General features: G+C 37.6%; 3 protein-coding genes and 1 pseudogene across 3 annotated transcripts in view; all 4 read left to right on the top strand.

The window, feature by feature from the left end:
- Positions 1 to 28,101: 28,101 nt before the first annotated feature.
- Positions 28,102 to 30,755, top strand: LOC121763513 (WEB family protein At2g38370-like). Its single transcript, XM_042159542.1, has 2 exons — positions 28,102 to 28,361; positions 29,113 to 30,755. Exons 1-2 carry the CDS (start codon positions 28,230 to 28,232, stop codon positions 30,580 to 30,582), a joined length of 1,602 nt encoding a protein of 533 aa, XP_042015476.1. The 5' UTR covers positions 28,102 to 28,229; the 3' UTR covers positions 30,583 to 30,755.
- A 4,840-nt stretch (positions 30,756 to 35,595) lies between these two features.
- LOC121792080 (prosaposin-like) lies at positions 35,596 to 39,022 on the top strand. The gene is made up of 6 exons (XM_042189877.1): positions 35,596 to 35,733; positions 36,513 to 36,586; positions 37,177 to 37,364; positions 37,742 to 37,939; positions 38,422 to 38,481; positions 38,655 to 39,022. Exons 2-6 carry the CDS (start codon positions 36,514 to 36,516, stop codon positions 38,817 to 38,819), a joined length of 684 nt encoding a protein of 227 aa, XP_042045811.1. The 5' UTR covers positions 35,596 to 35,733; position 36,513; the 3' UTR covers positions 38,820 to 39,022.
- Positions 39,023 to 39,295: 273 nt separating this feature from the next.
- On the top strand, positions 39,296 to 42,095 carry LOC121792079 (annotated as a pseudogene).
- A 29,864-nt stretch (positions 42,096 to 71,959) lies between these two features.
- LOC121769331 (transcription repressor OFP1-like) overlaps positions 71,960 to 72,089 on the top strand; it is a 938-nt gene continuing 808 nt past the window's right edge. Inside the window, exon 1 of the mRNA XM_042166109.1 lies at positions 71,960 to 72,089. This exon is cut by the window's right edge and continues 808 nt beyond it. Within this exon, the coding sequence (XP_042022043.1) occupies positions 72,002 to 72,089 (88 nt within the window). The 5' untranslated portion in view covers positions 71,960 to 72,001.

Raw genomic sequence — 72,089 nt, 5'->3', positions numbered from 1 at the left:
AGATCCCTCCTTCAGCATTATCCTTCGTAATTCTCGTTCCTCGCCACAGCCATGGTCACTTGAAGATCATCAGTTCACCGGAGTTCCATTCTCTCGTTCCAGTCAGCGTGTCTCGCAGTGTCAACAGTTTCATCACCCGGAGTGGCAAACAATCTTTATTTGCTTTCTTAGTTAATCGCATTCTGTTTTCTTAGGATTGGATTTGTTGCACTTTAAATATTTGCTTACTTTGAAGTCTTAGTTGTGATCCAAACGTTTTATTGAATATGAAGTTGTTTTCCAGCATCGGTTCATGTTTGCTTTCGCTTCTTTCTGCCTAGATAGCTTAGATCTAGCTGTTACGGTAATTTCCAGTGTGGATTCGCATGTTTTAACTTCTGTAGTTAATATCTCTGAGTTTGCAAGTCTAGATAGCTGTTAGATTTTAGATCTGAATTAGTTAAGTGTGAAAACCCAGTTTACGTGATTTCTGCCACCCTACATGTTGACCAGTAAGCTTAGTTGCAGTTTCAGTGTTCGATCTTTTGATTTGAAGTTTTAATCGTAGATCTGTGTTCTTGAAGTTGTTAATCTGTGTTTTTATGGTGATGAATATGGTTTTGCCGATCTGATTTGAGTTATGTTGAAAAAGACAACATCTCTATCCAAGTTTGGGACCACTTTTGCTTTTTTAACAACTTTTTACTTTTGTCCTTTACTTTTCCTTACTTTTCAGCTGTTACTTTTCAGACCTGTAGGCCTAGTCACCTAACTACCTCTGTTCCTCTGATATTCTGTTTAACCTTTTATAGTAAACTAGTACTTTCCATATACTTCCTGAAAACCATGTTCCCCACTTTCCACGTACACAGCCGCCTGTCCAACACCTTTCCCACCTCCTAGTCAGTAGAGTACCACCTTAAATTCTAGCCTAGATAAGTCTCAACCCAAAGCGTGGTAGCTAACCAAACCTTTCCAGAATATCACCATAATTCCCAAAACGCATTCATCTCTGTGGGATTCGACCCTTACGTCCACTATACTAGCCAGTAGAAGTGGGTTGAGGATTATTGATACCAGGTTCAGGATTAGCAGGGACTTCCATACTGATCAGTAGTATACACCCTTTGCTTGAAACGACACCTGCACAAACCTGCTCTTTCAAATGGCGTCGTTGCCGGGGATAAATGGCGTTATTTATTGTTATTGTTTGTGATACTTTGGCGTATATATTGTGGATAATTTTTCTCTTTCTTTTTATTTCAGTTTATGAGAAGCAGTTCGGCTCCTGACCAGTGGAGACCGAAGATCCTTCAGCGAGGATCTATACTCGTAACCACTCGATCCGGCCTGTCGACGCATTTGTCTGACTTAGGTTCGAGTAGTGACGAGGAGCAATACACCATAGAAGGGTCAATACCAGAAGAGATACCACTGTTGGAAGGAAACCCAAGGGAGATGGCTGCCAACGTAGATGATGATTCAGAGATCGGAACGCTGAACGCTCATTACCGAGGGAGAACCACCACAAGCTATAGTAGTCACCCCGGGGCAGACTGCCTGTGATGTGAAGCCTCATGTGATCGCAATTCTGCCTACATACTGCGGGAAGAGTTACGAATGGCCGTATGAGTTCCTTCATGAGTTTTGTAAAATTTGTAGGGCGCAGAGAAGGCCAGCAGGAGCGACTGAGGATGATTATAGACTGAAGGCCTTGTCGTTCGTACTGAAAAGGGAGGCTAACACCTAGTTCATGCGCCTACCCCCCGACTCCATTGAGAGTTGGGCTGATTTCAAGTCAGTATTCCTAGGCGAGTTTTTCCCATCATCCAAGACAAGCGCGCTGAAAAGGGAAATAACTAGTGTGAAGCAAGGGTACAATGAACCTTTGAGCGATTATTGGGCGAGGTATATGAGCCTTTTAGATGCATGTCCCAATCATCGCATGGCGGACATTGAGATACATCATACCTTCTATGAGGGGATGAACATAACAACCAAGGACCTGGCGAATTCGTCGTCGGGAGGAAGCTTCACGCAGCTACGAGTCAGCGAAGCGAAGAGGGTCCTAAGGAAACTACTGAGTGCGAAGAAGGAGTATGACCATTCAAGGGATGGATACAACTGAGAAAGGGTTGCAAGTGCCTCGTCTACTGACCAGGAGTAGAAGCTTGAACAGAAGATGGATTTGAAGATGGATGAGCTGAAGAAGTCACTCCTGAGCGCAATCGAGAAGAATACACCGCTGACTTCCCCAGTTGGGAACTACAAGGGTGCAGAACAGGGAAACCAAGAACCGAGCTATGATCAGCCAAACGACTCGGTCAGTATGGAGCAGGCTAATGCTGCCGGGTATTTTAACTCAAATGGGAATTGGATCCAGGGGAGACAACGGGACGCACCATGGAGGGATCACCCAAATTTTCGATGGGGAGATGGGAACCAAAATCAAAACCAAGGTCAAGGTCAGAACCAATATAACCCCCACTCGAACCAAAACCCCAACCGTGGGCCAGCAAACCTGGACCACCAGTTCAACTGGTCAGGAAGGAACCAACAATCCCAAAACCAAAACTCACAACACCAAAACCCAAACCCTGTCTACATACCACCCCACCAGAGAAACTTCCAAAATTACCAAAATCAGCCGAATCAAGCATCCCAATACCATCAGAACCAAAATCATTTCCAAAACCAGAACCAGAACCAATATCACCATGACCAGTACAACCCTCCTGGCCAGTATAACCAATACCCACCTAACCAGAAGCAACAAAACTTCCAAAATTTCCAGCCCAACCAAAGTTCCCAGTATAACCAGCACCAAGGCCCAAATCAGTCACAATATTCCAACAGGACCAGACGATCCATGGAGGACATGATGGGAGAATTGCTCGCGTCGCAGCAAGGTATCAAGGGCGAGTTGCAATCCCACAACGAAGTAGTGCAGGGGATGCAAAATGCCCAGAAGGAACATAAAGCGAACATGGATATGATGAATAGGCAGTTGGCCTAGCTGGCCAGTTCGGTGGGTGATTTGAAAGGAAATGCAGGGAAACTCCTGTCTACAGTCCAAATACCCGAAAAGGCAAATGTGAGTAAGGTTACATTGAGGTCAGGAACTACTTATGATGGACCTCGACCGAAACAACCAAGTGGAGAGCCGAGTGGAACGAAGATAGGGGGCGACACCATCTCAGTGGAAGAGCTTAATAGATCCATACCTCGGATGCAGGACCCATTTTTCTTGGGGAAGACGCCATGTGGAGGAGGTGAACCCCAGAACGTACTGGTCAGGAAGGAACCCCATCAAGAGGTAGAATCTAGAACGGAGGCTCAGTTCCAGAATTTGCCCAAGGAAGATTCCAAGGAGGTTGCTGAGGGACCGGTAGAGGAGAGAAAGGGGGAGAAACCATTCCCTTTCCGCTTTGTTACAAAAAGAAAGAAGGAGAACCCGGTGGATTACTTGTCGATTTTTGGGAAATTGGATGTCACCATACCATTCCTCCAAGCCGTGAAGCTACTTCCTCTTGGGAAATTCATTAAGAAGTTCATAGCCGGGAAGCCTAGGAGGATGGAAAGATCATGGTGGAAGGGATAGCGTCGGTGATTGTGCAGGAAAAGCTACCACCCAAGAGAGCCGACACAGGTATGTTCACTCTACCCATAACTGTAGGAGATGTAAAAGTCGAGCATGCAATGTGTGACCTGGGGGCATCTATAAATGTTTTGCCATTGTCAATCTATAACCGATTGAAGGGAGTTAGATTGTCGAGTACAATGGTGTTGATCCAACTGGCTGATAGGTCATGCATAAGTCCTGAGGGTGTTTTAGAGAATGTGTTGGTTAGAGTGCATGATTTTACCTACCCTGCTGACTTTTATGTGATTAAAATGAGTGAGTCCGAGGCTAGGGAATCTAGTGGCATATTGTTAGGGAAACCATTTTTTAGAACGGCCAAGACAATAGTAGACATGGCTGAGGGGACAATTTGCATTGATTTCCATGGGGAGAAATTTACTTTTGATATCAATGAGGCCATGAAGAAGCCTATTGATTCTGAAAACTTATGCTATGTTGATGTGATTGACCCCTTAGTCCAAGATTTTCTTGAGACCGAACTATTGCAGGAGAAACTTCAAGCTTTAGATGTGTATGAGCAGGCTGACGTAGAAGCTGCTGCATGGTGCGATCTGATCAGTAGCCAAGGGTTAACTGATGAAGAAATAGAAGGAGCGATCAAGGAATTTTGCCAGAAATCAGAGTTCATTGGAGCCGCAGGGGCTCAGCTACCAGCTAGTATAGAGGAACCCCCAGGGGGAGAATTATAAAAAGAAGGAGAAGCTGAAAGAAACCCTCTACCCGAAGACACACTTGCACCCCAAGTCGAGCTGAAGAAACTGCCATCGAATCTGAAGTATACCTTCCTCGGAGAGGAGAACTCATATCCAGTGATCATCAGCAACAGCCTTGCAAAGGAACAAGAGGCGAGGCTACTGACTGTGTTGAGCAAGAACAAGAAAACGATTGGATGGAGTCTTACAGATTTGGTGGGGATAAGCCCCCGACGTCTACATGCACCATATTAGGCTGGAGGAAGGAGCAAAAGCGCATTGAGATGCTCAAAGGAAGGTCAACCCTAACATGCGAGAAAAATATTGAAGGAAATTTTGAAATTGTTGTCGCTAAGGATTATCTATTCAGTGCCGGACAGTGAGTGGGTCAGCCCGATCCACATGGTTCCAAAGAAGTCGGGAATCCAAGTCGTTCAAAATGAGAGGAATGAGCTTATCCCAACGAGGCTAGTCACGGGTTGGCGAATGTGCATCGATTACCAAAAGCTGAATAATGCAACGAGGAAGGACCATTTCCCTTTGCCTTTCATCGACCAAATGTTGGAGAGACTAGCTGGTAAGAAGTACTTTTGCTTTTTGGATGGATACAACGGATATTTCCAAGTTTACGTGGATCCTGAGGACCAGGATAAGACTACATTCACTTGCCCATTCGGAACCTATGCATACAGGCGCATGCCTTTCGGCCTATGCAACGCTCCAGGTACGTTGCAAAGATGTATGAGGAGCATATTCTCCGATCTAATTGAGGACTGTATAGAGATATTTATGGATGACTTTACGGTCTACGCAGATTCTTTCGACTCATGCCTTCATCACTTAGACATAGTTCTCGAAAGGTGTCAAGCAAAGAGTTTGGTTTTGAACTTTGAGAAGTATCATTTTATGGTCACCGAGGGGATTGTTCTAGGACACGTGGTCTCAGAGAGAGGAATCCAGGTGGATCGAGCCAAGGTGGAAGTTATATCCAAATTGCCATTTCCTACTGATCAGAAGGGGATAAGAGGCTTTCTGGGGCACGCCGGATTTTATCGAAGATTTATCAAGGATTTCTCCAAGATCGCCCAACCCCTTACCCGACTTCTTCAGAATGAAGTGGAGTTCGTTTTTGATAAGCAATGCAAGGCTGCTTTCAACCTTCTCAAGGAAAAGCTGATATCCGCACCTATCATACGGGCTCCTGACTGGGACTATCCTTTCGAAGTAATATGTGACGCCAGCGACTATGCAGTGGGAGCCATACTGGGTCAGAAGATCGATGGGAAGAGGTACGTAATTTTTTATGCATCTAAGACTCTGAATCAACCCAGTGGAATTATGATACCACTGAAAATGAGATGCTGGCAGTGGTGTATTCTTTCGAGAAGTTCCGGCCTTACTTGTTGGGATCCAAGGTCATCGTATATACTGACCATGCAGCGATTAAGTATCTGATTGCCAAGAAATAATCCAAACCCCGTTTGATCCGATGGGTACTCTTGTTACAAGAATTTGATTGGGAGGTGGAAGATAAAAAAGGAGTCAAGAACAAGGTGGCGGACCATTTGAGTAGAATAGTGCAAGATGGAAACAACGAAGAGGTGCACGACAAGTTTCCAAGGGAGCATTTATGTGAGGTGATTTTTGAGGTCAGGAAAATTGACTGGAAAGAAGTGATGAAGCTTACTGGCCAGTATGATACAGCAAGAGGGAAAGAAAATGTAGGGCAAGAACCATGGAATGCAGACCTAGCCAACTACCTAGTGACTTGAGAGCTTCCAGAAGTGCCGAGTATTACCAAGGCCCAAAGAATGAAGATTAAGAGTGAAGCAAAATACCATTTTTGGGACGACCCCTATCTGTGGAGAGTGGGATCCGATCAAGTGATAAGGAGGTGCATTCCTGACTGGGAGCAACGGGATGTCTTGATCCATTGCCACTCCTTGGCATGTGGAGGACACTTCGGTCCTAAGAAGACGGCAAGGAAGATTCTGGATAGCAGTTTTTATTGGCCAACGCTCAACAAGGATGTATACGAATTCTGCAGAAGCTGTGAACGTTGCCAACTGACCGGAGGAATATCTGCCCGGGATGAAATGCCGCAGGTACCCATCATCGTTTGTGAGCTGTTCGACATATGGGGAATGGACTTCATGGGTCATTTTCCTTCATCCTATGGCAATTTGTATATCCTAGTTGCAGTGGATTACGTCTCCAAGTGGGTAGAAGCCAAGGCCACAAGCTCGTGTGAAGCAAGGGAGGTGGCCAAGTTCCTCAAAAGTAACATTTTCAGTCGATTCGGAGTACCAAGGGCCATAATATCCGATCAAGGCACCCACTTCTGTAACCGCACCATCGAAGCCTTGATGAAGAAGTACGGTGTGCATCACAGACTATCAAGCCCCTACCACCCGCAAGCGAACGGGCAGGCAGAGATCTCTAACCGAGAGATAAAGAAGATTCTGGAGAAGACCGTAAATCCTTCCAGGAAGGACTGGAGTATGAGGTTAGAGGATGCTCTATGGGCATATCGTACAGCCTACAAAACCCCCATAGGAATGTCCCCATACCGGATCATTTTTGGGAAGATGTGCCATTTACCGGTTGGAATTGAACACCGAGCATACTGGGCAGTACAACAAGTGAATATGGATGCTACAGCCTGTGAAGAGGAAAGGAAGCTGCAGCTGCAAGAGTTAGAGGAACTTAGATTAAAATCGTTCGACTCAGCCATGTGGTACAAGGAGCGAACCAAATTGTGGCACGACAGGAATCTGAGGACCAAGGATCTCCATGTTGGGCAGAAAGTGCTACTTTTCCAGTCGAGGTTGAAGCTCATGCCTGGAAAACTCAAGTCGAAATGGACAGGGCCTTATGTCATCACCGCACTCCGTTCTAATGGAGCAGTGGAGATTTCAGGGAGTCTTCCCAACTCTGAACCCTTTATTGTGAATGGGCATAGGCTGAAGGTATTCAGGGCCAATAGTGATGTGGCTGTAGTGGATGAAATCCCACTGCAACCACATACTCAGGTTTCATACTGACCAGCAGGATGGGGATTGGAATTCCACTGGGCTAGCTCCTTTTAGCGTAATGTGCATATGCTGGCAAAGTAGAATTCCAATTTTCCTAAGGAAGATGTAAATATGGTACATATGTGGTAGTTAATTAATTTGAACCTTTGCATGCTAGTAAGTTTCAAGAAAAACCAAATATTAATTGGGAGTACGTACTGACCATCAGAATACCATTTTGGTGAACTCCTATTTTATTTAAGTGTTCTTTTTACTTTATTTCTAATCTAGGAAAATATAGGGGAAAATCATTAAGGAACGAATTTGAATTTGTGGACTTTCTGCAGCTTTTGCAGGGTGGCAGCGGCTGGAAGGGGCGCGTGAGTAGAGAGAGTAGGCACGCCAACCAATCGGGAGCCAGTATTCTCAACCGCCTCTCCCTCGAAACGACGCGATTTGGGACCGCCTATAACCGGTTGCAAACCCACAACTGCCCTATTCCAACCCATAACCAGCCGTCTCCCCAATTTTTCACTTCACAATTTCACTCTGCAAATTTTTCTCTCTGCAAAATTTCCACCGTCACTCCACAAACACCAACCCCCACTTTATACCCAGAATTTCACAGATCTAAGCCATGGGAAGGAAGGCATTCGCAACAAAAATCAAACCCACTTCAACCCGCAGGGAAGAAAAACCAGAATCACCACCACCGCGGGAAGAACGGCCACCGAGCCCACAACCGCAACCGCAACCACAACCATCGGAGCCGGCTCCTCAAGAGCCAACAATGGTCTCCTTGGAAGCAATGGCGGCGTTTCTTCGACAGCAGGACCCCAATAGGGATTGGTCGGCGGCTCTGGTCGGTTTGGGTCAAACCGGGGGACAAGAGAGAGTAATCGGAGAAAATCCTTCGGAACCGATTGTGCCATCTACAGCAACACTCCCCACTCCCATTGCGACTTCCTCCGGAATTCCACCAGAAAGAGAAGCTCCATCGACTACCCCACCACCTAAGTCTCAGAACCCTCAGAAACTCCACAACACAGTGATTCAATGGAGATTGACCCCATTTTAGCTCATTACGATTCCGACTCGAAAGAACGTGAAGCGAGGAAAGGTCAGGAACAGGGGAGCCTACAGGGAGCAGTTGAGTCAGAGAAAATGCTGATGGCGGGAGTCGTTTCCCGAAAAGTGGCGAGGGAGGAGATAGATCTAAACGAATCAGCCAAGAAGCAGGCCTAATGACCGATGAGGAATTTCAGGCTATTTTAGATGATGTCAATCGAATGGAAGATGACACTGCCGTGGTGGCTGAGGGGTTAGACCTCGCATCACGGGCAGTAGGAGAGAATGAAGAAACCGAAGAAAGAAACCGCTCGGAGGGCCAAGCCGAACAGCCAGTAGACGAGGTGGTGAAAAGCCAAGCTAGGGAAGGAGAGAAAGAGCCAGAGTCAGTGAACCCCCAGACAGAGGCGGGGAAGAGTGATGTGCATGTGGAAGCAGAGGTACCAAAACCAGTAGCACCTCCGGTGACTAAACCGAAGGCAGTCAAGAGGAAGTTGGTGTTGTAGAGCGACCCTAGGGCAGAACAGCCGAAGCCGAAAAGGGTGTCGCAAAGATGCTTAGGGAAGTGGGCAGCTAGTAAGGCGAAGCCGAACACGGAGGCAGATCCCGTGGAGATCTTGAGTGAAGAGGAGAGGACCACTCCCACAAAACCTGGGGAGGAGTTTTTGCCTACTACTGACTTAGAGGGTACTGCAAGGGAAAACGAAGCGGTCTCTCCAACACTGAGTGGCCAAGGTGAAGAGGCTGACGGGATGGCTGAGGGTCTGGACCTCGCATCCAGGTCAGTAGGCCACAAGGAGACCAGTCCTACTGCCCAGGACAAATTTTCAACATAAGCTGAGAATGAACCCGAAGAAGAGAAAGAAGAGGATGATGGAGAAGGAGCTAGATACCGTGAAGAGAGAAAACGGAAGGGGAAGGCCCCTATGAAGAAGAAGCCCAGCAACAAGAAGCCACGTACAGTGAACACTGGCATAGTCATTACTGAGTCAGTTCAGCGAGCCCAAGAATACCGGAGGGAACAGAGTGATAGCGAATACGATGTCAGTGAAGAGTCAGAATCGGACAGCGATATTTCCCTAGAGAAAGAGGAGTACAGTGAGCAACAGCTTCCGCACGATCATCGGGAGCTAGTACATCCCCCGGTAGAGAGACTGAGGTACCGGCGCTGGACAGTGGACCTTACTGATGATCTGGTGGAGGAGATGAAGCTTTTCGACTCGAAGGAGCTACAGAAAGTTTTCGATAGCAAGGATGAAGGGAGTAAGCAAGTGAAGAGCGGAAATGTACTTCATATTCCTTCTTTAGATGAGTTGGGTGCTCGTGAGCAGTTTCTCTCTTATTTGCATGCGTTAGGATTCGAATGGTTGTTGGAGAATGGAGATCCGAGTGTCCCGGTTAGATTAGCGAAGGAGTTTTTCACAACCTTTAGGTTTAAGGTCACCACTGATCTAGATGAGGAATGTATCAGTTTTAGGCTGTTTGGCGGAGAGATACGGATGAATCTGATTGAGTGGACCGTTCGTCTGGGAATGTGCAGTTTGGAGGAGGCCATAGGGCCTGAGTGGAGAAGTAGGGAGCGGGGAATTCCCCACAGACAGGTGGATTTTGAGCCCCAGGAGGCACGGGAGGAGTTAACTCAACCAGCCTCTGGAGAATTTGCATTTACTCTCTCTCGCTCAATCCATTTCAATAACCCAATCCTACGCCTAGTCCAGCTTCACTTGGACTTCAATTTGTTGGGGCAGTCGAACTCCGCGGTAAGAACATCAATGACAGAGTTATACCTTCTGTGGTGCGCGAAGCGCGGGAGGAAATTACATCTAGGATTCTGGACAGCGTACCAATGCCATCTAATTGCCACCCACCCAGCGAGAAACCTCACTCTCTGCCATATCTTGGGAGTGTTCGTCAGAAACAACATCATCATCACGGAGGCCGAAGACTTATCCGACCAGATCATGGTGGATCCTCCTGGTCACTTTGATACACCTTTGTTCGTCCGAACGAACATCGTTTACATGAGGCAGGGCGTACCACGTTTCTACACAATGGGAGAAGAAGCTATACCGACTGGAAGATCTGCAGCACATCCGGGAACACAAGATCAGGAGCAGAGACAGGAAAGGCTAGAGAAGGCAGTGGAAGAGTTGGCGGAAGAGAATCGAAAAGCAAGAGCGGAGTTAAGCCGTTTGGCAACTGTGATGGAAGGAATCTTGAACGAGTTGGGAACCGGGAAGTTGGTCCGTGAATCTGGACCGAGTGGCCACGGAGGCCGAACTAATAAACCACGAGTATCAGAGGAAGTAATACCCGAGACGAAAAAAGCACAACAGAAAGAAGAAGCGGAACAAGAGGAAGGAGATGCCGAAGAGTCGGCAGAATCTGGGAACAAGCAGTCCGAGAATGAGGAGGAACAACCGGAAGAACCACACTGCACCACAACCTGCCCCGCGAAGGAGCAGGAGGAACAAGTGACCACCACCCTACTTGACCAGTTAGTTTTCTTTTTATTTTCAGTTTTTCGTATTTTAATTGTGTTTTGCTGTTTTTTTTAGGTAGTATAATCTGTGTAGTACGTGAGCAAACCCCTTTCATAACACTTAGCCTACGCAATAGTCTAAGTGTGAGAAGTAAATGGTTTGCTATTTTTGGCGCATGTGTTTGTGTTTTCTGTTTTCTTTTTCGTATGCATGTCAACTCACACTTAGCCTATTATATAGTCTAAGTGTGAGAAGTTTGTTGTATATACATGTTTCGTTTTGTTGGTTTCTGTTTAGTTTTTTTAAACTCTCCCACTTAGCCTATTATATAGTCTAAGTGTGAGAAGTTTTTAGTATAAGTATGTTTTGTTGTGTTTTGGTATTTTTTTGCGTCAACCATACTGGCCATTACCTTTTTCCACTTCACAGCCCCATCTGAGTACACACATTGTGAAGTGGGAGGGGGGGAATGCACTGGCCAGTATGACATGTGTACATATGTGTTATCTATGTTTAAGTGTTTGCGTAGTGTCTAGGTCTAGTTTTTATTTGATTGGGCTTAAAACTCAACTGTCCTGAGCTGACGGTGAGGGGAATTGAGGGAGATACGACATGCTGGAAAACAGAAACCACCCCCCTTAGTACCTCCTAGCCAGGATAGATGATGCGAGTATGAAAGAAAAGCCCATCCTCAGAGCCAAACACGAAAGCCCTCTTAAAATGTGAGTTATAAGCTTAAAGTGGAACCACTTTCCACAATATCCAGAAAAGAAAAGAGTGGCTGCCACAAGGTGCCTAGGGTGAAGTGAGCGCGTGTAGCGACACTGAATACAGTAGGAAACCCCCCCCCCTTTTAAAAAAAACTACCAGTAGAACCCCTTTTCCTAACCATATATACCCAGATATACACCCCTAGCCACTGGGACTGTGTGCGTGCAAGGCATAAGACGAGTAAAGCTCACTGGCCAGAAAGATGTACAAGAAAGCAGAATCCAACTGGGCAAGAGTGATTGAAGGCTCAAGGAAGAAAATCGACCAGGGAGTCATCCCAGGTCCAAAAAAAAAGAAGGAATAAGAGTGGCAAAGCCACAAGGGAAAAAGAAAAAGAAGAATAAGAACAAAAATGGTCAGAAAAACTTGACCACAAAAAAAAAAGAAAGAGAAGGAATAAGGGTGGCGATGCCACAAGAAGCTACTGACTAGTTGGAGATCAAAGCCAGAAGCGCCAGCCAAGAGAAGCAACAACCAAGAGCCCAAATGCACACAGCTCCCCCACATCAAATAAAGTAGAAATTTTTGAACCTTAGAGCCTTAGGAACATCCACCCCAAACACTACAACCAATAGCCCCGTTACAAACCTTAAAGCCCTTCAGTAGCTGCACGTGAGATCTAAGTCCGAAGCATCTGTGGTCTAGCATTTAGAGAGAACAGTCCTAACATTCCCGAAGAGGTATGAGTGACTGAGTGAACCTAGTGTTTGGCCGAAAGTTTGGGCGATCTTGACGAGCGGATATACTGACTGGGAGAGAAAAGGGGGGCGGCGGAAGTTCAAGGCTATCTAAGGCCGGATTGCACCTGATCCCGAGGGGAGGGATGGTTGAAAATATAGCCCAATTTCTGTGTTAATGTGTCTAAGTGTTTTAGTTTTCTTTTATGTGTTTGTCTTTTTTATGTGTTTTCTTTTTGTTTGTTCTTCACGCTTGAGGACAAGCATGTGGTAAGTGTGAGCAGTTTGATAAGTCGTATTCTAGGCCTTGGTTACTGGTCAGTATGATGTGCATAATTGGATTATATCTGCAAAAAAAACAGTTGCTTAAGTGTGCAGGTTGAGTGTTCTAGCCAGTAGGCAAAGCTTCGGATACTTCAGGTGAAAAGGGCGTCAGAACGATTACATACTGACCAGGATGCATGCCAAAAAAGGCTCGAGATAGAGAAGAAGGATAGCTGGGAAGATCAGCCGCAAGCAAGGGGGCAAAAGAGTCATTTCATGTTTGAAGTCTACCCTAAAAATCAAGGGAGGCCTCCCTATAAAAGGAAGCCACTTGGAGAGAGAATCAGAATCAATTAGTTAGTTAACTCCTACGCTTAGTTAGCAATCTCTCTTCGGTAGATCCCTCCTTCAGCATTATCCTTCGTAATTCTCGTTCCTCGCCACAGCCATGGTCACTTGAAGATCATCAGTTCGCCGGAGTTCCATTCTCTCGTTCCAGTCAGCGTGTCTCGCAGTGTCAACAGTTTCATCGCCCGGAGTGGCAAACAATCTTTATTTGCTTTCTTAGTTAATCGCATTCTGTTTTCTTAGGATTGGATTTGTTGCACTTTAAATATTTGCTTACTTTGAAGTCTTAGTTGTGATCCAAACGTTTTATTGAATATGAAGTTGTTTTCCAGCATCGGTTCATGTTTGCTTTCGCTTCTTTCTGCCTAGATAGCTTAGATCTAGCTGTTACGGTAATTTCCAGTGTGGATTCGCATGTTTTAACTTCTGTAGTTAATATCTCTGAGTTTGCAAGTCTAGATAGCTGTTAGATTTTAGATCTGAATTAGTTAAGTGTGAAAACCCAGTTTACGTGATTTCTGCCACCCTACATGTTGACCAGTAAGCTTAGTTGCAGTTTCAGTGTTTGATCTTTTGATTTGAAGTTTTAATCGTAGATCTGTGTTCTTGAAGTTATAATCTGTGTTTTTTTGGTGATTAATCTGGTTTTGCCGATCTGATTTGAGTTATGTTGAAGAAGACAACATCTCCATCCAAGTTTGGGACCACTTTTGCTTTTTTAACAACTTTTTACTTTTGTCCTTTACTTTTCCTTACTTTTCAGCTATTACTTTTCAGACCTGTAGGCCTAGTCACCTAACTACCTCTGTTCCTCTGATATTCTGTTTAACCTTTTATAGTAAACTAGTACTTTCCATATACTTCCTGAAAACCATGTTCCCCACTTTCCACGTACACAGCCGCCTGTCCAACACCTTTCCACCTCCTAGTCAGTAGAGTACCACCTTAAATTCCAGCCTAGATAAGTCTCAACCCAAAGCATGGTAGCTAACCAAACCTTTCCAGAATATCACCACAATTCCCAAAACGTATTCATCTCTGTGGGATTCGACCCTTACGTCCACTATACTAGCCAGTAGAAGTGGGTTGAGGATTATTGATACCAGGTTTAGGATTAGCAGGGACTTCCATACTGATCAATAGGATACACCATTTGCTTGAAACGACACCTGCACAAACCTGCTCTTTCAGTATGACTATGTGAGACATGAGCAAGATTGGTCTGATGACTTAAGTATGTGCTATGTGTGTGAAAGTGTTATGACGTAAGCATGTGATTATGGGAAGATGGCGTGTTTTACATGAAAGATGGAAATTAATGAGTTGTTTTGAGAATGTTGAAATTTTTTGAGAAAAGATGAGTAATCTAAAAATGTTGTTTCAAACATATATGTGAAGTGCATGAGTGTTTTGTTTGGAATGCAAATGTGTTATGAGTTTTGCAATATTAATGACTAGTTGTTCTAGTGGGAAAAATATTTATGTTGTGGAAAGTTGTTGGAACTTTTTGAAAAAAAAATATCTTTGAACTTTAAATGAAAATATGTTAGTTCTTTCTTTTGAGAAAATTAATTGATCAATGGAAAATGATGTGTTTATGAATTGTTCAAAAAAAAAAATGAGTTTCGACAAAAAAAAATTTACTTCGTTTGGAAAATTGAGATGTGGAAGTGTGAGGTTATGTATGTTATGAGGTGCGAGGTATGATGTGTTATTCTATGGAATGTTTTATACGAATGATGAAAGTTGATGCGAAATTACGATTTAGTTTGAGTCAAAACTTTTACCTTAAAAGTGAGATGTGGAAAATTTTTAGGAAAGTGTGAAAGTGTAAAGAAATTTTGTTTCAAAAGTTTTGAATGAAGTTCGAAAGTGTTTTGCTATGGGATGTGAAAATGTGGTGTGTTTATCTTGAGGTATGAATGACGTAAATTGAAGTAGATGATGATCTATGAGATGATGAATTGTGTTGTGAACTTAGAGTACCTAAAATATAAGCCTAGTTGACCGCGCGAATCGTAGTTCTAAGTTGAAAACTTAACAATTGCTTTTCCGAGCAATGAAACGTATGAGAATATGAGAGTTTAGGCAAACGGTTAAGTCAAGGTGTGAGACAAGAAGAACCGATACTAAGAGATATTTTCATGCAACGACGAGCGATCATACTCGTGATTTAAATTAGTATAGTGTAATCTTGCATAAGTGGCAACATGATGGAGATGATCTTCATACCCTGCTAAGGAGCACGAGGATGATAACAATGTCCTACGAGGATAGTTATTATGACATGCAAAGGATTTTTTTGAAGATATGGATTCCGATTATCATTATTAGCGGCAATGACATGAAGAATCTCAGCGTGGAATCCACAGTTCTTAGAGCGACGTTACCAGTCTCGGCTTGCGAAAGATGAACGAGGGAGTGTGACTCTAATAGCTAGAACAAACTATTCTAATCAACAGTTCTTACTTGGATTCTAAGAAGTTATCTCTCAGGACCTTTCAAATAGCCGTGAGCCACTGTCTATTTAACAATTGTTTCATTCATCCCTTGCAAGTGAGGCATATTATTTCTTTTCCACCATTGAGTCACAACTCACTTTCAGTTCTTGGAAAGTGGTGTTGCCTTCATAACTTCGGACACCTGGATTGATTGTAGTCTTCTTTGATCTATTATTTATACAACAATATTTTGACTTTGTGAGCCTTTGCTATTGAACTTCATTCCTAAGACTGCTTGCAGTTATGTCCTTCAATACGATCACGTTTCGCAGACATGTTTTCTGTGGGATATTTCTCTTGGAACTTTTGTTCAACTTTTCATTTGGTCATCATGTCTGTGTCAAGTTCTTTCTTACAGAGTGAAATTCTTTTGGTTCAGTTCCACTATATGTATCATTTCCATAATAGGACCTTTCTTTCTACAAAACGAAGTTAAGGCCTACATTTTGTACCTTGCCTTAACAAACTTAATACACTTGATTTTTTTTCAAAAGCCCCTTTGACTTTGGTTGTCTTTCACAAACTTATAAACCCGTGAATCTATCATTCCATATTAAGATTTTCGTTGAATCATGATCTGTACTGCTTTGTGACAACTGCCTACATTTCTCAATCCTTACGGAACTAATCATTTTTATCCTCAACTCTTTAAGTAATTATCCATTGATGTGTGGACCTTCCAAATTTGGTCGAGCAACTGAATTATCTTTTGGTAGCCTACTATGAGAATTGACATTTATTTGATTTCATCCCATATTCATGACTATCGTATGTTCTTTCAAGCTCTGTGGGGATGATCATAACCAATCGTTATATCGGTTCATATCCAAGTTAAGACTGTTTGACTAAAGTTTGTGTTAGGAGAGTTAAAAGTAGTATCTCGACTTTTACACATCATGCCTTGGAGAGCGTTGACATAATTTTGGGAACGGGTTGGCTTGCTGAGAACCACGCGACGATTCACTGTAAAGGGAGGCAGATTTCTTTTCAAGCCACGGGCAAAGAGCCGACCATCTTATATGGGATCTCCATGAACTGACGAACCTCCATAATCTCCGCATTGCAAGCAACCACGGTTATAAGAAAAGGGCGTCTGGCGTATCTTGTGTACTTGAACGGGGAGGAAAAGAAGGATTTGAAGGAGAAAGACGTGGCAGTAGTAAGTGACTTTACCGACGTGTTCCCTGAAACTATGCCTGGACCACCGCCTAACAGGCAAGTGGAGTTTACCATCGACTTAGAACTTGGATCTGCGCCAGTATCGAAAGCACCATACCGAATGGCCCCTAAAGAGTTGGCTAAATTGAAGATTCAGTTGCAAGAATTGCTCTATTTGGGATTTATTCGACCTAGTGTATCACCGTGGGGGTGCATGTATTGTTCGTTAAGAAAAAGGATAGAACGATGAGAATGTGCATCGACTATCGTGAGCTCAACAAGATGACCTTGAAGAATAAGTAGCCACTGCCGAGAATTAATGATTTGTTTGACCAACTTCGAGGAGCGGGCGTATTTTCGAAAATGGACTTGAGGTCGGGATATCATCAACTAAAGGTCCGACGAGAGGATGTGCCTAAGACTGCTTTTCGCACTTGTTATGGCCATTATGAATTTGTCGTGATGCCATTTGGGCTGACCAACGCCCCGGCCGTCTTCATGGACTTGATGAACCGAGTCTTCCACGAGTATCTCTACAAGTTCTTGTTAGTCTTCATCGACGATGTTTTAGTATACTCGAAGAACGAGGATGAACATGCATGGCATCTACAAACAGTGTTGGAAACGTTGCGAAAGGAGAAGCTTTATGCCAAGTTTAGTAAGTGTGAGTTTTGGTTGACTCGAGTGAACTTTCTTGGTCATATTGTGACGGCAAATGGAATTCAAGTAGACCCAGCAAAGGTGGAGGTCGTGTAGAATTGGAAATCGCCGAAAACGCCGAGTGAAATCTGCAGTTTCTTGGGATTGGCGGGATACTATCAATAATTCATTGAAGGATTCTCTAAGATTGCGAGACCGATGACGCAACTGTTAAAGAAAGGAATCAAGGTGGTTTGAACGCCAGAGTGCGAGGCGAGTTTCCAACTATTGAAAGAGAAATTGACTACAGCACCAGTCCTAGCGGTACCAGAACCCGACAAGGACTTCGCCGTCTATACTGACGCTTCGAAAGTAGGACTAGGATGCGTGTTGATGCAGGATGGGAAGGTGATAGCATATGAATTTTCCGACTCATGATTTGGAGTTAGCAGCCGTAGTGCATGCGCTAAAAATTTGGAGATACCATATCTATGGAGTGAGATGTGAGATTTATACGGATCATAAGAGTCTCAAGTACTTCTTTGAGCAGAAGGAGCTAAACATGAGACAACGACGTTGGTTAGAGATTGTGAAAGATTATGACTGTGGTATTCACTATCACCCGGGCAAGGCGAACGTAGTAGCCGATGCTTTGAGTAGGAAGAACCAATCTCAACTGGCTTATTTCCTAACGCAAGAGGAAGCGTTGATTCACGAATTCGACAAATGAGATTGGAAATAGTGAAAGTGCCCAAGACAGTAGAAGCGAGATTGGCGACGCTAGTGATTGAGCTAGATTTGAGAACCAAGCTCATAGAAGCCCAGCGACGTGATTGAGCTAGATTTGAGAACCAAGCTCGTAGTAGCCGATGCTTTGAGTAGGAAGAACCAATCTCAACTGGCTTATTTCCTAACGCAAGAGGAAGCGTTGATTCACGAATTCGACAAATGAGATTGGAAATAGTGAAAGTGCCCAAGACAGTAGAAGCGAGATTGGCGACGCTAGTGATTGAGCTAGATTTGAGAACCAAGCTCATAGAAGCCCAGCGACGTGATGAGAAGTTGGAATAATTACGTGCGAAGGTGAGAGCCGAGAAGCTTGATCATTACCGTGAGGAGGCGGATAATTCCTTGACGTACGATGGACGATTGTGTGTGCCGAGCGATGAGGCGCTAAAAGATGAGATTTTGAGTGAAGCACACGACACGCCATACGCTGCTCACCCCGGAAGAACGAAGATGTATCGAGTTTTGAAGCAACGTTTTTTTTGTGGAGTGGAATGAAAGGAGACGTGCGTCATATGTTGAACGATGTCTAGCATGCCAACAAGTGAAGGCCTTACACCAACGGCCATATGAGAAGTTGCAACCACTCGAAATTCCCGAATGGAAATGGGAGCATGTAGCTATGGATTTGGTGACGGGTTTGCCAAAGTCACAGAAGGGCAACACTGCGATTTGGGTGATCATCGATATGGCTCCGTATGAAGCCTTGTATGGCAGGAAGTGTCAATCCCCACTGTATTGGGATGAAGTTGGCTAGAGGAAGATGTTAGGACCTGACGCTATAAAGTAAATGACCGAAATTGTGCATCAAATCCGCGCAAGGATCAAGGAAGCTCAAGATAGGCAGAAGTCGTATGCTGACGTCCGTCGAACAGAAATCAAATTCGACGTTGGTGACAAAGTGTTCTTGAAAGTATCCCCGACGAAAGGAGTTGTGAGGTTTGGAGTGAAAGACAAGCTGAAACCGCGTTTTATAGGACCGTACGAGATTATCGATGAAGTAGGTCCTGTGGCTTACCGCTTGGCGTTACCTCCCAGTTTTGGGAATGTGCACAACGTGTTCCATGTGTCACAGTTACGCAAGTACGTGTTCGACCCCAAGCATGTGATTCATCAAGAGGAAGTGATCCTAACCCCCGACATGAGCTACGAGGAAAGGCCCGAGGCAATCCTAGATCGGAAGGTACAAGAGTTGCGAAACAAGTCAATAGCGTCCGTGAAGGTGTTGTGGAAACACCATGGTCCCGAGGAAGCCACGTGGGATTTAGAAGATAAATTGAAAGAAAAGTTCCCCGAGTTGTTTATGTGAGACGATCAAATTTCGGGACGAATATTCTGTTAAGAGGGGAAGGATGTAACATCCCAAAAATTTGTGATGTTTATTTAATAAATTGATTTGAAATTTCAATTATGAAACTTTTGTTTCTATGCGATTAAGTGAATTATGTGAAAGAATTATCGTGGGTGATGTGGAATGAAGTGGTTGATATTTTTATATTTTCCAATGTGGGGAAATAATTTAATAGGATCATGCATATATTTTTCCGAGCCAATTCATTGGAATTTTCGGCCCTTCCTAATTTTTGGAAATAGTATTACATTTCTTGGATTTAATTAATTGTTTTGGGATATTTATCCAAATTAAATCCAAACCAAATTATCCCTAATTTGTACAACACGGAATCCGAACTCTAACCTATTCTTTTGGAGTTTTCGAAAAATCCCCTATTTAATAGGAGGATGAATTATATTTCCTTGATTTAATTGGTGTCTTATTGATTCCCTTCTTTTTAATTAAATCCAATTAAATCATGTCACATTTTATTTCTTCACCCAAATTAAATTAAGAGTTGAATTATTCCTTGTGGCTAATTAAGTCAATTTCCCCCCCCCCCCCCCCCCCTCTATTTTGTAGAGGAGATTATAATTGTTACCTAATTTATGGGAGTCTTTTTCTATAAAGAAACTACCAAATTTAAATCATATTCTATTTAATTGAGGATTTAATAATTTTCTTGTGCACACTCCTTGAATTTTCGGCCCCCTCATTATTTTTCCTACTTGGAGATTTAATTTATTTTGTTCCCTTGTTTATTGAATATTCATTGTTTTATTTCTTAAATTGTGGATCTATTTCTCTCCAAGTAAATACCAAATAATTCCTTGTTAATTCCCAGCCATAAATTTCAAAAGTTATGCCTTCTTTCTAATTGTGGGATTTTAATTATTGGCCTCTATTTTATTCCTCCACAATTAATTAATTTTGTGGGATTAAACCTAGGACTATATAATCACCTAAACTAAACCCTAGCCCCCATTCCCTCAAAATTTTTGCCACTCTCCCTCTCTCTCTCACACGCCTCTCCTCTCCCACACACATTCTCTCCAAAAATCATCCATTCAATCCTTGTTCTTGCATCCGTTGAAGTTAATTTTCAAGAGTCTCCGACGAATCGCATCAATTCTTGTTTCTACCGATTCGTTTTCATCAAGAAAGGTATATTTGATTCACTTTCCCTCAATCTTTTCATATAATCCTTTTTCTTGAACCCTACATGCATATAGTGAGTGTAGGAATGATAGATCGCAAAATTAATCGGTGGGAAAATGTGTTTGCATGAGAACTTTGATAATTATACGATTTTGATTGAGTTTATGTGAAGTTTGATTTGAATCTTCGGTGAATGATGTGAGTTTATGTGCAAACATGATTATGATAACCTTTTTTAGCATGATTTTGTGTTATAAGCATGAAAATTTGTATTTGGATGATTGAGGAAGAAACCCTAATTTCGAATTTGTGAGCCTGAAATCTGTGACGTTCGAATAGCAGTTTCTGATGTGTAATTTACCTATCCAACGATCGAATTTTGATGTGAAAATTTTACTGAGTATATTTCAAGGTGTTTTCTGTGTCTCCTGTGAATTTCAGCTCTTTTTGTCGAAAAATGGATTTTTAATAAATGTTTGAAGTTGACTGCGCAATTCTCCCAGAAACTTGTGTTCTCGCCCAGAAAGTTTCGTATTCTATTTGACCAATCAAATGACCTTCGTTTGATGTGATTCTTGAACTAAATGAACATTTCAAGTGTCTTCTGAGTCGTGTAAAAAGTTCAGCCTCATTGGACATCGGATAAATTTATGGTGAATTTTTCAAATGAACTGCGCAATGCTGCCAGAATTTTTATGTTCCGACCAGAGAATTGTATAAATGTTTTGACTGACCAAATGCCATTATTTGAGTATGAAACTTTAACTGGGTGAACTTGAATGTGTCTAATATATTGTGACCAAAATTTAGCTTCATATGAGGTCGGATGAATATTTTGTGATTTTTACAAACCAACCGCGCAGCTCTGCCAGTTTTGTTGTTATGTGAAAATATCACTTGTTGCTAAGTTTGATGAACTACTATATGATGCATGTCTGATTTGGGAAAGTATACTATGACGTGATTATGTGTGACACGTTGAGAAATATTATGGCATGTTTTTCCTTATGTCGATGAATGATGGGATGGGTAATTTAAGGGAAACGATAAAAATGAACAATAGGACATGCATGATAACATAAGTTTATGGAAAGCTGATTGTGTTGTCGTTGGCAAGGGTGATTGAGTATACGTGAGCTCGAGGAACGAGAGTTGCATAAGTTGAAATTGTGTTGTTAAGCAATCGAGGTGGGCTTTCTTTTCAAACCTTTTTATTTTCCGGAAATACGGTGTGGTGTTATAAGGGTGGTTTAACTTGTTATGTCATGCCATGTTATTTTATTTGTGAGATTGTTGCCTGATGCCTAGTTCGTCTGAGCTTGCTCCGTTAGGCTATATGGTTGTGTTGTGAAACGAATTCGGGTCTGAGTAGGGCCGTAAACCCTATCAGGCTGTGTACACTGGTGGGATCGTGAGCCGTCCTTGCTAGTCGGCCGGTCTCCTGGGCGAATAGTGTGGCCACACTTTCGTCGCACTGTGATATGATGATTGTGATTGATGGAATGATGTGAAAAGTGGGGAGATAAATTGTCTGGCCTGACTTGAAATGTTTTTGTGTTCTCGTGATATTTCTTACTACATATAAAACTCAAGATCACTGGTATGGATGACATAACTAATATAAAATGTTTTCGGCATGAGCCCATTGAGTACAACAAGTACTCAGCCCTGCATATTATTTTTCTTATGTGCAGGTTGAGCGGGATGTTGCGGAGGATGTTGAGTTGGCCTTAGGATGCGTTGTGTCTTCATACATAGGCGTTATCCTTGACTCTCTTTAAACCTTATTTCCGCTGCTATGTTTTTTTTTAACTATGTTTCACTGCTTTAATCTTTTCCGTACTATGTTTGAGTATGGTTTGGTTGTGTCAGGCTTGAAACGAGTATTTACAATGTTACTTGAAAATGATGTCTCCCGCTCTTTAAACTAAATGTTTTCTTAGGAGTTGATTTAGTTTTAATATTTATTGTTTCTCCGCTGCTTCTTTTAAAAGTGTTTATCATAAGTCGTTTTATTTAATAGTAAAATTATAACTTTAAGCTTCTTTAAAACAAAAAAAAAGTTTTTCATCCTTTAAGTTAATTAAGTTTTCATAAAAGGCTATCCTTGCATGTTGTATCACGATCGCCGCGTTTGTAGTACCCCTAGTATGGGCGGTCGTGACATATAGTAACCATCTACTTTCCACATGTCCCTGAAACACCTTGTCCCCCACTCTCACGTACACAGCCACATGTCAATCACTTTCATACCACCCAGTCAGTAGAGTACTGCCTTTAATTCCTGTCTAGGTAGAATCTCAACCCAAACGTGGTAGCTAACCAAACCCTCCAGATTATCACCACAATTACCAAAGCGTATCCATCTCTATGGGATTCGACCCTTACCTCCACTATACTAGCCAGTAGAAGTGGGTTGATGAATTTCTTTGACGCCAGGTTCAGGTTGGCTGGGACTTCTATCCTGATCAATAGGATACATCCTTGCTTAACACGACACCTGCAAGCCTGCGAAGCTTCATCAATGTGTGTATCTCAAGTTTGGCTATCTCATACCAAACAGTGTGTTTACAAACGTGGGATATGTGTCTGTACAAACAGACATATGGATGTGATTACTAACTCCAACCTTAAACATGATATTGGAGGTTACAATATTGTAACCTATGTTAGGCCATCATGGAAAACAAACGAACCCTTAGTGGCTAAATTCTCGAGCACAAGGGAAGTGCACAACAAATTGGCGAAAGATAGTTAATGTGCTACATTATTACTTGGACATTTTTGGGATATCAAGAATAAGGTTGTTTTCCAATGCCTCAATCTGGAATAGGAGTTTGAAAAAAAATGTTGTATTGGCACCTCAGCATGTGGACTCGGGGTTGGTGCTGCGATTTTCCTTCTAATCTGGACAAATTCTTGATAATTTGGAGGAAGCCAGAAAGTGGGAAGGTTCATGAAAACCTGAGGCTAGGTAGTAAGCTTTTCGTGGCCTTCTTGACAGTGGTTTTATGGCTCCTTTCATTTGCGTGGTTTTCTCATTCAAGTTAGTAAGCTCATTCTCGTTCTCATTCAAGTTATCATTGTTCTCTTTCATGTTCAAGTTACCTTTGTTCTCGTTCACGTTCACGTTATGTTGTTATCATTTCTTCCTATTCCCTCATTTGTCGGTTCTAGATCTACTACTATTACTATGTCACTTTCTATACAAGTGTCACGATCTGTCTCTTGACGTCTGAAGTTTGCCTTTACCACTCATAACATAGTGATTTCCATGTTTCTCGAGGAGAGTCAACTCCTTCTTTTGTCCAAAACGCAACCATCAAACGGCGACAGTGGAAGCAGGAATGACGGGAATCTCTTTGGGCATTGATGCAAGTATGACTCTTTATCATGCATTGACCTCTAGTGGAGGGCGTCGATTTGTTGGTTCAGAGGACATGCATCTTTGAAAACAAAGCATGATTTCAAGTACATATCTAATACACTAGTAATTCTAGTCCTAGTAGTAACATCGTATAGTTTTTGTAATTGTTCAGCTATGTCCGCATACACAAAGCCATTATATTATTTATTTTAAATCAAATATCATGTCATCACAGCAACACTCTAAATTTGTTCTTGGTGAGAAGTATTAACGAATAAAGTTTCAGCAACGCTCAAAGTTTGTAGTTCTAGGCACAACTAGGCACATGTATAATTCTAGGCCACATTGTTTAGTATACAATATTTGAATTCAAATAAGGGTCAAATAGTAAACCAAAATGCTGATTTTGACCTAATAGAATTATGGACTGACAAATTTATCCCTCCAAGTGAAAAGATGAAATGCTGGATTAATGTGTAAAATCAAGTCTATTTCTTAGTACACTTTTCAATGCACAAACAAATCTTACCTATATGACAAGATTTTAATTCTTTCTCAATTGATATGAACAGTGCGGGCCAACCCCCAATTGTAAGGCCTCCATCAATTAATTAGTGAAAGGTGAACAACCATAATTCTCCCAATTGGACCAAGAATTGCCCAATTCTTACATAGTGAACACACCCTTACTTCACGATCGCTCAAATTACTATAATTCAATTGTAAAATACTGTTAACATCAACCATTTTTCATTTTGTATCCAAATATTTCGCAATTAAAAACACTATTGAAATATTAGTAAAACATTAAGTTATTTTTTGATTATATAATATAAAAAACAACTTTACCAAATTTATGGTACTTCTCATACATGTCTTAGACCAATCACCACGTACATACACAAATGTACAACAAACACCACACAATTTAATAGTAGCAAAAGTACAAAAATGTACTGAATAAAAAAAGTGAAAAAGGGTAAAAATACTTAGAAAATGCAAAAATCATTCTGATGATATTATTTCAAAACTTAAAAACGTATAATAATATTTTTTAAAAATAAGATCATCATTTCAAAACTTAAAAACGTTTACATAATAATATTTTTAAAGAATAATAACTGCAAATAAGTATAGGCCTCTCTTTTTAAAAGCCATGATTTTAGTTAGATACTACTCCCTCCGTCTCATGCTACTCGCTCTTTTCATTTTAGGCCGTAAATTTGGGATTGATTTTTTTGTGTAATTAAAAAAGAATTTTAGGTGTAATGAGACATCACTTAATAAAAGAGGTCTTAACTTAAACTAACATATTAATTAAATGCATTAATTCTAACTTAAATTATAAATAGTGTAAGGACTTTGTGACGAGCCGAAAAGCAAACGTGCGAGTAGCACGGGACGGAGGGAGTATTAGGTGATCAAGTGGGATAATATTATATTTTAAACTTATGAGCACTTGAAATATTTTTTTTACATTTGCCGATTTTATTGTTGAATATATGTACTCTTACAACAGCAAATGAACTGTATGATATTCAAATGAATAGCATTGCTATGAAACTCTAGATGCAAAATTTGAACACGCAAGTGAAAAGCTTGTCCCCCTTTCATATCAATGACATGACATATGCAATACAAAAATACTTATAAAAGTGTTTTTGTTCTGATAGTATTATAATTCCTTTTACTATTATACTATTTCCGTTCCATATAAATTGAATTATTTTTTCATTTTTAAAAAATTGCAAGATAATTGAATTATTACTCCCTCCGTCCCGTTTTAGCAGTATCCACTTTAACTATTTATTATCATTTGCAAAAAAATAACTGGAACTGCTAACGCGGGATGAAGAGAGTATTATTTTTGCAAAAAGTAATACTTATTTTTTTAATTCTATTTTCATCTCTTCTCTTCCTTTAGAACACTAATTATCTTTCTTTATTTACGTGCCAATAAAAGGTACTCCATCTGTTTCATATTAATAGAGTCATTTTTCTATTTTGAAAAATTTCAAATTAATTGAGTCATTTCTATTTTTTAGCAAAAAATAATTCTTAATTTTACTTTATTCTCTCTTTATCTCTCTAACTTTATTAGCTCTTACTTTTTTCACTATCCATTTAACACACTATTCTTAAACTCCATGACGAAAAGAAATGTCTTTATTAACGAGAAACAGAGGGAATACTAAATTAAGAAGGAGCAAAGAGAGTAGCATATGTAAGGCTATTTTGGCCTTTGGCAATTGAAAATATCAACTTCATTACAAAATTGGTAAATTTTAAGGAATATATTAAAAAAAAGTGGTTAAAGTAACTGTATTTGTGAATGTCCTTCAAAATTCAAATATATATCAATATGTATTTTTAATGTAAAATGATAAATAAAACTCTTTTACTTTTCCATAGTCGATTCACTATATAATTTAGTATTATAATCACAATCCTACAAATTTTTTAACCTCAAACGGCCGTTTCCTAGCATGAGTGGCAAAATAATTATTAGCTCTGCTCGTTGAAATATTTTCAGAAAAGAAAATACTCAAACAAATAAAGCTAATAAGTACTTTTGTTAATTGTTTTAGGGTCGCGGAAAATGAATTTGAATAAAAGTTTTTGGGCCAACGGCTATTTCGCATATCATAATTTTGTGGGTAATGCTCCAACAATGATGCTCTCCACGCTTATATTCAAGTTTTTGGGCTGAATTCAACAACACATTTTAATATTATTCATACCTTAAAGAAGAACCAAATTTCAAATTTGTATGACGAATTCGATGATACCAAATTTCATTTCATTCAAGCAATTCATTACCAATTTCCGTTTTCTTTTCTGTAAACAATTTATATAAAAGATAATCGAACAACAAAAAGAATAATTTTTTGAATTAATAGCACAAAACATGCACAATATAGTTAGCGGAAATCAAATGGTTAGCAAAGAATAATCCTTCTTCATAAGTATATACTACGCTACCATAACCATAAGAAAGTGATCAAATAATTAATAATAAAGATTTCATTGGCGATAAAATCATAAGGTTTGATCCTATTTTGATATATTTCACATATTTCTCAATTTAAATAAAAAATCACAAAATTTTAAAAATTCTTAATTGTTCCATTGACCAAATTTGTGCTATAACACAAATTCAGTCAAATGTCTTCTTAAATAGAATCATTTTGATTAATTAACCATATAAAAATGAATTTGATATTTTCTTGGTTTATAATAATATAGTAATCTACGACTTCCTCCGTCCCAACTAAATTGAGTCATTTTTTTAGACGTCCCAACAAAATTGAATTATTTCTTTTTTTAATAAAAACCAAAAAATCTAATCACTCTTATTTTACTTCATCATCTACTTACTCTCTCTTATCTTTATTTTATTGTTATTTAACTCATTCAATATATTTTTTATCTTTATTTATTGTTATTTAACTCATTCAATATATTTTTCTAATTTTTTATGTCCAACTTAGTTAGGAAGACGGAGGGAGAAAAAAAATGAACATTGTCATCTTGGTTTATTAAAACCGAAAAGTGTGGAATTTGTGATCCAAACTCTAAAATTGAAACTAATATAGGGCTGGCAAATCGTGCGGATTGGATCGTTATCGGGTCAGCCTGATAATGACCCAACCCAATAAGGCATAACCTGAACCCGACCTGTTAAGGAAACTGTAAATCCGAACATGAACCCGACCTGGTACCTTCAAATCCGAACACGACCCGCACCCGACACGAACCTGTTATCGACACGATATAATATGGGTTGACACGACACGATAACAACCCGAACCTGATATTACACGATTAAAACCTAATATTACACGATTAAACCAATTTTTAACCTAATTTACATAATTAAAATTCATTTTATACTATTTAAACCTAATTTATAAGAAATTAAAAAATTAAAGTAATATATATATTTTTTAAATGATAATAAAAATAATAATATTATTTCTTAATGGGTTACCCGTATCTGACCTGCATCCGACCCGAACCCAACCCGAAATTATCGGGTTCTTAATAGGTCAACTCGATAAGGACACGGATCCAATAAGACTTGAACCCAACCCAATAATTTCATACGGGTTCGTGTCAGATTATCGCGTGTCGAAAATTTCCAGCCCAGTAATGTACCTATATTTAGATTGATTTGGTACCACAATCCAAAGGTTAAGATAATTAGTATAAAATAAGTTATTGTTAAGACATCATCACCAAACCCAACGCATTTCTAACGTTATTCTCTTTCTCAGTCGTTCGTACTCTCTCCACTTTGAACACACACAATACAATCACTCAACTCTTTCTCCCACCACACCCCAAAATGGCCACCGAAAATCCCCTCATTCTTGATTCGGGCCGGGCCGAAATCGACACTTCCGCGCCCTTCGAGTCCGTCAAGGAGGCCGCGAATCGCTTCGGCGGAATGGCTTTTTGGAAACCCATTTCTCACAAGGTTCTCTCTTTTTTTATTTCAAAATTCTTCTTTTGATAATTGAAATGACGAATGCAACTCTAAGATTTGATTTTTTTTCTACTCAATTGAAGAAACTCAGATTCAAGATTTGGAGTAAGTCCAAATTTTGGTGACAGATCTTGTCTTGATTCATAGTTTGCATCGATGTAATACAAGAGATTGAATGCATCAATGTTTTGTCACTATTCACATTTCTCCTTTTCCATTTTCAAAGTAGGATTAATTTGCATCACCAACTGCTACTGCAGAACGTGCTATGTTTTTCCTTCTATAATGCCACTTTAATTGCTGTGGGGACAAACAAACACCTTACTTTTTTAATACTATAATGCAAAAATGTTTCTGTGATTTCTTGCAAATCAAATGATGGGGAAAATGTATCTTCTCACATAACATCTGTGGGTATGGGTATATAGGGATGTAATCTTTATATATTTCAAGATTTGATGTCAATACATTACAAATAATGGTAGAAAACGTCAACATTGTCTACCAATTGACATTTTGTTGGCATCAAATCTTGAAATCTAAGAGTCAGGTCATAGTTTGGAGAGTTTGTAGGAAAGATATAGTTTGAAAATTCGAATCTTGGTTAAATATTATGACTATTTTATTGCTTACAATTAAATGGATTGTGTTGCTATTTTTGAATGTTATAAAAAATCTTCATGTCTGATTTTCCATTTTTGGTTGTTGCAATATTGATTGATTAGAGTTTTGTGAATGGCAGCATGAGAGAGAAGTGGTTGTTGATGCTGTCAATTTGGAGGAACAAACTGCACAACTCGAAAGAGACCTAATAGTTAAGGAGAGGGAGACGCTCGATGTCTTGAAGGAGCTCGAAACCACAAAAAACATCGTCGAGGAGTTGAAACTGAAGCTGCACGAGGAAGCATCCGAGATCAACACAGCACTCGAAGCAGAATCAACGAGTGATGCCAAGAATCGAGCAACGGGAGAGGAGGGAAAACACGAAAAGGACTTGTGCCCCTCGGAGGCTCCGGGTGTCATTCTCTTCGAGCTGAGGCAGGCGAAGCTGAATCTAACGAAAACGACTACTGATCTCGCTGAGATCCGAGCCACGGTTGATGCTTACAACAAGAAGATCGACACGGAGAGGGCGTCCCTGGAGAGGACTCGTCAGAGGCTGTCGTCAAACACCTCGAGAATCTCGTGTCTGGAGGAGGAGCTTGACCAGAAACGGCAGAAGCTCGAGGAGGTCAAAGACGGACAAGCCCACGATCCGATAAACATCACGCGAGAGCTGCAGAAGCTGAGCTCGGAGACGGAGCAGTTCAAGAAGGTCGGGGAGGCTGCAAGGACGCAAGTTGAAAGGGCGTTGTCTGAGATCGAGCAAACAAAGGCGAAGATCAGGACAGCCGAGATCAGGCTGGTCGCGGCCAAGAAGATGAAGCAAGCTGCACGAGCATCCGAAGCTGTTGCCTTTGCGGAAATGAAGGCCCTCTCCTGCTCCTTCCCCTCCAAATCCGATTCTGATGTGACCCTCACGTTTGAGGAATATTCCTCGTTGATCTCCAAAGCCCGAGAAGCAGACGAGGCGTGCAAGGGAAGAGTCACGGGCACGATGCTCCTAGTCGAGGAGGCTCGCGTGTCGAAGACAGAAATCTTGAAGAAAGTCGAGGAGGCAACGGAGGAGATGAAGACGAGCAAGAAGACTTTGGAGGAGGCGCTGACGAGAGTGGAGACGGCGAATCAAGGGAAGCTGGCAGTGGAAGAGGCGCTTCGTGTGTGGAGATCCGAGCACGGCCACAAGCGACGCTCTGTCCACAACTGCACCAAGTTCAAGAATCCATCCCTGCAGAGGAAGGACTCCCGCCTTCTTGATGTCAACGGCGTGAGCCTAGTCAGCAGCGAGGAGCTCAAGCCGGTGCTGAAGCCGACCCTCTCGATCGGGCAGATACTGAGCAGGAAACTGCTGCTGACTGAGGACTACGAGGCCGGGGTGCAAACAGACAACAAGGTCTTTGGGAAACGAAAGGTGTCGCTCGGGCAAATGCTGAGCAAGCCGAGTGGCGGGCAGAATTCGGGCAGGAAAGGTGGGAAGGAAAACAAAGAAGTGGCTGCAAAGAGGAAGAAATTCGGGTTTGCTCGGATTTCCCTTCTCGTGGCGAAGCAGAGCAAGAAGAAGAAGAGCAATGGAGCTGCGAGTTCGATGCATCGCGTGACAGAGAAGCTCTGATTAGTATGAGTTGTTTATGTTATGCAGTACTCCGTTTTAAGTTAGATTTGTTGAGAAGAGGTAGAAGAGGGAAGAGTGCTTTATGGCTTTCTAGGAAATGTATGATTGAATCTTTGATATGTATGTATGTTTGCCTTCCTTACTAAATATGCATGTTTTATTTACCTTCTTTATACCTTGTAATTGTATACTCCCTCCGACCCCAAACAATATGAACTTTGGGGACAATACAAGTTTTAATATAAAATTGGTAAAATAAGAGAGAGGCGGAGAGAAAAAGTAATTAAAGTATTGTTAGTGGAGAATGAGTCTCACCTCATTAGATAGAAAAGACTTTCCAAAATTAAAAAGTGTATATTTTTGTGGAACAGACTAAAAAGAAAAGAGTGCATATTCTTATGGGAATGAGGGAGTATAATGTAGGACTGCGATCAAATGAGGATCAAATCTAAAATGAGAACTAAGAACAATTTCATTTCTTGGATAGCCAGACTTTTACTGATGGACAAGTACAATATTGGCAATAGAAAATTCTTACATAATTTTATCAATAATGATTTATTTGAAAGAAAGTAATTAGTGGATACATGAAAAGTAGAAAAATAGAACACTATCGTAAGAAAAAAACAAAAGGTAAACAAAAATTAAATTTAATATAGATGATAAAGATGTTTGATAAGACTCATTTCATGCATCGGTTTAAGGGTAAGATGTACTCTACTTGATCGGTTTATCGCACAAAGCAAGTGTTAAATGTGCAGGAATGCCGCTTGACCAAGGCAACAAGGCCAAACTGATCAAGCGAGTACAATAGGCGAAAAAGGCCAGATTTCGGGGGAAGTTGATCAAGGGGAGTAATCAAGCAATTAAGGAGGAGACCACTGGATATCAGAAGAAGGACACGCGAGGCTATGAGCTGGATGGTGCGCAACATTCTGTTATCAAGGACAACGTTCTAGAATGGGACACGTGCTGAAATATGAGACGCAAGGACGGAGCTGAGTCACGATTCTGTTGCTGAAAAGCGTCGTCATTCTAGAAGAAGAGCACGTAGCAATCAATGAGTCGCTCACTCTTAGCATGAGCGAATATTCCATGCCAAGATCGTTATCCAGCTGGAGGTCGTGCCGGGCCTATACATAGAGGATGTGCCACTACATGAAAGGGGAATCCGATCCTTTACTTTCCATCTTAGTTTAGCTTAGTTTAGCTTAGTTCTCTAGCTTAGTTCAGTTCTCTAGAATAGTCTAGCTTAGCTTAGATAAAGTAATGCTTAGTTAGAAAGGGCGATCGAAGGAGCGCTGCAGAATACTTGATATCTGTCGGCGTTTTCTTAAGTTTCCCGCTGAGGATCTCCTCGGTTTTACTTGCTTTCGCAGTTTCCAGAGTGTTAGCTTAGTTTAAATTTCACGCTGTACTGTTCTAGTTTAATCGAAGTTGTTTTCGTTTTCATCCTCGCATTTACTGCTTTAGTTTCAGTTCCGTTACTATGCATTTGACCAGTAGTTAAATTTACATTGTTCAAGTTAGCCAGTTTAAATCTGCCTAGAGTAAAATCAGTAGTTAAAAACTCCCAAGTTAAAGCGTGGCAGCAGCCAACCCCCTGTTCACTACTCACACACTCGATACACTAGCTTCTATGTGGGATCGACCCCGAACTTGCCGCTTTACTGTTAAAGTAGTGCAAAATTGGGAGTTATAAATTACTTTGGTAGGAATCTAGTGAGAGCGAGATTGCATTGATCAAGTGGCAACGACATTTGCTAACAGATCCAACCGATTCGGTTATCTTCCATATAACTTGATCCATTCACGCAACCTCCCGTTCGAGGCCTTCCAATATGAATCAAAGAAACAGAAATGACAAAACCAAAATTTTTATTTCTATATATTAAAATTGAGTAGTGATGAAATGCACACTCTAAATATTGTACAAACTCTAAACTATGATCTGGACCGTTAAAAAATGTCAACAGATGACAAAATAATAACAACAAAAAATATCAAAATAGTCTCAACACAATATCAACACAGCATCAACCGTTGACACTGTAATTGTATTGACATTTTTTGTTGCTATTATTTTATCATCTATTGACATTTTCTAACACTACAGATCATAGTTTAGAATTGTACAATATTTAGAGTTTGCATTTGATCACATCCCTTAATAATATGATACTCATACAGTGGCGAGCCACGTTGGGGCTGGGGGGCCCTGGTCCCCCCATCAATTTTAATATTGTCTATATATCATATATTCAAGCAACAATGTACGTGTAATAAGCATGGCTCAATTGGTTCGAGATGGCAGCTACTAACTTGAAGGGCTTGAAGTTCGAATCATTGTGGCCTCATATTTCATTTCTCTTTCCTTTGTTTATGCTACACTTTTTTTTTTCTCTTTTTTTACTACTTACATGATGTGTATATTTCAATTCTAACAGCTTTTCTATTTGTTATTTTTTATACCAATAATTAGCTTAATTTTAAATCTTTGTCACTTCATAATTAAAAATTACTTCCACCTACCTATATTAAACTTAAATAAAAATTGAAAATATATAAAGTATAAATTATTTCGAGCCTTCCGATGTCACCAACATCAAATGAACCGTATAATTATTAATAGTGACTTGTGCCCTCCATCGAAATAATCCTGGCTTCGCCACTGAGTCCATATTTATAATAGTACTAACATTATTATCATTATCAGTAAAAAAGCAGAGAAAAAAGAAAATGTAATGTACTCCCTCCATCCCATGTTACTTGAGGCGTTTCTTTTCGACACGAGATTTAAGAAAGTTGTGTTTAATGAGTTAAATAAAGTAAAATAAAGTAGAAGATGAAATAAAGTAAGAGAGATGAGAGAAAGTAAAGTAAAAGAAAGAATAAAGTATGTGTGATTAGATGTTTTGTTTTAGTCAAAAAGAGAAATGACTCAAGTAACTTGGGACAAACGGTTTCAGTTCCATTTAAGTCTCGCGGTTCTGGTTCGGAACAGTTTCACGGTTAACCGCCTGAACCGTAAACCTTAGGCATCTCAGGCCGGATAGGATTGCCATCTCTGCTATCTGCACAACATGTTCATTATATCAAACATTAATATAGTCCTATATAGGTAAAGAGTGAAATTGTTGAGGGGCCCATGGGGGACCGGGCCCTACATAGCTTCGCCCCATGTAGCAACGTCGTATCATATTTTTATACTAAAAACGTAATTAAATATATTAGTTAACAACGCAAAACAAAATATAAAATAGGAAGCGATATCTAGGCCGCATGCATCAATGCTGAAAATCGTCGCGGTGGGAACTGAAAATGCAGTCGCCGCTAAAAAATTTCCGCTGCAATGGAAGCGGCGGCGGCAAATCAGCCACAAAAGCAACTCCACTGCAAATGCCTTGAAGCTCTCTAGCAACCTGACCCTAATTTTGTGATTTGTGTTTTAGGTGGTTAATTTATATTTTGTTCATCATTACTGAATGATACATCATACTTCTTCCACCCTTCAAAAATAGTAGTGAAGTTTTGGGGATTATAAGAGTTTTAATGAGTAATTGGTATAATATATAATAAAATCCACAATATATAAGATAAAAATATTTCTAAATATAGAATATAATTAATTTTGTGAGACAGTACCAAATTTGAATGTAAAAATATTTCTAAATATAGAATATAATTAATTTAGCATGGCGTTCTTTGTTTCACTAATTCGAAGAAATCTTATTTAGAATGTTTGGAAAACAACATTATGTAGTCAATATCTGTTTCGTAAAATACAAAAAAATTGCAAATAATTCCATTTTCGGAGTTTGGATAAAGGCAAAAATATGTTCACTTACACGTATGATTATACCAGTCTCACACGCCACTAAATTTGTTCATTTTCCCGATATTTTACTAAGAGCATCTCCAATAGCGGCGACCGCACCGGCTAGCCGATTCTTGGCGCTCACCGAACCATTGCAGCCGGCGAGTGCCTATTTGGCGAGAAAAACGGCGAGCGCACACCGATTCCCGAGCGCTCGGCGATGCGCTCGCCAATCTCCTGGCTGCCATTGCAGGCGCTAGATCGGCGAGCAGAATATTTTTTTATTATTATTTAATTTTCGAAACACTATATATACGCGATTTGCACGTCATTTTCATTTACACCACTTGTTTTAACGAGTTTTCTCTCTATCTTAATTTCTATACAAGATCAACAACGAGAAATGAGTAACGCGGGTGGTAGTAGTGGTGGTAGTGTTGGGGATGCTGAGGAGTTCGAACGGCGTTTGAACGAACAGTTGGAGGCCTATACGTCCCGAGAGATCGACCGGCTGATACAACGGGCCTTGCAGCCGGCGGTACCTCGACCTCGACCCGTTGTCCACTGCCGAGCAGTGATTGATCGGGATCACGTAGCTGCACATCAGCGTCTATTTGATGACTACTTCGCACCGGAGCCGCGGTTTAACGCCAACATTTTCAGGCGGCGTTTTAGGATGAGCAGGGCCCTGTTTTTGTAATTTTGTAATTTTATAATTTTTTTAATGTATCTTTTTTTAATTTAAATGAAATTATTGCATTTTTCCGTATATGTGTCGTAAGTTGAATTCCGTATTTTGTGTGATTGTTATTTTTAAAATTTTGTTTATTATGGCGAAGCTATGGCGGGGCTATTGCTATTGGAGATGCTCTGATGATAATCATAGCATCTTCACATAAAAAACTAATTTAGTGTACTTTAATGTAAGTACATTTTAATACTCCCTCCGTCCCGCACTACTCGCACTTATTTCCTTTTTGGGCGTCTCAAGTTACTTGCACTCTTTCCATTTTTAGTAAAAAATTTCACCTACAGCCGTCATTTTTTACTTTCCTATACACTCATTCCTTAATCTCCGTGCCGAAAAGGAAATGAGCGAGTAGCCCGGGACGGAGGGAGTATTATCGAGAACCAGTTAAATCAACCGCATACGTGGCGCAATATGATTCGTCAAAACGGTAATTGCGGTTTGCGGAAGACGGAAAGTGAAAAATGATTTAAATCAAATCTAAAAAATCTATATTTAAAATCTCTTGCTTGAAGAAATACATTCAGAATCAGATTCAGCTGCATCTCTCTCTCTCACCTTGCATAGCATCCCTTGTAATTCGCAGGTATAGCTGATATTTCGTGATTCTGTTTCCGATTAATTTCGTTTTCTATAAGAGAATTTTGAATTGTTCTGGTGTAGCACGACTGGATTATGTGATTCCCGTTGATTATGATTTCCGATAACTTTTCCGATACTGTAAAGGATCTAATTCGCGATTTTGCTTCGACCGAGCTCATCGAACTAGCCTCAGCTTGAATCACCTGCGAATTGTCTTTGTCTCTCTAGATCAATGCCAAAATTTTGAAATTAGTGAAAAACATAAAATCTGCTGTGTTTGTTGTAGCTGCTGATTGAACAATTGCTGGTCAATATATTAGTTGTCACGATTTGAGATGAATTATTGAAGGTCAACGCTGATTTTGGAGTATATGTTGTGTCAGTTCAGTTCATAAAGGTCAAGGATGAGTTTTGGATTGACTTCAAATGTAACGAAATTTCAAAACTATTTGAATCAAAGAGATTAGTAGCTAAAGCAATACTCCTAAAGTCCTAATGTCAGTTGCTAACAACTACCTGAAAAATTAGCGCTTTTAGGATTAATCCAAGTCTTGCAGAGAAGATTGGTTGTAGTGAAGGAAACATTTTAAGAGCTTGTTGTCTAGAAACTAAAGATTCTCTAATTTTTTTTACTCCGTTCTTTCGATGAATTTTCATTCATAAGTTTTATTTGTCTTGATTTTCCTCCTATGTTATGCTGGTACTTTAGTGCTAGTTATTCTATTGTATTCCTTTTTTCCATTTGTCTTTCATAATTTGGGTGAACAATTATTGTTTTTGCAGTATGGACAGAAGGGTACTATTACTTCTAGTCGTGCTCAGCAGCTGCTGGTGCTGTAATGCTAGAGACCTGACAGGTAATGAAGTTGCCGAGAACATTGAAATTGTTAAAGGTGGTTATATCAAGTACATGGTTATAAGTTTTAGCTGCTGGTGTAAATTGAAGAGATGATCTTTCCATATTGTATTTGTGAGCTCAATTTAATGAAACAAATGGATTATATTTTTGATTTTTTTATGCTTCTCCATCTCACTATAAATCTTTGGCACACCTAAAAACCAAAAAAGTATGCTCCACTTTGTAGAAACTCTAAAACTTTCGAAAAGATGTTGTCTTTTTCTCCCATCTTTGGGAGACGTCCTCCCGGTCTTTCAAGAGGGCTTGTGATAAAATTTGTCTTGACATTCAATGATTCAATGCCTTTAAATCATTGTTGTAAACCACACTAGCAAGTTTTGACCTTGGAAAGTTGTTGGCTGCTAGAATCATTCTCCCAAAACAAGTTTCCTTATTGACAAAGTTTATGTGCGGAGAACATCTGTTTTCCATTCAATGCCTGATTCTTTTAATTCTACTCTGTTGGTAATTTTCTGAAGCTAAGATATAATATTTAGGATTTCTAGAAATAGATTCTGGCAAATACTAATGCTGGTTCTCTGTTGGCAGTTCTACAATCAAATGACAGGACATATGCTCTCTATGTGCAAGAAGTTACCAAAAGTGAAGATTATTGTGAATTGTGTGAGGAATTTGCTTCTGAGGCTCTTAATTACCTTACACTAAATAAAACCCAAGCAGAGATTATCACTATTCTTCACAAATCCTGCTCAAAGATACCTTCATTCAAGCAGCAGGTACTGGAAAATATGTTAAGCTAAGCATGACTGCCTGCTGAAATAGAAAGTTGTGACTATTTTGTTGAATTTTCTACCCTCTAAATAACCTATCTAATGTAGTGATATGCACGAGTTTCTTTATCAAGCTATTGGAAACATCAAATAACTTAGCATTGTGTAAATGAAAATGGATAGTAGAACTGTTCTAGTAGTGTTTGTCTGCAAATTAATGTCCATTAGGTTAATATTAAGGAATGGCTACTACTTCTAAAATATTAGTAACTCTCTTTGTCTTATAATTAAGTTTCTGCAGCAGCTAGTTCTTGAGCCTAATATATATATTTGTTTTTTCTTTTATATCTATATAATCACAGTATGTGTGATCATTCTTGCAGTGCATTGTTTTGGTGGACTACTATGCACCTCTGTTTTTCTTAGAGGTTTCCTCTTTAAACGCTAAAGATTTCTGCCGAAAGGTTAATCTTTGTGAAGACCCCATTTCCAAGCCTCAAGAACTCCCTAAAGATAAATGTGATCTATGCCATACTGTTGTTGCAGAGGCTTTACTGAAGTTGAAAGATCCAGACACTGAGGTAGATTCTGGGAAATTGCACCAACATATCTTATTCGGAATATAATTCACTTCTATATTGCTGATCACCGGTGCTTGCATGCATGTAATCCAAAATATATTTCCTTCACACTTTGGTTCCATATGCTAGTTGTCTACTGGGATTGAGGTCCAATTTCTTGAAAGCGCAGATACTGTTGGAATATGTTAGGTTGAAATCATTCTTTGGATTCTTTTTATAGTTTCTATTAGTAGAAGAAAAATGATCTCATGTAGTAGTATATTTCTCCTTTCATAATCTGCATTCATATGCAAAAACATATTCATCAACATGCCAAACTACCATAAGACCCCATTGGTAAGCTCCCGACTTCTTGCATTTGAATATTAGACAGTGCATGATCAAACTAGTAATTTCTACTCCTCACGCTGCCACAGTTAGCTCTATTTGTCCTGCAATGACCTCTCTTAATTATATAAACTGATAATGTTTATTTCTTTCAGTTGGAAATACTTGAGATGCTTCTGAAGGCGTGCGACTCTGTCGGTAAAAATGCCGAAAAGGTAAATGGAACTACTTACTACTCATCTGTAAATACCATACAGTCATGATCTAAGATGTTAAATAATCTCAAGCAAACACCGTTCTTGGTCTTTCTGGCAATCTATATATTTAAGTGAAAGCACTTTAAGTAGCACAAAATTTTATCGATTTGCCTTATGTGCCTTTTTTGCAGTGCAAGAAGTTAGTTTTCGAGTATGCGCCTGTTATCCTCATCAATGCCGAGCAGTTCCTGGAAACGAGTGATCTATGCAACATACTACATGCCTGTGATTCAGCAGAAGCGGTTACTGAGGAAGTGTCACTGGGTACGGAGGCATCCATGCACGCATCATCTTAGATTACCCGGTTTTCGCCAGTTGGCAAAAATCTGTTTCGATGGTGTGCGAAAATCGTCCGTTTATATTGTGCATACTAAACGGAACTCTGCTATGTTGTAAATCATATTCGTTATATCAATTGTTATGTGATGAACCTCAACACATTCTGTCATCTTCAAACTGTATTTTTTCTATCAATGTGTACAAATATAATTGCTTTGCACATCTGGAGATAATTGCTTTATAGTATTAAAATTTGTGATATCTTAAGATTTTTATTTCCAAGGAATGGAGGCTAATTTTATTGTATTACAATCCGTGTTATCTTAAGATTTGTATTTAATAGGAATGGAGAGATCGTATCAAAATAATGGTTTTAAAAAAAAACATATTCGTAAAATTTATTCTCATGTACGTTTAATATTAAAAATAGTCAAACCATTAATGAGTAATGACTCCCCTCTAATTTCGTTCTAAAGAATAGATCATTTTCCATCAATTAACAGCCCACTAATGATTAATAATTTCGACACACACACTCAAAACCAAAAGACAAACCTCTTTCTTGGTTTCGATTGCCCTACATCTCTTTTCAGACTGGTTTTCCAATTGAAAAAGGTACCTAAATATGCAGATCCAATCATTGTTTGTGATTTCCCTTTTTGTATGTTTGATGTATGGGAATTTAGGAACCTTGCATTATTGTGTATATGTTGTTGACATGAAACAAACGCACACCGAAGATTGCTTCTTTTTTTAATTATTTTTCTTGTAATATGAATTGTTTGTGTTTTCCAGTGTATTAGCCGAAATGGGATACAATTAGAACCTTTTTTTGGGGGTAAAAGCTTTTATTTGTTGAAATGTAGATGATTTTGTTAGGATTTGTATGCAATTTGTTAAAAATTTGATCTTGTTTTCTTGTTTATAATTTGAATTGTTTGTGTTTTCCAGTGTATTAGCCGAAAATGGGATGCAATTAGAGCCAATTTTTGGGTTAAAAGCTTTTATTTGTTGTGATTATTTGTTGAATTGTAAATGGTTTTGCTAGGATTGTATGCAATTTGTGAAAAAAAAATTTGATCTTGTTGAATCTTTAATAGCTTGTGAAAATCAATTATAATTCCAAAAAATGGTTTTTATGTTTTTCAGTTTTCACCAATTTTGATGGAAAGATCCATTTTTTAATTGTTTTTCTTGTTTATAATTTGAATTGTTTGTGTTTTCCAGTGTATTAGCCGAAAATGCGATGCAATTAGAGCCTTTTTTAGGTGTAAAAGCTTTTATTTGTTGTGTTTATATGTTGAAATGTAGATGATTTGTTAGGATTGTATGCAATTTGTGAAAAAAATTTGATCTTGTTGAATCTTTTATAGCTTGGTGGAAATTAATTACTACTATAATTCCACAAAATGATTCTTATGTTTTTCACCAATTGAACCTCAACTGGGAGTTTTGATCTAGAATCTCCAATTTTGATGAAAAGATCCAATTTTTTCATAAATTCTGGGATTGTTTTCAGGTTAATCGCCCAAATTCATTCGTGTCTAGGGTTTCGAAACCTTGAAATTCGTATTCTGTAGTTCAAGACAAAGATCAGGGAATGCAGAAAGATGTGCTTTCTGGCTATATGGTCTCTATCCAACTTTGATCAGGTCGAAGCTCGATCCGAGCTGCCCTTCTTTGTCTTCGATGAGATTGGACAGTTAGGTCCTCGTTCCGCCTGTGAGAAGACGACGCTGGTTAGGTATTCGTGGAAGCAGATTGGCTCGTATGATGATGTTCGTGAAGACGGTTGAGTTTTTGCTTTCTTGAAGTTTCGTTTCGTACGAGTGAGTTAGTTGGTAAACTAGTGTTATAAGAATGGATAGTAAAGGGGGTGTATTGATGCAAAGGTACGAGTTTGGGAAGTTGCTCGGGCAAGGTACCTTTGCGAAGGTCTACCACGCGAGGAATGTCAAGAACGACGAGAGTGTGGCCGTTAAAGTGATCGACAAGGAGAAGACGGTGAAGGTTGGGATGATGGAACAGATCGAACGAGAGATTTCTGTGATGAAACGCGTTAGGCATCCGAATGTGGTGCAGCTCCACGAGGTTATGGCCACCAAGGCGAAGATCTATTTTGTGATGGAGTTTGCTCGGGGAGGCGAGCTTTTCCATAAGGTCGCGAAGGGGAAGATGAGGGAGGATGCTGCGAGGAACGTCTTCCAGCAGCTGATCACGGCTGTCGATTTCTGCCATAGCAGGGGCGTTTACCACCGGGACCTCAAACCCGAGAACTTACTGCTGGATGAGCACGGGAATTTGAAAATCTCCGACTTTGGATTGAGTGGTTTAGCGGAATTGAATCAGCAGGACGGGCTGCTTCACACGACGTGTGGAACGCCTGCGTATGTTTCGCCTGAGGTGATCAGCGGACAAGGATATGATGGGGCAAAGGCCGACATCTGGTCTTGTGGCGTGATCTTGTACGTGTTGTTATCGGGCCACCTTCCGTTCCATGACTCGAACTTGATGGAAATGTACCGGAAAATAGGCAAGGCGGTGTTCAAGTGTCCGAATTGGGTCACACCCGATGCGCGTTATCTGATTTGCAAGATCTTGGATCCGAATCCGAACACAAGGATCACCATAGCCAAGATCAGGGAGAATTCTTGGTTTCGTCGAGGCCTAAAATCAAAATTCTCGAGAAGCGGATGCACCAGCACGAGAGAAGCGATTCTTGATGTAGACACGAAGGCAGAGCCATCAAAGGCCGCGAATCTGAATGCGTTCGAGATCATCTCCCTCTCGGCTGGCTTTGACCTCTCTGGCTTGTTCGAGGGAAGTGAGGCGAAGAAGGAAATCAAGTTCACGTCCAACAAGACCGCCAAAGCCATCATCTCGAAGCTAGAGGAAGTGGCGACGCGCATGAAGATGAAGGTGTCGAAGAAGGATGGAGGGCGTCTTAGACTCGATGGAGTAAGGGAGGGGAGAAAAGGGGTGGTGTCCATCGATGCGGGCATCTTTGAGATCGCCCCGGATTTCCATCTAGTCGAGATGAAGAAGACGAACGGAGATACGTTGGAGTATGAGAAGCTGGTGAAGAAGGAGATAAGGCCAGCTTTGAAGGATATTGTTTGGACATGGCAACACACACAGGAAACTCACTTTCTGAAATGTTAAAATTAGATTTTTTATGATAGTCATTTTGATATATTATTATGTGCTTTATTTCATTGCCAAGATTTTAATTTTTGTTTGGCGTTGCCTCTATGTTTATTTTCCTATTATTAGTACTAGTACTATTTATCTCACCTTTGAATTATTGTTTTTTTGTTTGACCACATGTGTATCCAAATGATCGACTGATCTATGTAAATTAAATCTCGTTCCTAGTGATAATAGGAAAAATGAGGCTTGGGTGAATTTCAACATGTTATATTTGGCCTTTTTAGTTTTCGTAAAATATCACCAAAATTGAAACATGATCAAGATCCAAATCCAAACACATTTCACTGATATAATAATTTTATTAATAAATACTGAATATAAATTTTGATTTAGATCTGAAATTAATGTTTATGAAAATTGAGGCTATCAAGCTTGGTTCCCTCACTTAAAAAATATAGCAAGAAAAATAGTAAATTGACCATACGAATGGGTAGAACTGGACCGGTCTGAAATGAACCGGGTTTAGGCGTGAGCCGGTCGAGAGGTATTATTGTGAACAAGTTAGTTAATTTTTCGCTTACTTGTTATTTGAGTTGTTTCACATGAATTAAGTATATAGTATATTCATTTAGGGGTGTTCAGTTTTGCAAGATGGTATCTCGGGATTAAATATGTAGTGTGTTTGGTTCATGAGATTCAATCCTACAACTCAATCCTAGATGGATGATCGTGAGATAATTAGTCATAGCAAACCCCCAATGACTAAAATAATCTCAAAACGCAATCCTAGATTATATCTTAATATTATTTTATCTAGTAAACTGAAGACCACCTTGAGGAACACGGGGCTGAAGTCGAGTTCACGGAACTCGGGTTTAAAAACAATTTTCGGAACCCTTAAAGCCGAGTTTGGCAGGGTCGTCTTTCGTGAATATAGAAACGACAAATCCCTCTTCTCCCTCATTCTAGCATACCAACATTTCACTCCAAGCTCGTGGAGTATAAAGACAGTTGTTGATTGTTTGGGCTGTTTAGTTGGTGGACTATTATTTGTTGGGGCCTGGAATTAATCTGGCCCATCAGGTAAGTGGGGCTGGATGTTTGCCCTAGCCCATTCCCGGATTGATATACCCCCTCTCCTTCACTCACCGACTCACTTCATTCTTCACTCTCTGATTTCTCTCTCTTCTCTCTCTCGAGTTCTTTGAGTTTCCCTTGGGTTTTCTTCTCTGATGTTTCTCTGGTTGTTCCACTGTGGTTTATCACTGATATTTGTGTGATTAAACGGTTATGTGGGTTTGAGATAAGCAACTACTTCGGTTGCTTGGGTTCCAGAGGAGTTAGGGTTTCTTGTTGAGAGGTTTCTGTGGTTGTGAGCTTCGAGAGTGGATAGATCCGGTGTAGTGGAGTGGTTTGGGGTTGTAATTCGTGGTGTGTGAAGAGTTTCACGGTTGGATTCAACGTTTCTCCCTTGGATCATTGTTTTGGTGAATAGATCTGTACTATTAGCGGGTGGCTGAGCCATAGCTTGTAGATCTATGCGATTCCTTTATTATTTCTTTTGTTACTGCATATTTTGTGTAGATCCGAAAGGATCTTTCATCTTATACTAACTAGGGTTTCTAGTTGTGCAGGGTTCTCGGTGGATCTTGAGGATTCTGGTCCAAGAAGTGCAGTGCTTAAGTTCAGTAGCTTCTTTAATTGTAATAGCTATTGATCTGTAAAATATCAGTCGCTTGGTTAGAGTTTGACTGAGCTCTCTAACGAAGAACAAAGAGGTCTTGGTAATTAGTGAACCAGATCTAAGTCTGATCCCTACAGTGGTATCAGAGCCACGGGGGGACTAGATCGGCACGCCAAGTCGCTTAAGGAGGTGGGCAAGTGGAATCTTCCTTCGAGTGGGGATTCGCTCTGGTAAATTGGCCGAAACTTTCTTGTGTTTTCTAGTTTCTGTATAGTGCCAACTATAGGATTAGGATATTTGTTGCTGGTAGACAGTCTTGGCAAGACTTAGGGTTTCCTTGGTGTGTTTTCACTCTGTGTTTTGTGCTTCCGTGGTTTCTTGGCGCTCTCTGCCTCTTTGATCTCTTATTACTTGACCACCAAGCATACTGTGCTGCCTAAGTGACCCCATGCGCCCTCCAGAAGTGAGTGATTGCGAACTGGGGGATAGCCTTAGCCGGCCCTGCTCGTGACAGTCAAGGAATTGAGTTCTTCTGTGTGAAAACCTGGTGAAATATGTAATTATGTGTTGTCTTTTGCCTGGGTGATTGTCTGTGTGTTGGTTGTCTACTTGCTTGTGTGTTTTGTTAAGTTTTTTTATCCTCTGTGTTGCTTGAAAACTTTTCTTGTTTCAAAAAATGGCTCAACCTGTCAGCCTGGTCCCTTTCAATGGCAAAAATGATTTTGTGATATGGAAACATAAGCTCAAATGTGTTCTTATTCAACAAAAAGTGTTTAAATGTGTTGATGGTTCTGTGCCTACTGATACTCCACAAGATAAACTAGATGAAATGAATGAATTGGCTAAAGCAACCATTATTCTCAACTTGTCTGACTCTGTGATTAGAAAGGTTAATCACATTGAATCTGCCTCTGAAATGTGGAAATACCTTGATACTTTGTATACAGAAACTTCTATGTCTTCAAGGATGTATTTGCTTGAAAAACTTTTTAAATTTAAGCTTGATTTGTCAAAAGATATTGATGACAATGTGGATAGATTTCAAAAGCTTGTTCAAGACATTAAGAGGTCAGGAGATAAAACTATTGATGAATATACCAGTATTGCTTTGATGAATGCCATACCTGATTCATATAGTGATGTTAAAGCTGCTATTAAATATGGCAGAGATACTGCTCCTCTTGAATTGATAATTAGCTCTCTTAAATCAAAAGAATTGGAACTAAGGGAAAGAGCTTCTGATAAGGCTGCTCCTAATAAGGCTTCAAATGTTAGGGGAAGGTCTAATTCAAGAGGGGGGAATGAATCTAATGGAGGGTCTAACTCCAGAAGAAAGTTCAGATCTAGGTCCAACAGCAAGGACTCTAGATTTATCAGGAAATGTTATAATTGTGGAGAACCTGGGCATTTTATAAGGAACTGTAATAAACCTAAGAAGTATAAACCTCCCAATAATAATAATGGAAACTCACAGATTGAAAATGTTGCAAATATTGCAAAGTTTGATGCTGAAAATGACTATGTGTTTATGCTGCATGGTTTGCTGTATATAAATGCTTCCCCCAAGTGTGCTTTCTCTTCAAATCATTGGCTCTGTTATTCTGGCTGTACATACCATGTAAGTCATTTCAAGGAAGTGTTCACTGACATTAAGCCTGTATCTAATACCTATATCTTTATGGCTGATGATAAAAAGTGTGTAGTTCAAGGTATTGGCACTGTGTGTTTACAGTTTGAGATTGACTATGTGTTGAACATGAAGGATGTGAGATATGTGCCTGAATTATGCTACAATTTGATGTCATGTACAACACTAGAGAACTCTGGTATGAGTGGTAAATGGGGAGAGGGAAGCATGAAAATCTGTAAGGGTTCCATGTGCCTGTTTAAGGCAAAAAGGAAATGTGGCTTGTATGTCTGTAATGTTGTGCCTCTGACTTGTGATAAATCCTGTGCTAATGTGGTAAATTCTGACAAATTGTTGTTGTGGCACAATAGGCTAGGTCATATGAGTGAAAAGGGGTTAAACATTTTGAAAAAGCATGCAATTTTGTCTGATTCTGATGTTCTTGGGAATATGCCTTTCTGTGACACATGTGTTTTAGGTAAACAACATAGGGTTTCTTTTCCCACTCCTGTGCCTGGAAACATTAGTAAGAATGTCTTGGAATACTTGCATATGGATGTGTGGGGCCCTGCTTCTGTGTCTTCCCACTCTGGGTCAGTGTATATTCTGTCAATTATTGAAGATTTTTCAAGAAAGGTTTGGTGTTTTCTCATGAAGCACAAGTACAATGTTTTTGAAAAATTTTCTATTGGGAAACCTTTATTGAAACTCAAACAGGGAAAATGGTTAAGGCCATCAAAACTGACAATGGTTTAGAGTTTTGTAATAAACAATTTGATGAATTGTGTGCTAGCTATGGCATTAAAAGACATAAGACTGTCCCTTATACCCCTCAACAGAATGGGGTAGCTGAGAGAATGAACAGGACTTTGCTTGATAAAGTGAGATGCATGTTAGCTAACTCTGGTTTGTCCAAAAAATTTTGGGGTGAAGCTTTGATGACTGCTACTTATCTTGTGAATAGATCTCCTTCTGTCCCCTTGCAGGGTCTATGTCCTGAATATGTGTTTTATGGGAAGTCCCTTGACCTTTCTAATTTGAGAGTGTTTGGTTGCTCTGCCTTTGTGCATACTAAATCTGATAAATTGGAACCAAGGTCTAGGAAATGTGTTTTTTTGGGATATCCTGAAGGTGTGAAAGGGTATAGGGTATGGCTAAGAGATGAGCTAGGGTTTAAAGTCATTATTAGTAGGGATGTTGTGTTTAATGAAACTGAATTCCCTTGCTTACAAGTGGCTGAAAACCCTGCTCCCCAGAATGTGGACAGTGACCCTCTTATTGAGGTGGAGTCCACAGATTCACCCATTGTTGTGGAGCATCCAGTGGATGTTCCAAGTGAGGTGGAACAGCCTTATTGGAACTGTACTCCAATTTATACTCCTAATGAAACACCTAATGAGGGGGGTCTGCAATGTGGACAATGTTGCTAACTTGTCTGGTAGTCCTGTCTGTAATCCTCCTGTTATGCCTGTCCATAATGTGTTAAATTCCCCTTCAGGTGTTCAAAATGCTATTGATGCTCCAAACCTGAATGATTATATCTTATCTAGAGACAGACCTAGAAGACAGATCCATAAACCTGCTAGATATGATGGTTATGTGGGCTTGACTGCTTTAATTAACTTGGCTTTTAATGTTCATGAAGCTGATGGGGATGAGCCTCAATCTTATAAACAGGCTTGTAAATCAAAGTTCTAGGATGAATGGCATAAAGCCATGTTAGAGGAAATGAACTCTCTGAAAGTAAATCTAACTTGGATACTTGTTCCTCTGCCTCTAGGAGCCTCTGTTGTGGACTGCAGGTGGTTGTATAAACTTAAAAGTGAGGTGGAGGGCTTGAGATACAAGGCCAGATTGGTGGCCAAGGGTTTTACTCAACAAGAGGGGGTAGATTATACTGAAATCTTTGCCCATGTGGTTAAATTTACAACTGTGAGATTGATGCTTGCTTTGTGTGCTCACTTTGATTGGGAACTGAAACAAATGGATGTTAAAACTGTTTTCTTGCATGGTGACTTGGATAAACCAATTTAAATGAGACAGCCAGAAGGCTTTGTTGATCCTAGGTTTCCTAATCATGTGTGTTTGCTTAAAAAGCTTTGTATGGTCTGAAACAGTCACCTAGACAGTGGAATATTAAGTTTAATACCTGCATGCATGATCTAGGCATTGTTAGGAGTACTTTTGATGTTTGCCTGTATGTTAAAAACTTGAATTCTGCTGTCTTCCTTCTGTTGTATGTGGATGACATGTTGATTATGGGTCCTTGTTTGAAGACCATAACTGCTGTGCAAACTGCCTTGAGTAAGAATTTTGACATGAAAGATCTAGGGGATGCTCAGAAGATATTAGGAATTAATATTTTTAGAAATAGAAAGGAGTGTGTACTTGTTTTGCATCAAGAACCCTATGTGCTCAAAATTCTGAAGAAATTTAACATGTTTGATGCTAAGTCTACGTCTGTTCCCTTAGCTGCTCATTTCATGTTGAGTAAAGACTTGTGTCCCAAATCTGATTATGATATCAATGCTATGAAGAAGGTTCCCTATGCTAATGCTATTGGATCTGTGATGTATTTGATGGTTAGTACTAGGCCTGATATTGCCTATGTTGTGTCTTGTTTGAGTAGATACATGTCAAATCCTGGTCCTGTTCATTGGGAAGCCTTAAAGTGGTTGTTAAGATATCTGAAACATACTTCTAAGTATGGTCTGTGCTTTTTCAGATGTGAAGATGGTGTAAAATTGACTGGTTGTGTTGATTCTAACTATGCTAATGATAGAGATAAGAGGAAGTCCACCACCTCCTATGTCTTTACTGTTTGCAGGTCTTGCATAAGTTGGAAATCACAGCTGCAACATATTGTGGCTTTGTCTACTACTGAATCTGAGTACATTGTCATTACTGAGGCAATGAAGGAGGCTGTATGGTTAAAGGGAGTGCTCTCTGAACTCAACTTTGTGAAAACTCCTCATGTGTTATTTTCAGATTCTCAGTCTGCCATCCAATATGTAAAAATCCAGTCTTTCATGATAGGACTAAGCACATTGATGTAAAGTTTCATTACATCAGAGATATTGTAGAAAAGAATGAGGTTTCACTTTTAAAAGTACACACTGACAAGAACCCAACTGACATGGGGACAAAATGCTTACCTCTTGAAAAACTTCTTTTCTGCATAAAATATCTGCATTTTGACCTAGGGTAGCTGCATGTCCCGGGGGTTAAAGACCTCAGCCTCTTAGTCTACTGTGGTAAGGGTGACTAGTGGCTAGAGGCACTAAGTCCTCAAGGCTAATGGGTGTCAGCCCCTCTGGAGTCTTGTAGGCAAACCTGGTTGCTTCCCTATGCTAATGAACCTTGTTCTTTGGTGCTGTGGGAACTGCCTTGTAGGCTATGATAAATTAAAACCTTAGCTAATAGTGCAATTGGTTTCCCAAAAAATAATGTCCAAGGTGGAGTATGTTGATTGTTTGGGATGTTTAGTTGGTGGACTATTATTTGTTGGGCCTGGAATTAATCTGGCCCATCAGGTAAGTTGGGCGGGATGTTTGCCCTAGCCCATTCCCGGATTGATATACCCCCTCTCCTTCACACACCGACTCACTTCATTCTTCACTCTCTGATTTCTCTCACTTCTCTCTCTCGAGTTCTTTGAGTTTCCCTTGGGTTTTCTTCTATGATGTTTCTCTGGTTGTTCCACTGTGGTTTATCATTGATATTTGTGTGATTAAACGGTTATGTGGGTTTGAGATAAGCAACTACTTCGGTTGCTTGGGTTCCAGAGGAGTTAGGGTTTCTTGTTGAAAGGTTTCTGTGGTTGTGAGCTTCGAGAGTGGATAGATCCGGTGTAGTGGAATGGTTTGGGGTTGTAATCCGTGGTGTGTGAAGAGTTTCACGGTTGGATTCAACGTTGCTCCCTTGGATCATTGTTTTGGTGAATAGATCTGTACTATTATCGGGTGGCTGAGCCATAGCTTGTAGATCTATGTGATTCCTTTGTTATTTCTTTTGATACTGCATATTTTGTGTAGATCTGAAAGGATCTTTCATGTTATACTAACTAGGGTTTCAAGTTGTGCAGGGTTCTCGGTGGATCTTAAGGATTCGGGTCCAAGAAGTGCAGTGCTTAAGTTCAGTAGCTTCTTTAATTGTAATAGCTATTGATCTGTAAAATATCAGTCGCTTGATTAGAGTTTGACTGAGCTCTCTAACGAAGAACAAAGAGGTCTTGGTTATTAGTGAACCCGATCTAAGTCTGATCCCTACAACAGTCATGCTCAATCAAGCAAAATGAGATCAAAACTAAATTTGTGATTTTGAATTCCGCTTCCCACCATAATAGTTTCGGAGGATCGAAAGTTGTGAGGTTGACATAAAGTGTGATACTCTCAGTTTCATTCAAGATGTCCATCTTTTCTTTTTAGTTTGTCTCATTCAAGATGTTCACTTTCTATATTTGGAATTAAATATCTCTTTCATCTCTCCTCATTAAAATATTTAATTACTTTTTCCACTCTACTTCATCACAAACAACTATTCCACTTAAAACTCCGTGTCACTCAAGAATGTGGCCGTCTTGAGTAGGACGGAGGGAGTACAACTCCTGTAGATGATGCCAAAAACATCAACTGTATAAGAATAATTTGAAATTCGCACACTACATGATTTTCGTCAAATTCGCACACTACATGATTTTCGTACTGTGCTATAATTGTACGATATTTTGGCCATCGTTAAAGGTACATATGTATAAACATTAGTTTGGTGTGAATATTTAATATTAGGATAAAGTGTATTTTTATTTATTCATACCTATAAAGTGGTAAACAAAGGGCAAACATCTTTGAATTGGTTTCATTACTCATTAGTAGTTCCAGATTGTCAGTCTTTTCCTCCTTACTGATACACCGTAAATAGGAAGATAGTATCTAATTATACATAGGTAGGGGTGTGAGCCGTTGCTAACTTTTTTTTAATTGCTAACTTGCTAACTCATCAACATAATGTATTAAAAATATCAACACAATGATAATTGTCAACATAAACTTAAGTTGATATTTTAATACACTTTGTTGACATTAATATTTAAATATCAACACAGTTTATTAAAATGTTAACACAAATATGTGTTGACATTTTGATGTAATCATATTGACATTTTTTAATACACTACATTGATGAGTTAGCAAGTTAGTAATTTTAAAAAAAGTTAGAATTAAGACGCATGTGTTATATTACTAATTTATCTTTAAATTGCTAACTACAATTAAATTGTAGACATTAGATCCTCAAATTTGTGATCATTTAATTCCGGGTATCAATACACTAGAGAAAAAAATATCAATTAGGGTATTTATATCAATTAACAACAAATTAGTTATAACTAACTTTTAATATCATAATTTTAAATGCATATATTAAATTAAAGATAATTTTATAAGGATTCTAACGAGATCTCACTTGCATATGCTTCGATGTCAAAATTTGAAAAAAAATATTCTTGAATTTTCGTATTTTTCATGAAACAATTAATGTCAATATAACTATTATAATATGTTAACATAATACATATAAAAATGCCAATTCGAAATTGTGTTGACATATTCAAGACATCATATTGATATGTTTAATACACTATATTGACATTTTGACCAAAAACTCTAAATTTGGTAGATATTTTTATCTTTTTAAATTTAAATAATAATAAAAGAAATTTACACATGGAAAATTATAGACCACTAGATCTCTAATTAGTTGTAGTTAGCAATTTAGGAAAAGTTAGCAATTAATCACATCCGTGGATTATGGTGTATAAATTCGATCTGTGATCACTACCAGCTACTTCTGACTAAAAAAAATAGTTTATGGTGTATATTTGATGGATTTGATTTATTATTATATTTTAGAATAACTTTGCTTGACGTAATTAAGAAAATATTACATAATATGATTTCATATAATATGATTCAGATATTTGGTGAATTTGTTTTCGTATTATATTTTGGCAAACATATCTAGAGGTCCTTATAAAAATACATTTTACTACATTAGGTCCTTTTATAAATTTTTTATTCATTAGATCCTTGTATTCATGCATTTTGTGTCATTAGATCCTTTTGCAATTTATTTTAGAGGGAACATCATTTTTGGTACACGAACTTTGCCAAAGTATCATTTTAGGTCCGTGAACTTTGAAAATATCATTTTAGGTCCGTGAACTTTGAGTTAGTATCATTTGAGGTACTTTTTACTATTTCCAAGTTTTTTTGGATGAAAATACCCTCAATACCTTAAAGTGTATATATTTTTAATAAATTTATCATATATTCATATTTTTTTATAAATATTTTTACAATATATTTTTGACAAATTTTCTAAATATAATTTGACCTTAAATATTATCACTTAATTTTGTGAAATGCAAGTAAAATTACTTCTTCAATTTTTTATATTAATTTTTTTTAAAAATTGAATAAAGAACTTTCTTTAATAATAAAAAATTGAATAAAGATCTTTTTATAAATATCTTTACAATATATTTTTGACAAATATTCTGAATATAATTTGACCTTCAATATTATCATTTAATTTTGTGACATGCAAGAAAAGATCTTTATTCAATTTTTTATTATTAAAGAAAAGTTATTTATTCAATTTAAAAAAAAGTTAATATAAAAAATTGAAGAAGCAATTTTACTTGCATGTCACAAAATTAAGTGATAATATTTAAGGTCAAATTATATTTAGAAAATTTGTCAAAAATATATTGTAAAGATATTTATAAAAAAAATGAATATATGATAAATTTATTAAAAATATATACACTTTAAGGTATTGAGGGTATTTTCGTCCAAAAAAACTTGGAAATAGTAAAAATTACCTCAAATGATACTAACTCAAAGTTCAGGACCTAAAATGATATTTTCAAAGTTCACGGACCTAAAATGATACTTTGGCAAAGTTCATGGACCAAAAATGATGTTCCCTCTTTATTTTATTAGGTCCTTATATTAATGCAGTTTGATTTAAGAGATTTTTATATTTTTATTTTTAATTTACATGGATCTTTATTTAATGGACGTCAAAGTTTAATTAATTTCTCTTGGTGTAAATTAAATTTGTTTATTTTCTTTTTCTGGAATTCTTAAAATAAAAAATTTATTCGTATTTTCCGTTATCAATTTGTAAATTATCATTTTTCAATGACTTTTAAGTTGATATTATAACTGGAATAATTTCAAATAAATAAGAGAAAAAATTATTTAATAGAAGAAAAATTTATTAAATTATGAAGTCAATTAAATAAATATTTAACCAAAGAACATCTTAAATAAAAGTGCATTAGTTTAAAGATCTAATGAAACAAAAAATTTTGTAGACCATAATAAAATTCTTTATTTATTTCTTTTAACAATTGTATTTTTTTAGTTGGTTTTAATTCCTAATTTTTAAAATTTTCCATTTTTCCAAATCTAATTGTATAATCAAATGTCTTATTTTTACAAGTTTTTATATATTATTTTACCATGATAACTTGAGAATAAAAATATAATAAATATACTATGCATTGAATTTGTAGTTTATTTTTATACAGGATTATGTGGATTTGAGTTTGAGTTCAAGAGGCGAATTCGAGTTGTTATGATCAAATATTTTGAAGTTGATTAATGTATTATTTACTTTTCAAATCTCTACTTTAAGGTAACAATCTGATTCATTTAATTTGAATTTTAATGTTATATTTGTGAAAGATTCATACTTAATAGTAGTAATGTACTCCCTCCGTCCCTTAAAGTTTGTTCCAATTTGACCTGGCGAAGGTTTTAAAATTGTTTGACTTTGTATTAAATAGATGTGTGTAGTGGAATAAGGGTCCCACATTGAGGAGATTGATGGTTTATTTAATGTCTATTTTTGATAAGATTTCAAATGGGACAAACTTTGTGAGACGGATTAAAATTGTAAAATGAGACAAACTTTGGGGGACGGAGGAAGTAGTTGTTATGATTGTGATTTTTACTATGATATAGGAGTATTTTTTTTGTCCACAAAAAATAATCATGTTTTACTATTGGAATATTGGTTTCTAAAATCATGAACTTTGCTTAAAATTTGGTATTTCCCATGAACTTTGAAATTGGTCTATAATATCATAAACTATGCATTTTGTTTGATATTTCCCAAACTCACTCAAATAAGATATTTTCATCAAAATCTTATTTTACATAGGCAACCGTGATATGCTTTAAGATATTGTAAACCACCTTTTAAGTTCATAACATGTAGGATAAAAAGTCGCGTTGAAAACCACGTTGATTTAATTGTATCAAGTATGATAAAAAAAGCCTTGTAAGTTAGTCAAATATAATAATAGATATGCTGTGGGAAATACCGAACAAAGTGTAAAGTTTGTGATATTATATACCAATTTTAAAGTTCGTGGAAAATAACTAAATTTTAGGCAAAGTTTATGATTTTAGGGACCAATTTCCCTTTACTATTCTGTTGTGTCCATCAAAACTATTTACAAGCAATATTTCTACCACTTTTTTTTAATCACCCTCTTGGGTTTTGATTTGTAGTACAACTCATGCTATTATCATCACCAAAACTATTTTTGGTGTACAAATATACAATGGAACCCCTATCAAAAAATATTTCTGCGTCCGCCACTGCACACACCATCACACGTACACCCACAACAAACACACACACACACACACTCATGCACGCACCAACATATATGTGCGCTCACACCACATCACAACACTACATATGCGCGCGCGCACACACACACACACTCATGCACTCACCAGCACATATGTGCGCTCACACAACACCACACCACTACATATGCGCACACGCAACACCAGATATAAACACATACTCACACCACCACATATAGACACACACCACCACCATATATACATGTGCGCACACACACTAGATACACACATAAGCACATACATACACACACACACTTATGTGTATAGTACAAAATAATACGATTAAAAATATTTGGCAAAAATATTTTTGAAAATATTTTTTTTAGAATCAACATATTAATTATTTATATTTCGTTATGTTCCATTCTTATATTATTTGTAGTTACCAAGCATATGAATGAAATCATAAAGATATAACAATTCTATTCTCTCTGTATTCCTTACGCTGGCCACGCACAAAAATGGCAATTCATTCTCATCTTCATTCCATTTCCACCTCATTCCATCCATCGTACCAAGAAGATTAGAGGGCTGGGGAAAAATACCGAATTACCAAAATACCGGCCTTATCGTACCGAAAAAATACCAAAAATATTGAATGTTTCGTATACCGTGACTTTCGGTACGGTATGATACCTTTCGGTAAGGTAATGGTATGAATTTTCATATACCGCGGTATACCACGGCATACCGAAATTCGGTATATACCGTATAATATAAATATAATTATATATAAAATATGTTTATATATTTTTAAATTATTAAAATCTGTTGTGAAATATAGTTATAATTATGAATAAAATATATTAACATATTTTTTAAATTATAAAATATAAATACTAATATTTTAAAAACTCAAATATTCTATTTTTATTGATGTTGAAAGTAAGTTATACTTCAAAAGTAAGGTATACCGAACTTCGGTATGGTATACCAAAAATGAGGTACGGTATTGGTATGGAAATTTGCTATACCGAAAATAAGGTATACCGAAGTTCGGTATACCGAAAATTTTGGTAAGGTAAAAGTATGATTTTTTCATATACCGAATTTACGGTAAGGTATACGGTATGGTGGTTTCGGTAAGGTATACCGTACCAGTGGTGTATCCAGTATTTTTGATTCGGGGGTACGATAAAGTGTAACAACAATACATAACTTCAAAATCTGAGTGATCTATTCTCTTCTCTTTATTCCGTTTTTAAAATAAAATCTTTGTTTTTAATTTTGCTTAAGAAACTTTATCATATAGCATAAAAAATTATTATTGAAAAAATTATTTTACTTTTTAAAGAATATATTCTTTTTATTAAAAGTTATCTTTTAATTTATTCCAAAAAAAATTCAATTACTTTTATAAACAAAAAAAAAGACATGCATCCTAACACTTTTTATAGAATTTATATCTCATATTTATATTAAAAATAATTTTTATATATTTATATACTATGATTTGAAATTTATATCAAGAAAAAATACAAATCTAAGGACACAAAGCCATAATAGAGCTACCTGAAAAAAATGTAACTAAGAGTAAAAATAAAAATAAAAACACTTCAAAATAGATGTATAAAAGAGTGTAAAAATAATGCTACAAATGAGTGAAAAGAAAATGTACAAAGAGAAAATAAAAAATAAAAACAAATCCTAAGAGATCTATAAAACAGTGTGTGGGTAAAATGGGTCCATCCAAAATCGCGGCAGAAGGGAATCGAACCCTCGTTTCATGCCCTACAATTGAAGGATCCAACCACTAGACCAATTATAATATAAGTCATTTGCATTAGTTCAATACACTATTAGCACGAAATTTTGGGGGTACACTCGTACCCCCTTGTTCCTTAATAGATCCGCTAATGTACCGTACCAACCCACCCCTAGATTAGAAGCCCCTAATTCAATTTGGTTTTTTTTGAATATTTGTCTAATTAATTAATTAATTAATTGCAATATATGCTGGGGTTTGGAGCCCCTTGCACAGCGGAAGTCATGCATTCACAATTAAATCATACATACAGATCTATTTGACCGATTATGGGATTAATTAACTACATGTTAAACAATCAATTGCATGCTAGAACGCACAAAAACTCATGCTTAAGGAAATTAAACCCTAATTCATGAATATCTACAATTTAGAATTACCGCTCTGATTCTCCAAAGAATCGTCGATTGCTTGCGCCTTCTCCACGTGATGTTCTTCGTACTCAACCACGAATCTTCTAATCTGTATCCCAAACTCAGAATCTAACCTTTGGGTGGGCAAAGCTTGTCAGAATCGAAAAGGGCTTGATTAGAAAGAAGACATAATTTCAGATCTGGAGAGAACTGGAAAAAATAGTTCATTCTGGAGAGAGAGGAACGAAATTTTTGAATAAAATTAAATTAAATTTTCTTCTCCCTAATCTCCTTTTGTCACGACCGCCCATACTAGGGGTGTTACAAACTAGACGATCGTGACCAAGGGACAAACATTAAGAATAGCATTTAAGGATAACAATTCATAAGAAAGACTCAATTAGCTTAAAAGAATAATATTTTAGTTAAAAGAAAACATAGCAACGGAAATAAGGTTTCAAAGAGAGTCAAGGATGACGCCTATGTATGAAGACACAACGCATCCAAATTCCATAGGCCGACTCAACATCCACCACAGCATCCCGCTCAACCTGCACATAGGGAAAACACATGCAGGGCTGAGTACTTGTTGTACTCAATGGGCTCATGCCGAAAACATTTTTATAAAAATAGTTATGTCATCCATACCAGTGATCTCGAGTTTTTATATTTTTTATGTGTAGTTAAGAAATATCACGAGAACACAAAAATATTTCAAGGTCTGGCCAGACAATTAATCTCCCCACTTCTCATCAATCATTCAATCACATTCTCTTTCCATAGTGCAACGAAAGTGTGGCCACACTATTCGCCCACGAGACCGGCCGACTAGCAAGGACGGCTCACGATCCCACCTGTGTACACAAGCCTGATAGGGTTTGCGGCCCTACTCAGACCCGAATTCGTTTAACATAGCCCTATAGCCTAATGGAGCGCACTCACAAACTAGGCATCAGGCACAATCTCATCATCAAAACAAACATGGCATGACATAACACTTTAAACCACCCTTATTTCTCCATAATCATACTTTTGAAAGCGTAAAAGAGTTTAGTAAAGCCCACCCCGTTTGCTTAAACCATTCAATATCCATTTAAGGCAACCCTCGTTCTTCGAGCTCACGTATACTCAATCACCCTTGCCAACGACAACACAAATCAGCCTTTCGTAAACTTATATTATCATGCATGTCCTATTGTTCCCCTTTTTTTATCGTTCTCTTACCCATCCCAACTTTCACCAACACAAGAAGGACATGTTATAATACTTTTCTCAAATCACACATGCATCACGTCATAGGATACATTCCTAAAACATACATGCATCGTATAATTCACCCAACTTGGCAACAAGTGATATTTCCACATAACAACGAATATGGCAGAACTGCGCGGTTGGTTTGTAAAAATCACCAAAAATCCATCCGTTCTCATATGACGCTAAAATTTGGTCACAATACAGTAGACACATTCAAGTTCACCCAGTTAAAATTTCACACCGAAATCATATCATTTGGTCAGTCAAAACATTTATGCAACTCTCTGATCGGAACATAAAAATTCTGGCAGCACAGCGCAGTTCATTTGAAAAATTCGCCAAACATTCATCCGATGTCTAATAAGGCTGAAATTTTTACAAGACTCAGAAGACACTTGAAATTTTCATCTAGTTCAAGAATCACATCAAACGGAGGTCATTTGGTCGGTCAAACAGAATACGAAACTTTCTGGGCGAGAACAAAATTTTCTAGAAGAATTGCGCAGTCAACTTCAAACATTTTTCAAAAATTCATTTTTCGACAAAAAGAGCTGAAGTTTTCACGAGAACAAAGGTGGAAGAAGTTTTTTTTTTTTTTGAAGAGGATGGAGACTGAGGGAGAGGGGAAGGTTATATTTATAGACAAGGGAAGGAAAAAAATGGAATGAAATTTAATTTTTTTCCACAAAAGACAAAAATTCACGTCTTTTCGTTTCGATACGACGACTAATTAATGCGGCCGTTGATAGGAAAACGTGCTTGATGTGATGCGGTTCTTATCCACTTTTCGTCTTGATTTGATGTCGAAAGTGTATTTGATATGTGGTCTATTCTTTCGTGTAGGTATCGGGAGTGCAAAAAGTGGTGATCGAGCAAGACCCGGAGGACAGAAGACGGCTGTCCCGGGGCTGCCCGGCACTCGGCACGGCTGTCCGGCGCGAGTCCATCCCGGCACGACTCTTGTGATGTCCGAAATCGTGTTCTTATTCTATTCTAGCATCGAACTCGTTGTAAAAACGCTTTTGGACTTTTGTTGGATGTATCAGACATTAAAACTTTGATTATGGGTCTTGATTCTTATTATATATATATATATATATATATATACTTGGCTGACGTTAGAAACAACAACGACACTCTATCGTAAACAACCCTCTATCGTAGTTTGAAATTAATTACGCAAAAAGTCTCTTATGTGTGTATAATTATGCCAACATTATTGTTTCTAATAACATCGTTTTAGCGGGTCGTTACACCTTTATATATAGAGTTATGATGGCCAGATTAGGGATCAATGGAGGTCGGACTTGGGCCAAACATGTTGGACTTTTACTAATTAAATTGAGCCCAATTTAATACAAGTCCAACAGAATATTATTATCAGCCACTATAGTAAAATAATATTGACTGCCCGTCCAATCCCAAATTACGAGTAATCCGGGCTTTACCTCTTTAATTTATTATTTCCCGTGTTTAAGATATAAATATCCATTAATTAATTTAAGCCTGCAATTTGACTTTAATTAATTAATATCTTTTTCCAAGAGTCGTCTAGTTCAAAATCTTTATTTATTATTCTGGAATAAATTCCAACCGGCCGGGTTTCTGAATAATAAAACCTTTTTCGAACACCTCTTGAGGATATTATCAAACTAGACTCACCCAACACGCAATTCATTGCAATAACAATACTAGCACCTCTAGACATTAATCACCACTACCCAAGATATCAGGATTCTTGGATTGCGAAAAATTCGTACCATTTGATAAATCAAAGTAGTGCATAATCAATATCGTATGCTCAATGTTATATCAACAATGATTAAGAAATAACAATCACCGAGACCTCGTCTTTCAGTAAATAGAAAAAAGACTTATCTCAACTGTTAGATCCTTCAGTGCTATACCACACCAGTGTCGTTTATTTCCTAAGGTAGGGAAACATGCGGACTGACACTGCAACCTTTCACGATAGGTAGCCAAAGCCTATCTAGGTTGTGAAATTCTATTTCTCTTCTACAAAGGACCGACTGCGTCACCTTATGTGAACGTCGTTCACGACCAGTCTACTATGTTGAAGAATTAGACTTGTTTGCTTCTTATACATTTAAATGTTTATAAATGCTTAAGCAAACACCAATGCGATAAAATTACTTCTTCTCACCTTGGGTTAAAAGTGGATTGTAGAGTTTATTGTATACAAGTAATTATATCCGTGCAACATGCTCGAAATATGCTTTTCAGTATACCAATCCTAACAATCTCCCACTTATACTCAAAATCATGCTTTCGAGTATACCCACTGCCAAAACTCTCCCACTTATACTCTAAGCAGGTCTCGGGCCATGATATATCGAACTACCATACTTTTCACCTCATGTGTAAAACATGTTGCCATATAGGCATTCTGTGAAAAATTTGCCAGGTTGTTCTCTGGTGATATCTTGAAAACCATAACGTCTTGCTGCGCACTTAATCCTTAATTAATTTCATACTTCCTCTCTATATGATTGCTTAGCTTTATCAGATCGTGTTTCCCTCGAGTTAGACACATGGGTAGAGTAATCATAACAAAATATAATACTTATAGGCATACTCGGATTCACGGTCAAAGCTATTAGGAAATTACTGAGATGAACAACTACCTTAGTAGTTTCCGATGAAACCACACTTGTAATTTTCATGATGGAGTCTATGATTTGATCAACACTCCTTCATGTCTCAGTATTCAACTCCTAAAGTGAACACATAGTCAGAGGATGACTCGATCACCGATCAATTATAAAATCGAGTCGATGTAACCTAAAGGACATAACATGGATGTCTGGTAAACTAGAGCATACCGTTTAGTCTTTTTCAAGTACTATAGTATATTCTTTACCAATCCAATTCCTTGGCCATGGTTAATATGATATCAAGCTTCTATGCCAAAGGCAAAGCTAATATCTAACTTAATACACATCATAGCATAATTGGGACTTCCAATTACGGAACTTGTCTCATTCCTCTTGATCTCATTCAGTGTCGTAACACACTTACTAGAGACAAGATAATTCCGTCTAGAAAAGTAAAACATTTTCTTGGAGTTTTCAATGCTAAAGTGTCTAAGTATTGTGTAGATGTAGGATTCTTTAAGAAACATAACATTCTTTTTCTAGCAATCTGATGACATAGACGCTTAGAATGTATCTAGATTTTCTTAAATCCATCATCCTTAAACTGGGTAGACGACCAATTTCCTACGCTAGATAACCTTCTTAGTTGTTTATCAACTTTTATAGATGTCATCATGGTAGAGTACCAAGAATACCAAATATAGTGCAATTTCAACTTTCTTGCCCTGTATTACATAACCGTTAAGATGTTCCATGGAGATGATCTCCTCAAGACTTCTTCTATTTAAAGAAAACTGTCTTGACAATCATAGTACATGCATCCTAATTTATGTAGGCTACAATAGACAATATACAAATCGACTTAGGCAAAAATGGCAGGCGAGAATATAATTCTCTTTGGGTATAACCCTTTGCCATTATTCTAGCCTTTTGAGATCCATGTTTACACTTGCAGGTCCACTAGCTCCCACTGATTGAAATAGTCTATGGGTAGTATCACAAGTCTTGCAAACATTCTTGTCTATTTAAGATTGTAATCTATCATCTTATCAAGAATGATTATCTGAATAAGCCATTGTGTCCTTGTAGTTACAGGGATTATGTTCAAGTTGATCTAAGACTGAGTCTTAAAACTCTTTTAGACCAATGAACTTATTATGTTCGCAAAGAACGTTCCCACTACGACACGACTCTTACAATCCTAGGTACAAACGTTGATTTTCTTAGTGCATAAGTTTCTAATGGTATGACTTCTTGTTTAAGATGGAAAATAGATATTCTCATTATCTTGAGGATTATCATGTCTGTTAGGCTTGTAGTTATCCTCATAATCTTTATCAAAGAATCTAGTATTCGTGTAAATAAAACACATATCTTGCCGTGAAGATTATAGAACCTGTACCTTTTCTATCATATGGGACAACCTTAAAACATACCTCAGTACACAACTTCAATTACTTGGATACCTTTTCCAAAACATGTGTTGGAATAACTCCACACCTTGAGATGTGCTAGACTAAACTTACCTCTAGTCCACAACTCGTGTGTTGTAGAAGGTACTGATGTTATGGTAGTTCTTTAAGGTATAACTCGTTGTGTCCAACGTATATCCCATCAATGATAAGGTGTTATTGAGTAAAACTGTTCTCTTATCGAACTTGTCTTCGAAAGACTTTGATATCTTCTTATATGACTATCCCATTCTTTGGAAGAATTCTTGGAGTAGTCAACTAGGATTTAACTCCCACTACTGATCTTAACTCATTTGCTCGTCTCCTATGGTGTAAACCATTGAGACTTACTAGTCTTTCTATGTTGCATCTCTATAAGTATTCTGAATCCCTTGAACCACCAAAGGATTCTAACTTATAGTGCATCAACCAGACTTACTTGATCTTTAAGCTATTTAACAAACAAGTTGTTAAAATCTCGATAGTCACTTGAGTTAGACAAATCAGTTTGAATAATTACTAAGTACTTTCTTGGCCTTATGATTAAGTACCATAAATACTTTATCATTCATTGTTTAAGAAGTTGAACTGTGGTGTTAAACTCAATCTTATTGCAATTATATTGTTTAGATACTATGATGTATGATTTGTTAACTATGGTATTATGATAGATATTCGATCCACATTTCTCAATAATGCAAGCATTATCAAATGACACCGAACATCATTTAATCATTAACACGTTTAGAAACTGAAACTGAATTCTTTCCAAAGTAAACTGTACCAATAAAACAAAGTCTTATACATCAAAACAAAATAATAAAGTGAGCATAAAAAAAATAGCTCCCACTGCAACAACTGTCCAACTGGATCTAGATCTCTCTTTTAGAAGTTGCATTGTTATCTAAGCCATTATCCTTCTATAGAAGAGGTCAATCCGACTTACAATGCATCTTCTTTTTGCCCTTTCACCTAATTTATCTTGTCTTTCTTGCTTTCAGCAGACATTGATGACAATTCAGCTCTTCCCTCTTTCCATTGCTAGTCTTCTGTTCGATTGAACTGAGACATAGGAAAGATGCAGCCTTAATGAATTCGTCAACTATCATGTTATCTTCCTCCAATAGTAATTAAGTGAATATAATGCTTAAGGTTTCTAACTTTCCAATAACAACCTTCATATAATCACTTCCTATTACACTTGGCGATGAACTGAGTGTAGAAAATATTTGAATAACTGAATCAGAAGATTCATCAAAACTTTCTATCTCTTTTGGATGTTCCAATAGAATCTGGACAACGTCCTCATTGGATATTCCTTTATCATCGGTATAAACCAAGACTTATCTCACTACTTAAAAGAAAGTAGTTTGACCTTCTTCCTCAAAGAACTTATCGAGTACATGCATAAAATGCATTCTTAAACTTTCTTTGTAGAATTTTGTCGAGGAAATGGAGGACATGAATTTGTGAGTACAAACTTTAAGTTTTCAGCAATGAGAATCTTATCCATTTAATATTTCCAGTCTACATAATTTTGGCCTTCGAGTTTGATTTCTTTAAGGTTCGCAGACATTATTAAGAATTTGGCTGAGAAGAAATAAAACTATTTATCACATACTATGCTTAATACATAATCGCAAACAACCACAAAACAATATATGTATCTCGCAACCGGAAAACCAAAATAAGTACGCCTCTAGGGAGGTCATACAAATTCAAATTCCAACAATTTTCTGGTCACAATACAGACGGATAGTCCAGAGACCACTAAGGTGGCATGACCGCCAAATATTGCGTAAGCATTTACCATAAATATTTGCATCTAGGAATTTCGTTTCTGTTTTGATACTCCTTCTAGGGTAGGTCGTACGCCACTAACAAAATTCCATAGCTATCTTATAAATATGTTTTAAACATATGAACTTGCAATTTCACAGGATTATGGCTCCCACTAGAGTGGGTCGCGATAATATTAGAAACATGCTTCTAGTTTAAACAATTTACTATTAAGAAGTCTAATCTTATGAACTTGTTATTTCGTAGGATTATTGCTCCCACTAAGGTGGGTCGCGATAATATTAGAAACTGCTTCATAAATAGACCAATTTATGGAGACCATATACAACACATTGTTGTAATTATCGCTTAGTAATTTTAAACATGGTTTTTGCATAATTATCACATAAGTAGATAAGGCAGATAACCCACTTAAAATAGATTGACACCAAATAAACAGATAAATCCATTTAATTCATGGTGATTAATCATTGGATAATTATTTAAATTATTTAATAAATCTAGGAAGATTTAATTAAATAATTAATTGCTTATCTTATTCAAAATAGGAATCTTGGATTTGATAAGATTTATCTGGATAATGACTATCCAAATTAATTTAGGATTTATCTAGATAGAGTGGAATCTATCTAAATCCTCTTAGGATTATTCTAGATTTTATAGGGATAAAATCAAATCCTAAAATTCAAGATAAGACTGACCTTGGATTATCATTATCTAAATCATACTAGGATATTTTCAAAATAAAAACAAATCTATCCAAATCCATAAGTTAAAGATAAAATACAATCACTCCAAGATTTAAGCAAATCTTAGATTATTTAGAATTAGAAACTAGAATATATCATATTGATTAGGATTTATTCTAGATAAAATTCATTTTTATCAAAATCCAATTAGATAAAGGATTATCTTGTATTATCTTTATCCAAATCTATCTAAGATATTTTCTAAATAGAAATAAATCTATTTATATCCATAAAATTAGGATAAACTAGAATTAATATTAATTTAATTCAACTAGGATTTTACTAGATAGAACTAAATCTATCTTAAATCCAAAAGATAATACAATACTGGATTAATAATTATCTAAATCTACTAAGATATATTCTAGATAGATATAAATCTATCAATATCTATAAGATATAGATAAACTTAATTATCTAAATCTACTAGGATATTTTCGAAATAGAATTAATTCTATAAATATCCACAAGATAAAGATAAACATGGATTATAATTATCCAAAACTACTAAGACATAATCTAGATAGATATAAATCTATCAATATCTACAAGATACGGATAAACTTAATTAAAATTTATCTTAGTCTGTCTAGGATTTATTCACATAGAATTAAATCTATATAAATCCATAAGACAAAATAAAATTAATTATTATCCAAATATATCTAGGATTTATCTAGATAGAATCAAATCTATCCAAATCCATAAAATAAGGATAAAATCCAAACATAATTAATTATTTATCTAGTCTATCTTGGATTTATTTACATAGAATTAAATCCTACAAAAATCCATAAGACAAAATAAAATAAAATTAATTATTATTATCCTAATTTATCTATGATTTATCTAGATAGAATTTAATCTATTCAAATCCATAAATCCATAAAATAAGGATAAAATTCAACTAATCTATAATTTAATTAAAATTAAACTTTAGATAATCCACTTAAGATATATTCAAATATTATTCTAAAAGAATATCTTGAAAGTATATCCAAAATTAGTTCTAGCGTTGAGGAGAACCCTAACTAATTTCAATTTTTTTATACCAAATTAGTTTCTAGGTGTTGGAAACGCTAACTAATTTCATATTATTTCCAAAATTAGGGTTAGCAACCCTAATTCAATTTTGGAAAGTCTTCATAGGGAAAAACCCTAATTCAGCGTTGCTGATGGAGCTGCATCATTTCCCCACTGACGCGTCGCTCCCACTGCTTCGCAGCTGCTGTGACAACAGCTTCCTCCGAGCCCGGGAACTGCCCACGAAGGGCTCCCACTCGAACCGCCACCACTGCTGTAACTTCTCCAAAGCCGCCTTTGTTGTATCACCGCAAACTGCTGGCCATATTGGCCAGTTTACGGAACTGCCCATTGGACTATCCTCTTCATCGCGCACAGTCGTCGGAGCTGCTGCTGCCCGAAGGTTTGCGGATTCCGCTGATTTGCAATTTGTTCGCCGAGCGCACCCATGGTGACTCCAATACAACGTACAAGCATTACGTATTCATACAAATATGAATAGCGTTTAAAACAAAACTAAGTGAATCTATCACTAATTAAGTCCACGTAATGCTCCCAATATATATTCACTGAATTCACATTCACGCATACTGATTACATATTTTGGAATTAGTCACCGAAAATCACGCCTCCAACAATCACGAACAAAAAATCACGCAATTTCGTGAGAAAGGATTCTCACAACCATCGAGAAATCAACAAACACGCAGCAACAAAGAAAAATATGCATTCAAACAATTCAAATAACATGAAATTAATCCACATAATCAGAGCCAAAAATTAGCTCTGATACCAATTGCTGGGGTTTGGAGCCCCTTGCACAGCGGAAGTCATGCTTTCACAAATAAATCATACATACAGATCTATTTGACCGATTATGAGATTAATTAACTGCATGTTAAACAATCAATTGCATGCTAGAACGCACAAAAATTCATGCTTAAGGAAATTAAACCCTAATTCATGAATATCTACAATTTAGAATTACCGCTCTGATTCTACAATGAATCGTCGATTGCTTGCTCCTTCTCCACGTGATGTTCTTCGTACTCAACCACGAATCTTCTAATCTGTATCCCGAACTCAGAATCTAACCTTTGGGTGGGCAAAGCTTGTCAGAATTGAAAAGGGCTTGATTAGAAAGAAGACAGAATTTCAGATCTGGAGAGAACTGGAAAAAAATCGTTCATTCTAGAGAGAGAGGAACGAAATTTTTGAATAAAATTAAATTAAATTGTCTTCTCCCTAATCTCCTTTATATATAGAGTTATGATGGGCCAGATTAGGGATCAATGGAGGTCGGACTTGGGCCAAACCTGTTGGACTTTTACTAATTAAATTGAGCCCCAATTTAATACAAGTCCAACAGAATATTATTATCAACCACTACAATAAAATAATATTGACTGCCCATCCAATCCCATATTACGAGTAATCCGGGTTTTACCTCTTTAATTTATTATTTCCCGTGTTTAAGATATAAATATCCATTAATTAATTTAAGCCTGCTATTTGACTTCATTAATTAATATCTTTTTCCAAGAGTTGTCTAGTTCAAAATCATTATTTATTATTCTGGAATAAATTCCAACCGGTCGGGTTTCTGAAAAATAAAACCTTTTTCGAACACCTCTTGAGGATATTATCAAACTGGACTCACCCAACACACAATTCATTGCAATAACAATACTAGCACCTCTAGACATTAATCACCACTACCCAAGATATCAGGATTCTTGGATTATGAAAAATATGCACCATTTGATAAATCAAAGTAGTGCATAATCAATATCGTATGCTCAATGTTATATCAACAGTGATTAAGAAATAACAATCACCGAGACTTCGTCTTTCAGTAAATAGCAAGAAAGACTTATCTCAACTGTTAGATCCTGCAGTGCTATACCACACCAGTGTCGTTTATTTCCTAAGGTAAGGAAACATGCGGACTGACACTGCAACCTTTCACGATAGGTAGCCAAAGCCTATCTAGGTTGTGAAATTCTATTTCTCTTCTAGAAAGGACCGACTGCGTCACCTTATGTGAACGTCGTTCACGACCAGTCTACTATGTTGAAGAATTAGACTTGTTTGCTTCTTATACATTTAAATGTTTGAGAAACATCTTATAAATGCTTAAGCAAACACCAATGCGATAAAATTACTTCTTCTCGCCTTGGGTTAAAAGTGGATTGTAGAGTTTATTGTATACAAGCAATTCTATCCGTGCAACATGCTCGAAATATGCTTTTCAGTATACCAATCCTAACATTATATACCTCCGAATGAAACTTCTAAAAGGGAATAGGCTAACATGGCCCATCAGCAACAAGTCCAATAAGATTTTTTAGAAAATGGTTTTATTTGTATATAGAAATACATAAGGTCTATAAATATTCTAGTAGTATGTGAGAATGTATGGGTTGTGTGTGTGTACAATGTTGTGTTCGAGTTTTTTTAAGTCAAATCATTAATCGTCTATTACAAATTCTTTCATACTCTTATTTTGTTTTTTCTTCCCGCCGAATGGAATGCTCATGAATCACATGAAGCAAGGTATTTGTGATGAAGTTATTTATATATTTTTGTTGGGGAGACATTAATGCGTATAGAGATGGAAATAAATGTGTAGCCCGTTGTGGCGTAGCGCAGTTGGCAACGGAGGGACAAATCTTGCTGCAAGAGCCTGGGTTCGAATCTCACTGTTATCGTGTAGTTGCTTCCATCTCTCAGGCACAAGTGTGAGCCTTGGGAGATGGGCTTCTCGCCCCCAGTGGGTTAGGGCCTCCCCCTTAACGGGCTACTGCGTACCCTGATTGAACCCCCTCACATGATGTCAGGCCGGAGTGTGGGGCCGCCAAGGCAACGGAATCGCTTTTGCTGCAATGAAAATAAATGTGTTATTTTATTAAGTGGAGTTCCAAATCAATGTAGAAAATGTTAGTACAATCATTCCTTTTGAGGTCATGCCCATACCAAGGATACTCATTGTAGCCTATCACATTATGCAAATGCTTTCCCCCTTGCAATACACAATTACATATTCAATAAATACTACACATCCAACTCTTCGATGCTTTTTTTCCAAAAAATATCAGAATTATTATAATTTAAAGAGTGATGCTAAATGGCCATAATGTGGCCGGCCATAAAAAGTTAATTTAGTCCATTTACATGTATAAAAAATTAGAATTACCGATATAAACTTATATGTGTGTGAATGGACTTGTGAGTTGATACTTATCTTTGAATTTCATTACGTAAAACACATTAATATCACGAATTACTGTATACGTTGAGTAACAATCAAGAAATGACAGTAGTAATAAGTTGAGCAAAAACTACGAAAGAACAACACTAACATGTTGAGCAACATATAATGAAGATGATATAAAAGTAAAATCAAATAGTATTAAACCAAAAATTTGAAAAAAAATCAATTTTTTTTGTTATTTACTTAATTTATGGCTGACCATAATGTGGCCGCATAGCATTATTCTAATTTAAAATCGTTGAATTTTTATTTTTGAACCTTTTCAATGTATATCAATTCAATAATTCAAAAGGAATGAGAAAACTTTTGAAACTCTATATTTGGGTTGTCCTATACGCCCATAATGAGCTTCATAATAGTTTTAAATTTTAAACGCTCTTCCATTGTACAATGGTGGAAACGTGTTGGAATAAATTGATAAATGAGAAAAGTTGAGATATAATTGGAAAAATCAACAAATTTTGAATAAATACAATTCTCCCCGTCCAAAAAATTTTGCAATTTTGCGATTTTCACAAAAAATATTCTCATATTTAAAATAGAAAGTTTGTCTCTCGTACTTTTCACTTTTTCTCATCCCTCCCATACGTTACTCACTTTTTTCCACATCTCTTCCTTTACCTACTTTTTCCCATTCTCTCTTACTTTACCAATTTCTCATTAAAATCTGTATTGTCCATAAACAAGACTATTTTTTGTAGACGCCGTCACACCAGAGTAGATTATTAACCCTAATTAGGACACACAAACATATTGGCATTGCTCACACGATTACTGTAATTGGCAAGCAATAAAAAGACTACTTCCCCTTTATCCCCTTTACATTATTCCATAACAAGTGGAATATGAACTAAATCACAATAACACTAATTTGGTAAATCAATTTTGTTGCTATCCTCTTTTCCTACGCCATATCCAACATACACTAACGACACGATTTTCAGGACCACTAACAAAAAAATCATTGATAAAACATAGCTAAAAAAAGGAAAATTTCTTAGATCCATTTTCTAAAGTAGTGGAAAAGGTGAGGCAAAAATGGCATGGAAATTAAAAAAAAAGGCACCTAGCTAGTTTCAGAAAGAGTAGGTAACTTAGCTTGCCATGAAAAGCAAGGCCATGCAATATGATGTTTTTGCAGATGAAAAATGTCGCAATAAATTGTCTTTCCTAAAAGGTGTTTTTTCGAAGGGAATAATTAATTCGACAACCAATTTGCATGTATGTCTGTGCCCATATATTTCCATTATTCAGCAAATGGACACACCCTGATTTTACATGCTTTTGTTATGCCTCCCATCTTCCATTCCATCATTTTTTAGATCACAATAACCCTAGCTAGCTTTTTATTTGCATGATTTGGTTAGGTTTTGACTTATATTTCAAATTGTTATAAGAAATATTCTCCAATAATTGATTTTCTTAATTACAATACGCACACACTCACGCACATCATATAAAATGTTCAATTAGGAGAAACATCTTACCAATTGAGTTAATTACGTTTATGTACTTATATTGCCGCGCATATACTAATTGAGTTTCATTTCAATCATTTGCTATTATCATTGTATAGTCATAATCTGAGTTGCGTCCAAGTGTTGCAAATTGAAGTCATATCGTCATCAGTTTTACACGTAGGTTCTTTGGCATTCAGCTTAAGCAAAATTTATGCCGGAAAGTTTATGTTGGAAATCCGCACAATTCAAAAAGTTTGTGACTTTTCAGACCACTTTTAAAGATTGTGACTAGTATATTTTTATGAAAATTTATGATTTTTTGGCCAATTTCCCTTAGTTTAAATTAATTAATTTTGTGTGTTAGTTTACTTAGTTAATTAAAGAAATATTCCCACACCTACCCAACCTTTCATAAACTCGTCGAATCTGCACCACTCTACTCAAATTGATCACTAATTTACTAAATCCAACGAAAAAGCAATATCATCAACAACTACTATATCCAAAACCAACCAATCTTTCCAACAAAATTGTAGAAAATAAACTATCATTGGTAAAGGATTTGACATAAATTGATTAAAACGTGAAGTGAAAACTATCAGTTCAGACATTTAAACTATATGAAAATATCATATTCAATACTAGAGAGATAGAGAAAAATATCATATCTAGTACCTAGATATGAAAATCTAAAAATGTCATCTATGCCTTGGGGGACACTTTTGGTACAAAATTGTGATGAATAGTGAAAAAGTACCATGAATGTGTTTACACCTTAACTTATACTAGTCATGATATTTTTAAAGTTCATGGACGTTTGCATGTGAAACCGACCGTTTATTGTATTTTGCTTGGGAATGAATTACTGAATTTTGCTTATAAAGATTTATATCTTTTTTATTCAGTTTAAATTAATTAATTTTGTGTTTAAGTTTTACGTAGTTAATGAAACAAATATTCCCATACCAACCCACCCTCTCCAAATCTGCCAATTCAATAAACTCGTCCAATCTGCTCCACTCTAAATTTTGTATTCATGAAAACAATCCACTCAAATTGATCACTAATTTACTAAATTCAACGAAAAATCGATATCATCGATCAACAACTACTATATCCAATACCAACCAATCTTTCCAACAAAATTGTAGAAAATCAATTATCGCAGGTTTTTTTTTATGAAAAGAAAATGCTCAAACCAAAAAAGAAGCAAGGGGGAGAAAGAGAGAGGAAAGTAAGACAGAAAAGAGAGAGTTGTGAGGTATATTGATTGTAGGATAAGAAGTGTGATGAATTGTAGGACTTGAACATTAGAAATGTCATTGTGGAGACGAGCTTGGTGCAGGTCTTAGGGTCCGAGATTATCTATGTCTCAGTAAGCCAGCCATTGATTAGATAGTCTTGCTTACTAAACTGCTCTTAAATAAATATCGTTATTGGAAAATTTATTTCTTATTCCGAAAAATAGGCAAAAATATCTTAACGTTGTAAAATAACTTCAAATAGTCAAATGCAATCATCCCAATTATCCAAGATCTATCTACATAGTAGAATTTTAATTAAGAATAGAAAAAAAGCGAAAATTTAATTGTTTAAAAACTATTTAATTTTGTGGTTGAAGTAAAAATTACAAAAATAATTTAGGGAGAGTGCTGTTAAAATCTCTATCCACTTAGTGTCTCATCTACATAAGAGTGGATAACCCTTTCCCTTATGAGGCGGCCTTTTAAAGGGATGAGTGACTTATTTCTAATATGGTATTAGAATGGGCTATGGTTGATGATGGATTTATCTTTGTTTCTTATTTACCATACGAGTGGAAGACCGATGTTCATTCCGGCTCCATATCGATAATGGTTCTCTTATATCTCTTGTTTTGCTATCCACGTGATGGAAGTCTGATATATCATTTCGACCCACACGTGTAGGGACGTGTTGAAATCTCTATAATCTGTCCCACATTAACTTGGTTCTCTTATACATCTATCCATATGATGGATGTTCGATGTATCATTTCGTCCCATATTCTGGTCCACACATATAGGGTGAAATCTCTATAATTTATCCCACGTCAACTTGATAATGATCAATATATCTAAAGTGGAAAATCCTCTGGCAGAGGGATGAGTAGCCATTTCTAAAAAGCGAGGCTCTTGCCTTTTGTTGAATTTGTTTGTATGTGGAACCCACAAGCTTTTCTATTTATCTAGCAACTTATTTGCAAACTATCTCCCATTCCCCACACCCAAATTGATCATAAAAATGGGTAATTACAAATTGAGATTGTTGGACATGATGATCCCCAAGGCCTGGTTCACCAACAAGCGCACACCCAACTCCAGCAAGAAAC

Source organism: Salvia splendens, chromosome 2 (genome assembly GCF_004379255.2).
Source record: "Salvia splendens isolate huo1 chromosome 2, SspV2, whole genome shotgun sequence".
Taxonomy (NCBI): Eukaryota; Viridiplantae; Streptophyta; class Magnoliopsida; order Lamiales; family Lamiaceae; genus Salvia; species Salvia splendens.
This window is presented reverse-complemented; position numbering and strand designations above follow the sequence as displayed.

Bases quoted from the DNA above. Each gene is read 5' to 3' on its own strand.
- LOC121792080 (XM_042189877.1), top strand. From the start codon at position 36,514: ATGGACAGAAGGGTACTATTACTTCTAGTCGTGCTCAGCAGCTGCTGG. The intron at 37,940-38,421 runs GTAGATTCTGGG...TATTTCTTTCAG, and splicing joins TGAAAGATCCAGACACTGAG to TTGGAAATACTTGAGATGCT. The intron at 38,482-38,654 runs GTAAATGGAACT...CCTTTTTTGCAG, and splicing joins TCGGTAAAAATGCCGAAAAG to TGCAAGAAGTTAGTTTTCGA.
- LOC121763513 (XM_042159542.1), top strand. From the start codon at position 28,230: ATGGCCACCGAAAATCCCCTCATTCTTGATTCGGGCCGGGCCGAAATC. The intron at 28,362-29,112 runs GTTCTCTCTTTT...TGTGAATGGCAG, and splicing joins GGAAACCCATTTCTCACAAG to CATGAGAGAGAAGTGGTTGT.